This window comes from Adiantum capillus-veneris, chromosome 5 (genome assembly GCF_014529385.1).
Source record: "Adiantum capillus-veneris isolate H3 chromosome 5, ASM1452938v2, whole genome shotgun sequence".
Classification (NCBI taxonomy): Eukaryota; Viridiplantae; Streptophyta; class Polypodiopsida; order Polypodiales; family Pteridaceae; genus Adiantum; species Adiantum capillus-veneris.
Genome location: NC_140935.1, coordinates 44,491,583 through 44,563,671, shown reverse-complemented (window position 1 = coordinate 44,563,671; position 72,089 = coordinate 44,491,583). Strand labels below are relative to the sequence as shown.

The following is a 72,089-nucleotide window of genomic DNA, read 5'->3' as shown; positions in this document are numbered from 1 at the left end:
GGTCCTTGAGGGGTCTCTGGGACCTCTATTTGCTTGGTTCTGACCTCATGAGGCCCTAGGATTAAGATATAGCATTTTTTAAGGCCACGGATGCATCCGAAACGCCCAAAAACCTTAGGATAGCTCTTTAAAACGCTGAAATTTGACATCTCTAGCTCAAGATATAGCATTTTTAAGCCTAGGGCCTCATGAAGTCAGTACCAAGCGAATAGAGGCCCTTGAGACCCCCTCAAGGGCCTCTATTCGCTTGGTACTGACTTCATGAGGCCCTAGGCTTTAAAATGCTATATCTTGAGCTACAGACGTCAGATTTCAGTGTTTTTAAAAAGCTATCTTAAGGTTTTTGGACGTTCCGGATGCATCCATGGTATTATTTTTGTATTTTGAAAACAGCTCTTATGTGTTTTCTCTCATCGCCTATCACATCACTCATTAAGATTCATAGGCATGGATTTTTGTGTACACTTAAGTTGGGCTCTTGAAAAGCATCTTGTACGAGCATGCATTTAAGTGATTGAGCAGACTTTTACGTATGTAATATGAGAAATACAATTCCAAAAAAAAATTGTATTTTTCATAATTACTTCTCTCTATGCTGAGTTGGCGTTTCTTATAGGGCCCAAAATTGAGTCCAAGTTTCTCTTAATGCTAAGCTTGTTTTGGAGAAAAATAGCCCAAAAAACCAACAACAAAGGATTGATACATCTAGCTGAGTTCTCGGATAGAAGCAACCTCAGCTAGAAAGAAGCAGACAAGTTGGTTACCCAGTACAACCTCAACAAATATAAAGGACTACTAGTCAATAGAGTGGTTGAAGGTCTAAAAAAGGTTCTAGTATGTATTTGCAAGGTGGAATTTGATCAAAAAGTCTGGGATTGGCATAAAAACAAGAATTTTGCTCTATCATAAACAAGGGGTTTTGGGAACATACGCTAGAGAGGGGGAATCTAGAACATGACAAGAAAACACACGCATGTCCCTATGTAGCTCATGGTATTCACAACACTCCTATCCTCTCAAAAAAATCTTCAAAAATCGTTTTCATGTTGAGATAGATGGTGGATTTTTCCTTCTCTCTATGTTTCAATGAAGCTTTTCTTGGATAGGTGGTGGAACTTTCTCCTCTCTATGATTCAATGAAAACAAGATACAATAACTCGTAGACCATTCTCCTCTCTATGATCACTGGAGACAAGATTTAATAAGTGGGGGACCTTGTATATTAGTCGCTTAGCCATTCTATTAGATATTATAGTTTGGAAAAGTGGTTTCTTGTAGTCATTCATAGTAAAAACCTTAGAGAAGTGGTGGAATTTACTCTCTATGTGTTTTAAGGAAGCATACCTTGGACAAATGGTGGACCTTACTTCTCTTCAAGCTTGGAGAAGTTATGGAATTTACTCTCTATGTGTTTTAAGGAAGCATAGCTTGGACAAGTGGTGGACATTGATTCTCTTCAAGCATCAATGGACTAGGGATTGGGTAGGTGGTGAATCTACCCAAACATAATGTTAGAAGTTGGACACACCCCACGACATCTAACTACTCGGCGGACTATTATTTTTGTAATTATTCATTCATTGAGGAAAACCCGATTTTTCACCTTGTAAATATTGGGACTTACAGAAGTTTCCAGATTGTATCCCAGTTTTGATAGTTAGATTGAGTAGATGGTTGATTTTCGAACTTTAGGGTTTGAGAAGTTGTAAGGTATATATACCACTTTTTGACCTTAATGGAGAGACCTTTTGTCATTTTTAAAACAAGTTTGAAGTCTGTGAGTGAGCGTACTGTGTACGAGAGAGAGAGTGTGTGATCTTCGTCTTGACGCTACGTGTGCTACGGTGGTCGGAAGCGAGTGCGGACAAGTGCAGCGTGTTGACCCCGACTAGAGCTACGCGCTGATACGAACATTGCACGCGTACGATCGGCTTTGGAAGCTCCTTCTACGAGCTTCATCGGTTGTTTGGGTGAGCATAAGTTATCGGATTTCGCATTGCAGCATATCCATGCGTTCACATTGAGTAGACTATACATTAGGCACTTTAGATTTCGGAAACGAAGACCTGCAAATTTCGGCCAGACATCCTACGTGTTTCTGCACCGGGGTTTTGGGTCGTGATTTTGGTTCATAAACCTTAGGGAGAGCGGCCTATAGGTATTAGTAGGATCTCCTTCAAGTTCTATGGTGTTTTGAAATTGTTTGATGGGTGTTCGGCTCTAGCAAGCGTTGTAGGAAGTTTCCTCTTTTGCACTCTTGAAAGCTGTGACTTAGACAATTGGGAGAGACCTCTGTAGGAATTAGTTAGGAGTCGGTCGAGTGTAGGTTGACACCTTATGCTTGCTTCCACGCGTCTGCGGGTCGAGCTTCGTCCTTAGCTGACATTACATGTTAGGTGAGTTCTCACTGTGCTGACGTCCGTCGCAGCGTATTCGTCCAACATTGGCACCGCTGTCGAGGACGAAAACCTTAGGTAGGTGACCGAGACTAGTCCTTGAGGATTGGGATTTTTGGCTTGCCAAGAGTCTCGCTTTACATTTAGATAGGATCAGAGGGTGGAGGACTCTCTAGGTCTTAGAGGGAGTCTAGGAAGCGTGTGTCTGGCCTAGATCCTTCGACTTAGGTAGAGGAGGTAGACTTAGGTAGTTTTAGGTAGTAGTCGAGTTCTAGAGTAGGAGTCGGAGTGGTAGAAGCGGTGAGAGGAGATCTTGAGAGTCTGGAGAGACCAAAAAGCAACCAAAAACACCATTATCATAATTTCTCATGATAGGTAGGAGTAGAGTAAGTAGGACATCATGATTTAGGATCTAGAGCATTTCATGCATGTACACTTGCTTGGTAGAATCATTATAAGTTTGTAAAAGACGCAAAAAGACGCAAAAGTGTGGTTGAAAGCCTAATTGAAGTCCAAAAGTTACTGTGAGTGTTTCTGATAGACCTACAGAGCATCAGAAGCATTCCTGTCAGAAAAAACTTTAATTTAAGCCAGGAGACATCCTATGCGTAGGATGTCTACAGGCTAATCTGGGAGGAATTTTGGGATTTTGAGTTGACCAGTGTGTTCAGGAGGTAGGGTTTACCCTAATTTCAACTGGAAAGTGGAAATTTGGCCATATCTTGACAGGATAAGGCCAGGTAGACTGAAATTGCTCGACATTCTACCCAAATAGTGCCAAAACATTATTTTGAGGCCAAAACGATAAGATGGCTGCATGGGCATGTCTTGCATGATATATTGAGTGACTGAAAGGGGTTTCACTTCATTTGGGTAAGAAAATTGGGTTCAAAGAGGACTTTAGCACTTTTGACTGAAAAAGCAAAAACAGCTGAAATTTGGGACTTTTGACATCCAAATCAAGATCTAAGCATACCACTGGGTTACTGACATCAAGGGGAAGCTGTGGGACAAATCTGGGGTCAAACAGGCCAAATAGACATCGTACGCGTAGGATGTCTTCTGAGTGATTTGGGACTCCAAATTGAATTCTGAGTATACCCAAGTGATCAGAAACTCAAGGAGAGCCTGGGCTTTGAGTTTGAAGCCATTCTGATGAAAAAGACATCCTACACGTAGGATGTCTAATGCAAGAAAATGAAGCCAGACTTTGACTTTGAGCATAGTAAGGTGTTATATAGCCTAAGGCAAGCCTCCTAGTCAGTTTTGGTCCAATTTGGAGTTGATTAGACTGATCAATACCATCAATAGGCCGTCGGAATATATTCTGACTCATTGACCAGCTAATAGGAGTCCAAATCAAAAAGTAAAAGCAGTTGTAAGCTCAACACAACAAGAGGAAACAACAGTGCAAAAATCCAGGCAAAACACAGCAGGAGACATCCTACGCGTAGGATGTCTATTGGGGCATACTGCAAAGAAAATTTGACCTGGTATAGATAGTGAGGTTCCATTTGGCTTAAGGGTTCCAGAACTTCTTTCAGAAGTGAATTTGGACCTTGTTTACCCATTTGACTAAGCAAAGACTGAATTCTGACTTTTTCGCGTAAATTGACCAACATCTGAGGGAAGTACTGTTTCAAATTAGCAAACCTAATCCAAAACATCAGCAGTGTATAAAATACAGTTGTGGTTGAGATTAACTCTCCAGTTATACCAATCATTACTAAGATAACCTCTAGCAGATAAATGCTTTGATTCAATTGCCGAAATTAAAACGCTTGTGTACAGGTATATTCAGTAACAAAGCAAGACGTTGTGCAGAGCCTGACCCATTGCCAGGTGAGTGGTTGAAATTGTGATAAATTGCGTTGATAAGTTTGATGAATTTAAGATCAGGAAGATACATTGTTAGAGACCAGAAAGTGGCAGGTGACCAAGGCAGCTTAGTGTCCACCGAAGAGAGTGTAACTGAGGCAAGGCTAGATCCGCTAGCACCGATTATAGAGGAAGGTAGTGATACTGACACTTCGTCAGACAAATCTTTCTTCATGATGGGTAGTCAACAGCCAGGAGGTTTCACCTATGATGGACCTATGCGAGGAGGAAGCACCTCCCAAAATCCTTTGAATGATTCCAGGCTCACGGTGATCTTCTTAAAGGGAACAAACTCGAGAGGAGCCCTAGTCTATTCTGACTATTGAGGCCGCAAGTGCATTTGTATCGAAGAGAGGCCAGCTCAAAGATTGGAAATAATCCGAGTCTATGATGATGGAGATAGATTCTGAGACGAAAAGGGGAACCAAAATTTAATAGTTAGTAACCCTGAAGATTACAACACATATAGAGATAACGTGGCGAAAGGGAAAATTGTTTCAGAAACTCAAGAGCCGCCACCAAACATTGATCGGCCCGGAGCTATTTTTATGTATGATAAGAAAACAACCAGGGTTCCAACTTATAACGAGAATGTGGGAATCTACAAGCATGAGAGTGAGGGTATTGTCTCTTACTTTCGCAGCAAAGAACCATACATAAACGAACTAAGCAAAGACAAGGCTCTTTACTTATTCTCTTATGAAACTGCTACGGGGAAGGGCATAGTTTTTGTTGATAAATACGGGCGAGAATACCAACGTATTCCCCCAGAGGAAGTAGAAAGAGCAACAGGTCCAGGAGCATCAGCATATGTCCCTGAGGAAGTGCCAAGAGCAGCCCACACCCCAAGCAAGTCAACGAATCCTTTTTCAGACGAGTATGACACTACCTCACATTCCACCCGACCGCAAGCATTCAACAACCAAGACCAACCAGAAAACCAGCCATCATTGCAGGCATGGCTTCGACAAAGTGCAACAATGGAACCAGACCGAAACCGAGATGGTTATCAAGCCGCACAAGGGCTCAGGGATTTGCAAGAACCACCACACTATTCAAGGTATCAAGCAGAGAGTAAGCCAAAGACACAAGGGTCGACAGAGCCTGGAGGACCACCCATAGAACGAGTTCAAAGAGAAGCACCACCTCCAACGAGAACCGTTAGAAATTATGGCTTAGGAGCACCATTGGGAGAGGAACCGGCCTATTACAGAACGCCTGAGGAGGTGTATCGACTTGGACGGGGCGATCCAATGATGAGATTTGTAGACCATCGAAGAATTAGACCTTCTCAAGTGCAAAAATGGGTAAACAAGAAATGCACAGGAAACAGAGACCAAAGAGATCATGTAGCAGCCTTTGTGTGTGTAATTAGAGCCGAAGAGGTGCTAGATTTTCCTACCCAATTTGCAGGGTTCGGACTAACCCTAGAGGATGATGCAGCAACTTGGTTTGACTCTGTAGAGCGTAGAGACTTTGAGTCAATGGAGGAAGTGTTTGACGAGTTTATTGAGGAATTCTCTCAAAGGGGAATAGCTCATAATACCGCCTCACAAATCCATCAATTCAAACAAAAAGATGGAGAATCTGTACGGAAAGCAGCCCTAAGACTAAAAAGATATGTTAAGTTCTGTCTTGTTGAAGAACTGCCAACTCAGTCCAGACTTATGTTGATATTCATCCAAGGACTAAGGAATGCAGATCTCCAGAAAGACTTACATATGAAGAGGAGCACGACGTTGAATGAGTTGACCAAGGAGGCTCTATACCTTGTGGACAATTGTGCAATCTACAAAGACGGGGAGTTCAAGGACCTTGATGACGATTCATCTTCACACCAAAGTGGAAGCAAGTCTTATAAGACAGCACTGAAAGGAGAAATAGCGGTAAACCAGGAGCAGCTCGTAGATGAAGTGCTAAAAAAGATCAACTTGTACGCCAAACCCCAGGCTAAACAGCCCACGTGGTGTGCTATTGAACAAAAATGGACAAACCATGGGACCGAGGAATGCTATTATAACAAGGGATATGTGAGGGAGAGACCTTACGCTCCCCAAGCTCCAGTAGCTTCCCCTCAAGTTCCACCGATGCCCAGATATCAAGCAAGCAACTTACCAGGACCTGTAGGTGTAGAAAGACCACAACCGGTGTTGGGGCAACAACCACCCCTACCAGGATTACGACCAGTTGGTATCAGATACACACCAACGGTAACTGAATCAGAAGAAAAGGCTTTGGTGCCTATGCATGCATATTATGAAGATCCCAATGGATATATGGCAAACCCTGTCTATTATCCACCGGAAGAACCCTCGACACCAGAACCATGGAGCATGATAAGGAATCAAGGACCACCAACTGCTGCACAGGCCGCAGGAGAAGGAATATATAGCTTAGATGAACGAACACTAATGCTCATAGCCAATGGAGGCATGGGCGAACAGAGACATGCTTACCAACAAAGAGGGGCTCAAGGAGCACCTCAACAACCCAAGGGACCCTGTTACAAGTGCGGAGGAGACCATTGGCTGAGAGACTGTCCTCATGATGAAATCATTAGAGTCAATGCGTATTGCCTAGAATGTGGAATTACTCATTTGATTCTCGATTGCCCTAAAAACCCGAGCAAAGGAGCAAAAACCACCTTGAACATGTTAGAAACAGTACCTTCTAGTGGAGGATCGAAAAATGAAACAATCATACCTATTCAGGCGGTAACACAAGCCCAAGCCCAAAGAAGGACGAACGAACCCATAGTTGAAGAACCAAAAACCGATGCCCAAAGTTCAGAAACGAAAAATCAGAGAAGCACTTGGAAAGCTAGAAAGGCGCGTAGGAAGGCCAGGAAAGAACGAGAGCAAACTGTTAGGAAATAAGACGTAGCTAAATAGATAATTGAGTAGATTACTTAATGGAGAGAGACAGATTTATACACACGAGATTATAGAGTAGAGAGAGAGAGAGAGAGTACACACGATATACGTGGTTCACCCAATGTGGGCTACGTCCACGAGAAAGCAGCCACTCAATGGCTTTAGTACTTCAAAACAAGAAGTAGTTTACAAAGGGATTATACCCTTAATGGAGCTCCCGCCTTGCTTCACTCTCACCACCTCACACTCACCTTGTTGCATCAACTTCACACTATGAATTGTGTGTAGAAATGGCCTCCTTTTATAGGCCAAAAGGGCTGCCCTCTCTTATGAGAGACAGCCATGTGTAGCCGCCCTTGTGCGAATAAGTCCAAATCGGACCCTCCAATCCGCCCATGTGTGGCCGCCCTTAAGAAGACAAGTCCGCTTTTGAATTCAGCCACCGGCCATTGACTTCCGACCACCGGCCATCGGCCATTGACTACCGGCCACCGGCCAACCGACCGGTTGTTTTCCGACCACTTTCCGGCCGCCGTCCGGCCATAATATTCCGGCGAAAAAAAAAGTCTCGGGGGCCTCCGCCCCCGAGGCCTTTAAAGTTGCCCCTGATTCTTGTCCGTGAAAATTTTGGTTTCCGGTGAGTGATTTTCCTTCACGCACGATGGCTACTCCTCATAATGGGGGCCTTACAAATGTGCGCTTTTCCCACAAAAAATTACAAGGGTAAATCAGGCTCCATACTTAACAATCTCCCACTTGGAGACTGATCTCCAAACCAAACCTGTGACTGCTTTCCATTCTGACTTCTTATCCTTGAATGCCGATTCAAGATGAAACTTCTCCTTGTTGACCACCTTTGTAAACATGTCTGCAGGATTTTCACTTGTATGCACCTTTCCTAGCTTTAGCTGTCCCTCTTCCAAAAGAGTGCGTATGAAGTGATATCTCACCTCAATGTGCTTTGTCCTTGAATGAAAGGTTGAGTTCTTCGCAAGATGGATAGCGCTTTGGCTATCATTGTACAAGACACAATTGTCTTGTTTGAATCCAAGCTCTTCTAAGAATCTGTGAAGCCACATAATTTCTTTGCTTGCCTCCGTCATTGCTACATACTCTGCTTCCGTGGTAGAAAGTGAAACCACTTTCTGCAGCTTTGAAGCCTAGCTTATTGCTGTGCCTCCAACCGTGAACACATAGCCAATAGTGCTCCTTCGAGTATCTTTGTCACCTGCCATATCTGCATCAGCATACCGTTCTAGAAAAATATCAGTTCCTCCAAAATACAAAGCATTTGTTGTTGTCCCTTTTAGATACCTAAGTATCCACTTCACAGCTTGCCAATGCTCTTTACCTGGGTTGTCCATGAACCTACTCACAACTCCCACTGCATGTGCAATGTCTGGCCTTGTCCAGACCATAGCATACATTAGAGAACCTACCGCTGCAGCATATGGAACTTTAGACATATAGGCTATCTCCTCTTGTGTCTTTGGACACATATCCTTCGTTAGTTTAAAATGACCAGCCAAAGGTGTAGAAATTGGTTTTGCATTTTGCATTGCAAACCTTTCTAGTACCTTCTTGATGTAATCTTCTTGAGATAGCTTTATTGTCTTCTTCATCCTGTCCCTTGATATTTTCATACCAAGTATCCTCTTTGCAGCACCTAAATCTTTCATTGAAAAAGATTTGGACAGCTCCTCTTTTAGGTCTTTGATGTCCTGCATGTTAGCACTTGCAATCAACATGTCATCAACATACAACATTAGGATGATGAATTTCCCATCTCCCAAATTCTCCGTGTAGACGCAGTGATCCGAGTTGCATCTTGTGAATCCATGATCCAACATCCATCGATCAAACTTCAAGTACCATTGTCTTGATGCTTGCTTTAAACCATACAAGCTCTTCTTTAATCTGCAAACCATTTTCTCCTTACCTTTTACTTCATACCCCTTTGGTTGAAGCATGTAGATTTCCTCCTCTAAGTCACCGTGAGGGAATGCCGTATTTACATCCATTTGCTCGAGATTTAGATCATGAGCAGCCACAAGGCTTAAGACAAGCCTAATTGAGTTCATTTTTACAACAGGAGAAAATATTTCATTGAAGTCAATACCTTTCTTTTGAGAAAAACCTTTTACCACAAGCCTAGACTTGTACCTTTTCTTCCCACCTTCTTCCTTCAGCTTGTACACCCATTTGTTTTGAAGTGCCCGCTTACCTTTAGGCAACTCAACCAACTCCCATGTTTGGTTGCGATGTAGTGAGTCCATCTCCACTTGCATGCTCTTCGTCCATTCTTCTTTGGATTCATGTTGCATAGCTTCTTCATATGATTCCGGCTCTCCAGAATCTGAGATCAAGAGATGGTTGAAGGAAGGAACAAACCTTTGTGGAGGTCTACTTGCTCTTGTAGATCTTCGGGGAATAGGTTGAGTCTCCTCATTTGGTTGATGTTGTTGCACATTGTCACCGTTTGCAGTCCTTGAGTCTTCATCGTCCTCAAGCTCCATGTACTCATCACCTGTTTCTTTTGTTTGTTTTCTTTCCAAGTAATCTTTGTACATATTTTGTTCGTTAAAAATTACATCCCTACTCCTTAAGATTTTACCATCTTCAGGATTCCATAGGCGATACCCAAAGTCTCCTTCTCCATAGCCAATGAAGAAACACTTTTTGGACTTTGCATCTAACTTTGATCTTAGGCTTCTATCTATGTGCATGAAAGCCTCACACCCAAACACTTTGAGAAATGCATAATTCACCGGTTTACCTGTCCATGCCTCTTCTGGAACTCCCCCATCCAATGCCGTTGAGGGTGACCGATTGATTAAGTACACAGACGTACTTACAGCTTCCGCCTAAAGCTTAAGCGGTAGGCCTTCATGTAGCCGCATGCTTCGTGCTCGTTCCATGATTGTCCTGTTCATCCTTTCCGAAATCCCATTTTGTTGAGGTGTCCTTGGGGTTGTCCTTGGCCTCCGAATGCCATTGCTAGCACAAAAGCTTTCAAAAGCTTGGCTGCAATATTCGCCTCCATTGTCGGATCTGAGGCATTTAACCTTGGTAACTGTTTCATTCTCCACAAAGGCTTTCCACCTTTGAAATATGGAAAATACATCGGATTTATTCTTCATGACATAAACCCATGTTTTTCTAGTCGCATCGTCTATGAATGTTACATAGTACAATGAGCCACCAAGTGATGGTGTACTTGCAGGACCCCAAACATCAGAATGAACCAACTCAAGTTTTTTATTTTTTCTTTCATTTCCTGATTTTTGAAATTTTACCCTCTTTTGTTTACCATAAACACAATCTTCACAGAACTCTAAGTCTACTTCTTTTAAACCTGGTAGAAGCTTCTTTGTTTGAAGGATTTGCATTCTTTTGGCACTCATATGCTCAAGTCGGTAGTGCCACACCGCACTGTCAACTTCTGTAGTTGCTGCACAAGCTGAAGGTTGCATGCTAACAGTACACAAGTAAAGTGTACCGATTTTTTCACCCTTGGCAACCACCAAAGATCCCTTTGAGATCTCCACCGTTTGTTTCCGAATGCAATGTTGTGACGTTCATCGTCCAATTGTCCTGTAGAGATCAAATTTTTGCGAAGAGAAGGAACATGCCTAACATCTTTAAGCTTCCATTTATTTCCGTTAGCTATTTTGACAGAAACTGTACCTTTGCCGACAATCTCACAAGATTCATCATCTCCCAAGTATACATACCCAAAATTACCTTTGGTGTAGTCTTGGAAATGTTGCTTGTGTGGTGTCGCATGGAATGAAGCCCCGGAATCTAGTATCCAAGAATTAGACACATTGTCTAATGAGAGAATTAGAGCATCTTGCTCTACTTTACCTGCCACATTGGCCTCCGATGTTGGCTTGTTGTCTTGAGACTCTGTCTCCTTCTTCTTCTTGGACCAGCAATCCTTCTTGACGTGGCCCTTCTTGCCGCAGTTCCAACATTCAAGAACTGACTTTGTGCGTGACTTGCTCCGCCTTGAGCGATCACGACCCTTTTGGTTTTTGAACCTCTCCTTAAGCCTTCCTCTTGTTTCCACTGATAGTGCAGCACTTGATGATTCTCCTGTGCTTCTCCTTCGCATTTCCTCGCTTAGGAGAACACCCACAACATCATCAAACTTAAGAGTAGTTGTGCCAGAGATAGAATTACTTACAGCCATCACAAGGCTGTCCCAACTATCCGGTAGAGATGATAGTATAAGGAGAGCTCGCACTTCGTCATCGAAATTTATTTTCACTAATCGAAGTTGACTTATGTTTGTGTTAAAGTCATTTAGGTGTTCTGCAACTGAACCATTCTCTGCCATCTTTAGATTGAACAAGCGCTTCATAAGAAATACCTTATTGGATGCCGATGGTTTCTCGTAGAAGTCGTCAAGTGACTTCATCAAGTCCTCCGTGGTCTTCATCTCCGAAACATTGAAGGCCACCGTTGACGCCAAGCTTAACCGGATTGTTCCCAGTGCCTTTCGATCAAGGACAATCCATGCTTCATCTGCCATTGTTGCAGGCTTCTTCGCAAGACCGCCTAGTGGCAAATAGAGGTCCTTCTGGTAGAGATAGTCTTCAATCTGCATCTTCCAATGTTGGTAGTTTTTGCCATTGAACTTCTCAATCTTGAGCTTCCCTTCCTCCGCCATAACTCCCACTCAATTCAAGGAATCCTTTCCTTGAGATAATTTAGCTACGAGCAAACCTTGCTCTGATACCAATTGTTAGGAAATAAGACGTAGCTAAATAGATAATTGAGTAGATTACTTAATGGAGACAGACAGATTTATATACACGAGATTATAGAGTAGAGAGAGAGAGAGAGAGAGTACACACGATATACGTGGTTCACCCAATGTGGGCTACGTCCACGAGAAAGCAGCCACTCAATGGCTTTAGTACTCCAAAACAAGAAGTAGTTTACAAAGGGATTATACCCTTAATGGAGCTCCCGCCTTGCTTCACTCTCACCACCTCACACTCACCTTGTTGCATCAACTTCACACTATGAAATGTGTGTAGAAATGGCCTCCTTTTATAGGCCAAAAGGGCTACCCTCTCTTATGAGAGACAGCCATGTGTAGCCGCCCTTGTGCGAATAAGTCCAAATCGGACCCTCCAATCCGCCCATGTGTGGCCGCCCTTGAGAAGACAAGTCCACTTTTGAATTCGGCCACCGGCCATTGACTTCCGACCACCGGCCACCGGCCATTCACTTCCGACCACCGGCCATCGGCCATTGACTACCGGTCACCGGCCAACCGACCGGTTGTTTTCCGACCACTTTCCGGCCACCGTCCGGCCATAATATTCCGGCGAAAAAAGTTTTAAAGTTGCCCCTGATTCTTGTCCGTGAAAATTTTGGTTTCCGGTGAGTGATTTTCCTTCACGCACGATGGCTTCTCCTCATAATGGGGGCCTTACAAATGTGCGCTTTTACCACAGAAAATTACAAGGGTAAATCAGGCTCCATACTTAACCGATACAAGAGGATCTGTTAGAGTCCAATGACCTAAAGATCTACCAGGGAGTGTTCAAAGACAATGAAGGCAATGTAATAGAGCTACCAATGCTGCCAAGAGAGCTCAATGAATTTTTACGAAGCAAAATGGCCGGCTACTCGGAGAAAATTGACCTCCATAACTACTTCGAGGCAATACCAGCAGGGGTGGACATCAAAAGAGTATGGGAGTTTATAACAAGCATCAAAGAGGATGGAGTGGCCAAGGTGACAGATTTACAAGGCAAACCATATACAGAGATCATAATCACGGAGTGGGTTGTAGCCCATGCACTAAACCTCTCCAATCAGGGAGACAGTGTGACAAAAAGAAGGGATGAAGTCAAGGTGTACAAAGAGAAAAAGGCAAATTACACCTTTGAAGACATTGCCAACCCAAAGGTGGCAATCATGAGCCAATTGTACAACTAGTACTTCCACATGTACACTAAGAGGCCACAGAAGTACAGGATGCCACCAGGTGCAATTGCCACAACGTTTACTTGGGCAATGACAAAAGGCACCCCAAAGATAATCAACTATGCGGCATACATACATGACAGCTTGGTAAAGATGGGCAACAAAAAGCCAACCTACATAGTGCCAGGAGAACTGATAACCAAGGTGGTTTATGCAGCACTACACGCTAAAGGAAGGTGGCCTGACTCCCCATCTCAGAATGATTGGCTAAGGGTAAAAGAAGACAAGGAAGATGAGCCACAAAGAGCACCAAGGGTGGCTACGAGGTTGAAGAGACGGCTAGAGCCAGTTGAAGAAGAGCAACGTGAGCAGAAGAAAGGAAAGAAAGAGTTTGCTCAAGTGCCGGCCAAAGAGACAAGGTCACAAAAAGCGGCAAGACTCGAGAGGCTGATGGAGAGTTTCCGAGCAGAAAGAGCCCTCAAGGGTGATTTAAATGAACTCTGGAAGCCATCTCCGAGTCTATGTCCGGATTTTCCAGGAGAGTGCAAAGGGACCGCATTGAAGATTATATCAAGAATTTCGAAATTCTTGATGCTGCAGCGGAAAACATTCCCCATGTCCCTTTCACCGAGGAGGAAGTGGAGCAGATAAGGCAGTCATTGCTAGATGAACAAGAAAGCCAAGAAAGGGAAAGGAAAACAAAAGCAGACAGGGGCTTAAAGGGCAAACCGGCAGTTTTACTAGATAGCCCTAAACCCCTAAACCCAGCCCACAGCCATCACCACCACCCTCACCACCTCCTAGCAGCCCTCCACCAGAAGATAAAGAGGCTGAGGACAAACCAGATGAAAGGCAAGGTGAGAAGCAAGAGCAAAGGCAGGAACCTGAGCCAAAAGAAGAGGCAAAGCCTGAGTCTGAAAGCGTGAGTCTGAGCAAAAAGGATTAGACAAGGCCTATTATGCATTTTTGGACCTGCTAGCTGCAGGCTATACAAAGGAAGAAGCCTCCACAGTCGCATTCGACTTGGCGAGGATAGGGCATAAAGAGCAGATGCAAGGCATTCAGCTAGTGGAACTTAAAGAAATTTCTACAGACACTGTAGACCTGCACCCGTCCTCTAATGGCTGGGACTTGGTAATGACAAAGCTAGCCGGATTGCGAGCACAATCCATGGCTTCAGAAGAATAAATGACGACTCTCAAAGCCACCAAAGAAAAGACCAAGATGGAAAGGGATTCTCTGCAGGCACAAAGCCAAGGGCAAAAAGAGAGAGAAGCTGACCTCCACACCAGCTTGGCAACGGCTCTACAAAAATTCCAAGCAATGGAAGAAGCAAATGAGGCAGCAGCAAAAAGAATACAAGCAGCTGAAGAAGAGTGTCTGCAACTCAGCAAGTCATTGCCAGATGTCGAAAGAGAAAGGGGTAATCTGACACTACAGCTGGCCGAAGAATAGAAAGAAGTAGAGGCCATGAGAAATGCCAAGGAAAAAGCAGAGATAGAACAAGAAGCAAGCCTGGATGAAGTCCTTGAGCTCAAGGACCAATTAAAAGTCAAAGATCAAACCATCCAGAGGCTGCGAGCATCACCTGCTAGAGTCAGAGCTACGAGCTCAACTCAAATCATTTTCGAGAGTCAAATATATGAAGAGCAAATGCAAGAACTTCAGAAGGAGCTGACTCTCGAGAAAAAGCAGAGGTTAATGATGGCTGAAGGTTCTATCGCAATGCAAACAAGAATGGAGGACAGCCAAAAAGCCCTACAAGAAGAAGTAGAGAGCATAAAGATAAAGCTCGAGGAGGCGGAAAGAGTAAACGCTGAACTTAATGACCTCCTCGTGAATATGGGCGGACAAGCTGAAGCGGAGAAGCAAACACTCCTCAGGAAAATTGAGGAGTTAAAAGGCCAGCAACAAGCAGAGGCAGAAAGCTCGGGGCCATCCGCCAATGAGGGCATCGACCTCGAAAATGTGGCAGATCCTGTGGACACACCCATGCAAGAGGAAAGCATAGCAGGATCCTCTCAAGAGCCGCAGGATCTAACACAAGAAGAGGAGGAAAAATTGTGTAAGGCAATAGAGGCAGAGCTAAGAGAAAGCACAAAGGAAGCCTTGGAATGGGAGCAGAGGGTCTTCAAATCTATGACAATTCAGAAGATCGACACCAGCAATCTCAGGCGCGAGTGGCTTCAACCCTCTCTCCCATATCCATTGCTGAAGTATGAAGCAGCAACAATAAATAGGCGAATCAGAAAAGAGCCAACGGTACCTCTCTACAATGCAGACACCTCGAGGCCAGAAGGAGTTAAGCTCATAGTGGATTCTCAGCCAAAGTGGACGAAGGCTTGGCTTACCAAGTACCCACAATACCTAATCCACTTGGTAGAGGCACCTAAACATATCAGAGACAACCTCAGCTTCTGTCCTCTACCAAGGGTTAGGACGTGGAAGGCACAAGAAATCTTGCAAAGAAGCCAACCCACTTGGCTGAATTACCCAAAGCTGTCGGGCATGAAGGCAGGTGAGAGCATAAGTGTCCAATACATGGTGAAAACCCTAACGGGCGCCATAAAGTTGTTCACTGGCTCACCTGACCTTACATGCATTATGATGAGAAAATCTGCAGAACCATCCTAGCAGTGTTCGAGACCTTCAAGCCGGGCCAGGTGACCGACAGCATATTCTTCTTCCAAGATACATACAGATGTGCTTACGATCTGTCAGGTCAGCCTTCCAAGGAGGTGATACATGCGCTGTACCAAAGAATCATGTTTCTACCATCCTATCACCTCCAGGCTTTTGAAGAAGCATTTTATACAGGGTTCTTCACCATGCATACGGATATCTTTGGCCCAACAATGCTGAACCTACATGCAAGGTACGAATCACTGCTAAAGATGCGGAAAACGATAAGATGAGCAGCTGATCAAGGCCATGTCGGGGACGACATGAACAAGGAGGGGGGGGATGTTAGAAGCTGGACACACCCCACGGCATCTAACTACTCGGCGGACTATTATTTTTGTAATTATTCATTCATTGAGGAAAACCCGATTTTTCACCTTGTAAATATTGGGACTTATAGAAGTTTCCAGATTGTATCCCAATTTTGATAGTTAGATTGAGTAGATGGTTGATTTTTGAACTTTAGGGTTTGAGAAGTTGTAAGGTATATATACCACTTTTTGACCTTAATGGAGAGACCTTTTGTCATTTTTAAAACAAGTTTGAAGTTTGTGAGTGAGCGTACTGTGTACGAGAGAGAGTGTGTGTGATCTTCGTCTTGACGCTACGTGTGCTACGGTGGTCGGAATCGAGTGCGGAGAAGTGCAGCGTGTTGACCCCGACTAGAGCTACGCGTTGATATCAACATTGCACGCGTACGGTCGGATTTGGAAGCTCCTTCTACGAGCTTCATCGGTTGTTTGGGTGAGCATAAGTTATCGGATTTCGCATTGCAGCATATCCATGCGTTCACATTGAGTAGACTACACATTAGGCACTTTAAATTTCGGAAACGAAGACCTGCAGATTTCGGCCAGACATCCTACGTGTTTCTGCACCGGGGTTTTGGGTCGTGATTTTGGTTCATAGACCTTAGGGAGAGCGGCCTATAGGTATTAGTAGGATCTCCTTCAAGTTCTATGGTGTTTTGAAATTGTTTGATGGGTGTTCGGCTCTAGCAAGCGTTGTAGGAAGTTTCCTCTTTCGCACTCTTGCAGGCTGTGACTTAAACAATTGGGAGAGACCTCTGTAGGAATTAGTTAGGAGTCGGTCGAGTGTAGGTTGACACCTTATGCTTGCTTCCACACGCCTGCGGGTCGAGCTTCGTCCTTAGATGACATTACATGTTAGGTGAGTTCTTGCTGTGCTGACGTCCGTCGCGGCGTATCCGTCCAACACATAATGAGAAGAAGCATTCACTACTCATCCAAGTTAGGCTATAGGTATCTAATGTGTTAGCCTACAAGACCTTTGGATATTAGCTTCCATTTGTACAAATAAATGATCTAAGTAGGAAACTCAAGTGCTGATTTGAAGGCTTTTCACTTGTCTAATCTAATCTCTAACTCAATCATAAATTTTTTAAGGTCCACCACTTGTCTAATCTAGGCTCCAAAAGATTCTTAGTTGGTTTATGATAGATTCTAACTTTCTCGATGGAGAGTTCTGCTCCAAGCTCCACTACTTGTCCAAGCTAACTCTATTGAAACATGCTATAAAAGAAAGCTCCACCATGTGTCCAAGCTAGGCAACATTGAAACATGGGAAACCACTTGTCTAAGTTAGGATCCCTTGAAACATTATCATAAGAAAAACTCCACCAATTGTTGAATCTAGGGATAACCATAAATGATATTGTTTTTCACAAATTGGGAAACCCTTGATGTGTTTGTACATGGAGAATTTAATTACAAGGCCCACCACTTGTCCAAGCTACAATATTATTTCTCACCATTTGGAAAATCCATGGTATGTTGTACATGGGGTGTTTTGTTCCAAGCTCCACCACTTGTCCAATCTAGTTCTATTGAAATATAAGGTAGAAGCAAGCTCCATCATGTGTCCAAGCTAGGCTCCATTGGAACTTGGAAAACCACTTGTCCAGTCGAAGCTACCTTGAAACATGGAGGGAGACAAAGATTCACTGCTTGTCCAAGTTAAGGCTACATAAATAATGTGTGGTTAAATCCAAAGGGCCACCACTTTCTCAACCTTTAGATATGCAAGGTGTACCAAATGTATAAACTAAGCATGAGAAAATACCAAAAGATCCCACATTTGTGTAGCCTATTTTCTTTAGTAGCAAGCTCCACCATGTGTCCAAGCTAGACTCCATTCGTACATGGAAAGTCACTTGTCCAAGCTAGGCTCCCTTTAAACATGGAGAGAAACAAAATCCACCACTTGTCTAAGCTAGGGACGACATGTTCAACCTGTAAGTTTATATCTTGAACAATATTGTTTCTTACAAATGGTGGACCTTACTTCTCTTCAAGCTTGGAGAAGTTATGGAATTTACTCTCTATGTGTTTTAAGGAAGCATATCTTGGACAAGTGATGGACCTTGCTTCTGTGCAAGCATCAATGGACTAGGGTCTTTGTAGGTGGTGAACCTACCCTAACATAATGAGAAGAAGCACTCACTAATCATCCAAGTTAGGCTATAAGTAGGTATCTAACGTGTTAGCATACAGGGCCTTTGGATATTAGCTTCCATTTGTACAAATAAATGATCTAAGTAGGAAACTAAATTGCTAATTTGAAGGCTTTTCACTTGTCTAAGATAATCTCTAGCTCAATCATAAATTTTTGAAGGTCCACAATCTAGGCTCCAAAAGAGTCTGAATTGGTTTATGATAATTTTTAACTTTCTCAATGGAGTAGAACTATAGAAAAATGAGGCAATCAATGAATTAATCAAAGAAAAACTACACAAGTTTTTCACTTTTTTTTCCCAAATTAAAAAAGTACAATCTAATGTTAACAAAACTTTAAATTATAATTGAAACGTTTACAAGACAAAAAATAGGCAATCTTAAGAAGAAGCATAATTTTCATTTGCATATGTAGTGTTACAAACTGAGAAAACATCTCTCAAGGAATTGATAAACAAAATCTAGGTGTTTGCTTTGTTAATTTGAGAAAACATATCAAAACTTGTATCGATTGAGCTCCATTAAGATATACCCTCTGTGAGAACCTGCAAGTAGGAATAAAAAGAAAGATTGATCAGATACCATGGATATGAATGTTTAATCTAGCATGTGTATCAAGGTCTAAGACATTTCAATAGTACCTTAGGACTTTTTCCTATCCAGCTTTATAAGATTGTTATCAGCTTTCACCTTATTTATATACGCCTTTGCAGTGGTTGCCTTCAATGTTCCTTTTGTGCTACAACCCAATTGCCTAGCTAAACAGATCAATTATGGTGCATTCATGATTTCAATGGGTGTACCTTCCTTTTCCAATATTTCTTGTATTTGGGCTCTTCTTATTTCACTCCGGTGGCTTGTGTCACTTGCTCGGTACAGTTTTTCATGAAGGGTAGTTTCACCTTGTAATATTTTGCACGTGGTATTCTTCTTGTAAAGAACACTCTAGCTGACCAGACATCATTTTTATGCTTCCAATACTCTATGATTTCTTTGTATTCACTATTATTTGTTACTTCAAATTGTCCATAACGATTAGAAGCAATCAAATAGGTCACATCCCTTCTCTCTTCAAGCTGAAGCAAGTAGGGAAGCAGCTCCCCCAAGAGCACATTGTCAACCATTTTTTCACCATCAAATTGTGGTAGAAAAATGCAATTGTTTGCAATTGAAATACATCCCTTGTAAGGGGAGTCATCAATAAGCACTCTTATTTGTGGACACATTCAAACCCCATAGCAATTTTAGCCAAAGGCTTGAACATTGCCTCAACATTTGGATTGTCAGGTCTAAATAACTTTTGGCTTTGAGCAGTGTAGCAACCTTCTTGATACCAAACTACAAAGAAAGGTAATGTATCCCCAGCTGAGTTTTTTAGTGCTCTAAGGATTTGAAGCACATTGTCCCTAGTAACTGTTGACCAGATTGTAACATTAAAATTCCATAATATAGTCGTCAAGAATTGTATGCAACTTGGCCTAAGTATAATATATCTTTTTGAATCTATCTGCACTGACTTGTGGTGTGAGGATGGTTGAGGAGAATGCTTCAATAATAAACCATTTAAATCCAATATAATTGTAAGCATGGATTTCTCATCAGTTATACTATATGAAGTAGCAGCAATAGGAAATGGCTCACGAGTAGATCTTTTTGCCTCTTTTGAAGTAGGTCTGATTGTTGGAGCACTGATCCACATTACTGCAAGCTTGCTCATGCTACACATCACGAGACTTTGGTATAGAAATATCATCTGTCTTGGGCACTTTAGAAATGAGAGAATCAATAGATTCTACAATTGTTCATTGATTCATAGGGGCTTTGTCAATCCCAATCTTTGAATCTAAGAAATCACACATAACATTGGTTTCTCAAAAATCACTAGAATTTAATTCACCATTTTAACATGTAGAGCTCCAAGTAACAAATTTATTCAAGGTAAAATCAACATTAGAATCCTTGCAACCATTGTTAGCATTGGTACACAAGGCACCACTTGTCTAAACTACAATCGATATTATGGCAAACTTGTTTAGCCTACGCTCTATTAAATGTTAGTACTTAAGTGAATACTAAAAGCCAAAACATGTTCAAGAACACACGGGCACAAGGTCCACCACATGTCCAATCTAAGCTATAAGAAAAACCTGTTCAAGAACACACAGACACAAGGTCCACCACATGTCCAATCTAGGCTACAAGAAAAAAATAGATCTTTGGCTTAGATTTGGATTCAAGGGTCACAGTTTGTTTAAGCTAGCTAGCTTCAAGCTACACCAAAATGTTACAAAGATGTCCTCCATATTGAAGGTAAATTTTATCAAAAGAAGAAAGTAATATTGGAGCCCCTACCACTTTTCCAACCTAAGTATTTATTAAATTTTGATAGATTTTCTAAAAATCTTGAGTACAGTCAAGATTCAATGTTCAAGGCAATCAAATAACTTAAAAAACACTTAAAGCATAAGAGCACTCTAGATTCTAGCTAAACATAAAGTAAAAAACAATCATATACACTTAAGTGTTGAGATTCTATCAAATAAAAAACAAAATTTTAGATGTATTTAAGATTTTCATCCGCATACAATACTTGAGAATATCAAGTAAAGTCATAGTCAGCAAAAAACTCTTCTCCTGCTGTAACACAACAAATAGTCTCAAGGCATACATAGCCATACTCTTTTGTTTTGATGTGTGAAGTTGTGTATTTATGCCAAGGTGGAAAATTTTGATCAAATGTATAGCGTACATTTGGCTGGACACTTGTACCATGAGAACTATTTATAGAGCCCAACACGTTTTCTTCTTCTACGTAACCAAGAATGTATGCTTGATCTTCCTCTTCTTCTACATTTGGATCTTCTAGAAGAAAATATTTAGAGGCTCTCGGAAATATTTTGCATATCTTTTCCACTCTTGAAATATATACGTATGCCCTCCATAGTTTAGAATAGCCACACCACTTTCAAGGGTAGTATGCACAAATAGCCCATAATCATCTCCCTGAATACGAGAAAGTCGCACTTCAAAAAATTATAGCAACAAGTTCTCTGAAAAGCTTGTAAAATGTTGATCCCAATTCCTCCTTTGTAATTTCACATGATTGCACAATGGGATCTTTTCCATCATTCAATTTGTGGTAGTCCAAAGGTTCCCTTGAGTTCAAAGCATTTAGTAGTGAAACAGTGCCCCTCAGAAGTCCATTTGTTTCTAGAGTACCAAGAGGGTTCTCATCTTTCCTCTCTAGGTTATGTAAGCAATTAGCAATTGAGCCAAATGTAAGATTTGGATCAGCTGGCCACAAACCATATTCAAGACAAAGTGGTTGTAATGACCTTCTCAATGTCCATGAGTGATCATGTGTATCAATGCCACCTGTAAATTGTATCTTGAATCCACACCCTTACAAACAATGTGTAATCTCAGAATGGCAGTTTGCTTTTGATCCATCTTATCATGGATTATGCACACGTATTTTTGTGGTTGAGTTTTAGGATATGTACTCCATGCATAATATAGACTCCTACAACTCTTTTGTTGTGCCATGTGAACTTATCTCTCCCTCAAGAGAAGAGCTCTTTCCTCAAGAGAGGGTTTAGATTCTAACCTTGCTTTGATTGAGCTACAGATATCGCACTTAGAGAACTCACTTGTCTTTGTTAAACGACATGTGGGTACTCTTTGTTTGAAATTCTACCAAAAGAAGAATGTGATAGCTTCTTCTCATAGCCCATTTGGCCGAGTGTCATGGTTATTTCACTTGAAATATCCACTTGTTTGTACGTTGATGGATTCACTAATTAAGTCTCCCTTGAGCCATCTAGTAGTGTTCTACTTTTATGTGGCATCTTCTCTGAGTTGTTATCCACAAACTCATTTAGCAATGCTCGTGCTAAACTAGTATGTTGAAGTCCTTTTCTCAATGTACATGTGGTTCCATGCACATAGTGGTGTACACCATTTTCGAACTTGTAGCGGTAAAATGATGTCTTTGGTATTCCAATGTAGCTCATACCATGCTCTACAGCAAACAATGGAGCCATATACCCTGAAGTGGTATTGCATCTTCTCATCTTTCTGATAGCATATAGAAATAACATCATAAACATAATTAGTGCGTGCTTTTTGAGACTCTCCCCACAATTCTTGTAGTAACCTTGTCACGATATCACGATCTGCAAGCTGGCAATATTTTTTTGCAATACAATCAATGCCTGAAACCCTTTGAATCGATTCATTTGATAGATAAAAAGTAGAAGCTGGTGCTGCTCTTGTTTTTTGAATCCTATTGATGAAAGTATATCGTCTCTTTCTTGACAAGACAACATTACTCACATCAAGGTTTCTCCCAGCATTGTCATCATTGGACACATCCTCACATCTTGCATGCATACCATCAATTGGAACAAAGCGTGGTAAGGGGCTCCCATTCAAGAGTGTTGTCTGCTTAATGGGCCACTTTATCAAAGTGATGCTACCCACTTCTGTCGCATCCTCAATGCTTACCTTTGCCCTTTCAATACCCACACCCACACAATCATGACCAAGTTCTTGAAAGTTGACATAATCATGTGGAAATACATATAAGATGGTCCCTTCATTCACAGTTTGCATCATTGTATCGTCAGCTAAAAGGACCCTCTGATGTCTCCAAGATTCTCGGATTGATGTTTCCAATTTTGGGCTTGCTATAGGTATTGCATCTGTAACTAGACGATTAGAATAATCCCCTTCTTCATCATTATTGTAGATTTCATTTGTGTCAATCAAGTTGCCATTTTATATTAGAAGATGTCAAAAGAATCTTTGGCCACCTAACGGCACTCCATAATGAGCCTTGGAGAGATGACGTATCCATTGTTGGAAATGGTAGGACCACATCCTTCAAGCATTCCTCCACTAGTATGGATACATTTCTTTGCCCTATCTTTGTACCACCACAAGTGGAATTTGAATTTGTTCTACACACGCAACCAATTCCAAGAGTTTCATTGTCAAGAATCATATAAACTTTCTCCCCAAATTCAAAGTCCATCCTTTAAGTGAGAAAGATGACCTTGTTAAATCCACAGTCACAGATAAATTACCTTTGATCACAATTTTCATTCTCCATTACACAAAATACACGAGGATATGAATAATATAACTCCACCATAGCCAATGGGATGAGTGCCAATCAAGTCTACACTAAACAATAGGCTAATCTTGTTCCTCAATTGTCACAATTTAGTGGGGCTTGACTTGGATGGGTGGAGGACCTCAAGTACTAATCCCCCATGCTACAACATGCACAATATTTTCATAGGTTGAACAAGTGGTGGACTTTAAGATAAACAACCCATGGTGCAACAATGGATTGAAAGCTAGCAATCTTGTATCAATGCTCAATACCTTATTTTAAGAAGTGATAGCCCTTGCTCTTTTAATGGAGTCAATTTTGGACAAGTGATGGACGAGCTTGTGCTTACAGAAATGAGAATCCCTCTGCTATATTAGAGCATAAATAGCACAAGTACTGAACCTATTTTTAATCCCCACTACCACCAATAAACTACTATAGGATATGTTTCGCAATGTCTAAGTAGCCCTTGAGGCTTTCAATGGAAGCAAGGTTGGAGAAGTCATAGGTCTTGGAACAAAAACCCCCTTGATGTATTAAACCATAGCTTGGACAAATGGTGGACCTATGTGTAATGACCAATGTCCAAGGTGGACTATTGTACGACCTTGCTTCTCAAAGCAAGGTTGGACAAGTGGTAGACCAAGTTTTGAATCTTGAGACCAAAAACCGCTTGATGTATCAGAGCAAGAGAAGGATCTTGAGACCAAAAGATCCTTGATGTTTTAGACCATAGGTTGGACAAGTGGTGGACCTAGTTCAAATGGCCAATCTCCAAGGTCAAGTGGACTACTACAAATTTGGATTACTATATTAGAGCATAGCTTGGACAAGTGGTGGACCTAGTTGTAATGACTAATGTCCAAGGTGAACTATTGTAGGACCGTCCTTCTCAAAGCAAGGTTTGGACAAGTGATAAACCAAGTGTTGGATATCTAGAGCATAGGTTGGACAAGTGGTGGACCTAGATCTAATGGCCAATGGTAAAGTGGGTGAACTACTGCAGGAGTTTTCCAAAGCAAGGCTTGACAAGCGACGGACCGAGTGATGGATCTTGATACAAGAACCCCCTTGCTATGTTAGAGCATAGCTTGGACAAGTGGACCAAGTTTTAATGGCCAATGTTAATTGTTAAATATTGAAGAATCTATCAAACCCAAGAGCATAGCTTGGACAAGTGGTGGACCTAGTTGTAATGGCCGATATCCAAGGTGAAGTATCTGTCTTTTTATGTGTATTTTCTTTCTTTTTGTTTGTCCTCTTCGCATAGGTCTTGTTGCAACCCACACCGTGCACAAGGAGTTGAGATCAATGTCAAAATTTTCTTTTTGTTGGAGCTACCAAAAATGCTCCTTACTGCTCTTCCTGGCAAACCTTTTTGTGTGTGTGTGTGTCTGAGAGAGAGAGAGAGAGGGGGGGGGGGGGGGGGGGGGGGGATTCAAAATGCACCTCTGGATCGCGCACGCGTAACACACACACACACACACACACACACAGAGAGAGAGAGAGAGAGAGAGAGAGAGCTATATTACGAGTCCAACTTTGGACAATACAAGAGCCGTTGCATCATTACATGCCCAATTCAAATGAACTTAAGAGCTAGTAGGAGGCTACAAAACACCAAGGAAGACTCTCTTGAGAGTTTGCCCTTGGACTAGAGAGAGAGTAGAGAGAGAAAAAATGAAATGAAATATTATATCAAAAGGACAAAATGACCTATGAGACCAAACTGAATTTGATGAATTAGATGGAGTGTTTTCCATGTGAGTCGGAGCCCTGGGGGAGGTGAAGAAGCTTGTTACAAAACCCGTAGGTAAGGAAGTCACCAAGTGAAGAAGCACTCTTAAGAGCTCGGTAGAACCTGCTTCTACTCATCCGCTGTGACGCGGATCGCTAGACATAGATTATTTTTGGGTGAGCACACAATCGAAGAAACTCGCTATAGAACGATGGAGTGTTTTCCAGGTGAGCTGGAGCCTAGGGGGCGATGAAAAGCCCGGTACAAAACACATAGGTGAAGAAGCCACCAAATGAAGAGACACTCTTAACAGCTCTGCAAAACCTGCTTCTACTCATCCGTGCCGATGCAAATCGCTAGAAGTAGATAATTTTTGGGTGAGCAGGAGCTTCGTAGGCACTTGGTGAAGAAAGGTCTAGATAACGTGCTATAAAATGGCGGTTACCTTCACAATCATGCACGTGAGAAAGCTACAACTATAGAAGTGCAATCAGGCCTGAAAATTGGAGGGCGCCCTTACCCATCCTAGGGAAGGGGAAATTTTCAGAGTGTCCTTTCCATGGGAAGGGTTGTGTGGCATTTCAACCTTCAAAGGGAAGGGGAAAAAAATTTCTGCGCTACTGATCAAATCCTTACCAAAATCAAGTTTTTTTAACGATTGCATTCTAACTAGCCAATAACATCTTATAAAAAAACAAATCATGCAAGCTTTCAATCACCTCATCAAAGCCTCTCTTTCAATACGCATTTGCTTGATTCAAAGTTTGGAGACAGAGGGGGATGATGGATTGCGCGTAGGTTGCAGCTGACTGATGGTCAACTGCAATACATTCAGCCCCAAGCCTAGGAAATAGCAAAGATGGACGAATAATGCGGGACAGAAATTGTAGGAGGTCGGGGAAAGGAGTTGCAAGAGAGTGAGGAGGGAGCGGCGCACACAAAGCGAATGTATATGGCGAGTCTGTGAGCCTTACTATAGTGGTCGAGGCTACAGGAGATGAATCCATATGGTCTGATTTGGGATGGCCACACACACTGCAGGGACCAGGGTTTCTTTCGACTCAATTCAAAATGCTCGCATCGTCTGCTCTTCACAGCCAGTGACCCGTGGACGCAACCGGGGAATGCATCGATTTGACTGGCGGCCTTGCCATTCTGAGCGGACCTTCCCATGGTTGGCCTATGGGAAGGCGCTCTAAGCGATCGGCAGCTGCTTCTCATCCGCGCCGCCGTGGATGGCTAGAAATAGATTATTTATGGGTGAGCAAGAGCACCATAGGCACGTGGAGAACGCAATTGAAGAAGCTCGCTACAGAATCTACATGTGAAGAAGCAACGATGGAGTGTTTTTCAGGTGAGCTGGAGTCAAGAGGGAGGTGAAGAAGCCCACTGCAATTAAACATGTAGGTGGAAGCCGGAACCCACTAGCTAGGTGCAAGGCCGTCGACAGATATTCGCACTATTCCTAAGGTCTCCTTTTTACCTTGATTATCTAAGATCGATTTAGTGAAAGGAGCAAGGATAGCTATGCCATGTGGCCACATGTCATTGGTGTGCTGGATGGAGAGAGAGAGAGAGAGAGAGAGAGAGCGCACTAGCACCACTTCACTTTTTCTTTCATCAATTTCTTTTGAAGGCTATAACAAAATCACCTCATTAATCAATGAAAATATTTTCATTTTTATGAGATCTTGGAGAGGTACCCCCATCTTTATAGAGCCCTCGTTTACCTTTTTTGCTTCACTTCTTCAAAGCGCCTCTGTCCACTCCATTTCATATTGCCTCAGTCATCTTTAACAAAAACCCCTTACCGTTGTCCACTTTCTCATTTCCTACCTTGTGCCATTTCACATTGCTACCCTCTCCTTTGCACATCATCGAGCAACTAGAACATTTAAGACACTGACATTTTAAAAGTGTTTTGTGACTAGCTCAAATCAATAGGTCACTAAAATGATTGATTAGATATAATCCAAGGGACTAATTATGTAAGTAGTCGTACAAACGTCTCCCATACCGTGCTACAATAGTCTTGATTCTCTGGTGGAGTCTCCATGGATGTCATGGTATCCCTCCTAGATGTGGGCGTCTAGCTCTCCCAAGCTCAATGACTCTATTAGTCTATATACCTCTGGTATAGGTGGACTTTGAAGCTTTTTCATATAGCTGATGCGATGATGTGCGCATTTGACCAATAGCACATCATATCCCATGGGATAAATGAGTGTCTATATAGGCGCATCTAATCACATATCCATCCTCTATTAGCTGGAGAAGATGATCTCTATAGAAAGCCGTCTTCGTGCCAAGCTCTCTTGTCGGCTCTATCCAAGTCCTCCTCGTGTCTAGCTGAATCAAATCTTGCCTGATGAGGTGAATAATCTTAGCTAATGTGAGCAATCTATGCATATTGGTGCCAACAAGATGTGTCTCCCTATGAGGGAAGCTGTCGAGAAGACTCCAAATCCAAGCAAGCATATCTAATTTTGGGGAAATCTCAAATACTATGCATAAAAGAGATGAATCTGATAAGTAAGTACCTCTATGACCAGCGGGGGAGCAACAAGATTTGCACGAATAATCTCGTGCAATACAAAGTCCTTGGTCCTAATTGTTTGGAAACCCATAGAGACCATAGGCCTCTCCATACACCTCCATCCATCAGTACTGCCAACTCGGCTATGATGGTCTACTGAGAAGGGAGAGTGGGAGGACATGACACCTATCCCCAACTCCACCTACTTTAAAGAATGTATTTGCTACTATGTGACCATCACATGTTTTGGAAAAAGTATGCATTTATGATTGTCTCTTTGAATGGGTCCAAGAAATTAATCTCATATTGTTTTTGAAAAATCCATGTAAATGCTCTTTGGTTATACTCTTTCTTTGGAAAAACTCGCTCGACTTTGTGTTCGCTCGGAAGTTTTTGCTCGAAAAGTGTGATTCCTCCTTGCATGGCACTACACAATTACTTTTGATTTATAACAACAAAAAAATCATTTTCCATATCACTTTAATTTACATTTGTAAAAAAAATCTTCTTGTAGGAGAAAAAGCTTGCATGAGTACACATTGAAGAGACAATGAGTTCCTCTAGCTCAAAGCTTGTACATTGAAACTCACAAATTGGTGTTTAGGACAAGAGTGACAATACGAATGGAGTACTCCAACAATAAGGAGATCAAAGAAAATCACCATCTACATCTTCCATGGTGAGAGAAGATGCCCCTTCTTCAACATGTTTGACAACAACTTTACCTGTGTCCTTATCTTGTGGCCCTTCTTTGGCTTTGTCTTTGTTGAAATAGTTGTATGGTGGATGATTGGTCTTGCCACAATGAAGGCTAGGCTTGACTTTGAAATAATATTTTCTAACATAATTTGTCTTGCCTTAGTATATGCTATTTTTATTAGGCTTAGTTTTGTAACAACATAAGCATTACTACCTTTGAGCTGAGCATTTTTCTTGTTGATCTTCCTTTCTTCCTCACGTAGTGAGTTGATGGCATCCTTCAAGCTTGGTCATGGCTCTTTCTCTTTGAGGACTATGACAATTTGATAATACTCTTTTTGCGATGTGCTCAATAGGAATGCAACATTGTCTTCATCATCAACCTATCCTTGGATGTACACAAGGTGGCTGCACAAGTTTCTCAACCTATTGATAAAGAGATATTAACCTTCCTCCATATCCATTTTATATGAATCCATCTTCAATGAGACCTTTGAATGATTCCCTTTGCATCAAAGCTGCTCTCTAGGTTCTACCATGCATTGTATGTTGAGTAGCTGGATCAAGAAAGTAGACATACTTTCATGGAGACGGAGGACAAGCATACCCAAGTTTCTCTCTAGGTTCTACCATGCATTGTATGTTGAGTAGCTGGAGCAAGAAATTAAACATACTTTTCCTGGAGACAGAGGACAACCATACCCAATGCTATTATGCTTGTTCATCATTGGCTTGAAATTGAGCAAGGATTGCTCTAGTTGCAAGAAGATTGGGGTTAATCAAGAGTGTAAATACTTTGCAAGGGTTTGCCTTAAGCTAGTGGACATTTGTTATATTGAGGTCACAACCCAATTTGGTATGCGGGCTGGTGCGCTCACCCTCCAAAAGCAATGAACAATCAAAGTTCACAAGGTGGAGATAATTGAGCCTTAAGTGTAGGAGCTTTAATGTTCCTTTAATGGAAGGCTCAATTTCTCACCGAAAATTGGAACTTGGAGAATTATAATCGCAATCAATAACGAAAAACTCAGTGTCAAGATGCTAGATTCTCCAAGGATGAATTGGTCATGGGCTCTAGTACTAGCTTTTGGTATTGAAGCTTGCCACCCACCCACACACACACACACATACACCGTACAATCACATTGAAAGAGAACACATTGACACTTTGCATTAGAAAAATGAAAATAGATACGTCCATTTATAGGCTTCAAGCCTTGACTGAAGGAGTTGATTTTATGGGTGGTTCAGCCATGATTTGAGGAGAATAGTGAGCTTCGATTATGGGCTAGAATCTAGGACAGAATATGGGGTGGGCCCATCTTTGTAAGAGATGCTTGTAGATGCCATTCACATATGACAATGTGGTTTTGACATCATGTAATACAAGCATCCCAATTGATGTACAATAATATGGACTATATCGAGGCTTATTCCATGTACTATGCATTTGGGTGACCTTTGTGTGCATGTGTATGTAGAAGGGCACAGGTTGCCCTCACACAAAAAACTAAATGAATGGATGTAGAACTCAAGGAAGCCAAGGAGATCATGGAAGCAATGCTTAAGAAAAATAAAACATGGGATGCTTTAGCTAAAGAAGCTAAAAGATGCAAGAGACATAGCCAAAGTGGACAAGGTGATCTTGGAAGACCAACCACACTCTACTGTGGTAGCCTTGCATGGAACTCTATCCCCTAGTCTTCTTGCAATCTTTGGCTTCTCAAATGAGCCAAATGTATGAAGTGATAAGATCAAAATACAACTCACCAAAAAGGAAACAAGAACTGTTGAAGCAAGGGTACTCCAGTCTTATACAATCCAAGAGAATGATGCTCTCAAAGCACCAGATAGCACAATTAGATGAGAGTTGGCTAGGTATAGCAGAGATAAGGAGAAGACGTAGAGAATTGGTTCGGTACAAAGTAGATATGAAGAAGACTAGGGTCAAAGAACACAAGTATTAGAGAAATTCTCTACATAATTCCCACATTACATGTTGCGACGACATCATGATATGTGGCAAGGGAGGGATCGCATGCCTAGCTAGGTGCAATCTAAGGTGTGGGCCAGCCCTCCCCTACCCCAACCGCACCTAGCTAGGCATGTGGTTCCTCCCAAGCAGAAGATCATGATGTTGAGCACTATAGGGAAAGATATGGCCTTTCCCACGAGGGAAAATTTTAGACACTTCTTGTGGAACAAGAAGTAGACATCAACAAAAGCACAACAATTCTTGTGGAACAAGAAGGAGACACTTCTTGTGGAACAAGAAGTAGACATCAACAAAAGCACAAGGAGAATCTCCAATAGGAGCGGTAAGTATGCAAATTGGCAAAGAGCTAAAGAAGAAGTGGGAGAACCTACTCGACAAACACACTATCGCAACTTCCATAAGGATCGACCCACTACATCTTCCAAACCGAGTGGATAGTGCAAATGTAGAAAGAGAACCACCTACAGGATGTATCATCTAGAAATACATTTAACCTACATGCACACTAAAAAGCAAGTGGTGGAAAATAAAAAGGTTCGAGATAGTATCCAAAATCTCTATCTCTACTGGCTAGCCATTCAGCTTTCGATGGGAATATCTAAGATGAAGCTTTCTTAAGGGTGTGAGAATTTGGAAACGAGGAGCCTATGACCTTCAAAAAGATGAGTTGCACGTAGTGGCTTTTCAACAAATCTATGACGAATCTGGTAGGGATATTAGGTTTGACCCGACCCCAACTAGCCCAACAAACAAGATGCCTTACTGAACGACACCTTAGACAATGGATGGAATCAATGGTGGAGGAAGAAAAGGGCTCCAGAATAGGAAATTAGTGCAACGAGACTCTCCATTGTTCACTCCAGCTACGTGCTCGACCATCCCCTTGCTATGAAAAGAGTGTCTAAACTTCTAGGTAAAGCTCAACCTCCACATGCAAATCCATTTCCACCGGATCAATGTTTGCCGCAATAACAAACTAAGTCTAGTCAAAAGAAATCAACAAGATTCCACCAAGAGTAGTGTGAGATCGCAGAGAGGAGGATTGACAAATTCCCCTAAAATGACCACACATATTTCAATAGCTTACAGAAGTCATCTTGAAGGAAATTGTTGTTGGATTTAGGTGGATAAAACAAAGAACCATTCATAAATGAGAGAGGTGTTCATCCTTGGCAATGAATTTTTCCCTAAGCATAGAGGATTGTGCTCTAGTTTGAGTGCCTTCAAGCACTCACCATTGAACTTCTCTAGCCCTTTCTCCCCATTGTGCACTCGAAGGTCTTAGTGTGAGACTCTCAACCCTAGTGTCAACTTATTCACAAGAGCAGTTTGGCATTGTCATCCCAAAATGAACATGAAGTTATACATTGCAAATAGAATTATGGTGTGCAGTTCACTATTTCTTTTAGAATTTTCCATTTGTTATATATTTGCCTAGCTTTATTCAGAGAATTTAAGATTTGATGAGACCCACAATACTGCTCAAGACTTGTCAATTGCATTAAATCAACATTTTCAGATATTGATTCCAACACTTACAATAAGGCTAATTCGAGCCGAAGAGATGATAACAAGTTAACAACAAATAAGCACACCTAATTGTCTCACAACGGAATTACCTAGTACTCTTGAGGGCAATTAGGCGGTGTATACACACACACTGACAAAAGCTAAAGATAATTTCTTTTGTAGTCTACTTTGGTCAAAATTTAAATTTCATCTTTTGAGTGGTGCTACAGATCCAGGAATGCATAGAACCATCAATATTAGCTCCAATTGCCACCTGATGTTGCTGACGCCCCTCAGCCTCCTAATGCTTAAGCTTCTGTTACCTTCATTTCCCATGCTTTAACCTCTCTTCACATTCATTCCTTCTTGAACCTCAAGTACCTCCAATGCAGCTGAATCAACCAGGCTGTATGAGTAGACTTGCTCCCAACCACTCGGATGTATGATTTTCACAAGTGATTCTACCTTTTGTGTTGACTAATAAATCAGCACTCACTAGAGAAGAGCAGCACTATCACAACACTGCTGTGACTCTTAGGGTACATGTTGATAGGTACCACACCCTGCACCTACAGTGCGTACTTGCTAAGAGATCTGGGATTCTGCATTTAAATATATGATAATGCATATTTTTGACTTTTACCTTCCAACTTTCTCTCTTCCTACTAATCTCAGTGGTTTGCATTTGAAAGTACACAGAGAAGTCGCTCAGGGCAATTGTAACCTGTCACAGGTTGCCATCATCACCCTTTTTTCCATCATCAGTACTTTTTACTGTATCTTCAAGCACCTCTTGCTCTAGCTATGACAATCCTTATCAAGATATAAATGCTTTCAAATTACGGCCCACAATTATACTAACCATCCAAAACATGTGTCAATTTGCTGCTTTATGTGTATTAAGATGTTATCGGCTATTGATCTCTATCTCCTAAAGGCTTCAAAAGATACACAGTGCAATGTAACTCAAAGGAGAAGAGAAAAGGTAAAGAAAAGAAATATGCTTGCTCAACCACCTCTTTATATCAAGATACAAAGTCCTTTCTTTCCAATTTCATGGGACTTCACATTTCCTATACTATCACATCACTTCCCAATCCACCCTCAACCTTCCAACTTCAATTTCCAATTTCCCATTTCACCTCTCAATGTTCATCCTAAACTAAGAGAGATTTTTTGTTTTTCCAAAATCGTGGCAACCTAATTGCCTCATTACGAAAAGTCTGATGGACAATTTAAAAAAAACCCTTCACAGTAGAGTCTTGCTTCTCCAATTTCGAACATAGCATGAAGGTGTTACCTTCTCAGCTCATTACTACAGAGGCACTCAACACTAGTTTTTCATATGGATGTCAGCACAGAATATGAACAAGAAAAATTGAAGGCAAGAGTAAGGCCACTGCACAAAGGCCGATCTCCTGATGGAATTACCAGAGAAGCCAAACTAAGAAAGAAAGAGGTAACCTTGAAGGGGAATCACATCTGTCCTTTAACAAATCAGAAAGAAATACCCCTTTCCTCTTTCTTTAAAAGTGGATGTAGTTTCTTCTTGTCTTGCATACTAGTCTTGCTTAACTTGTATCCTCTATTCTGCTCCTTGTCTAGCCTTAACCCTCAGCTCGGCTGTATTACAGGCGGACCCTGCACCTCCAGATGCAGCTTTTCGCGCACATACTGTGTTATCTTTCGGATGTACACGTTGTCAAGAAAAGCAATACTGTCCACTTGAAAATTGGTACTGAAGAAGCAAAGTAATTCTTACAAAAAAGGATATCTTTTCATCATCAACAGGATTATTCAGCATCATCAAAGAGTTATTGACAACCATAGCTCTGACACGTAGATCCATAGCCTCTTCATACTTGATTTTGAGTTCTTTTAAGAGCTGAGGCAACATCCAAATCAAACATCAAGTAAAATAGACCATGTTATCATCTTAGGGGCAAACGATATAGTCAGGCTTTGAAAGGCAGCTCCTTCATGAAAGTAAGGACTGAATCAAAGGTTAAATGCAGTATACCTGGTCAAGATGGTCAGTATAATATTGTGCTTTCTCGATTATAACAGCATCACTGTCAACAGTAGCCAGATTAGGCCCATCACCCTTTGCACGCACTATCTCCATATTTGAGATCTCCTCCAAATTTTCTATATTTTGGACATCAGCCATAGGAGACTCTGCAGCATTTGCTTGCATTGTCTCGTTACCTAAACAACTCTTTTCTAAAGGTTCTATATTCTGCAAGTCTGCCATGTCTGTATCAGGATTTTCCAAAGCAGGCTTCTGCAGAATAAAGGAGGTTAGCCTCTCCAAAATGCCAAAGCTTCTCTTTCATCTTTACTACTGAAGCTTACACTTCAGAACCTTATCAGGGTCTCCTCCATCTTTGAGACTAGCCAGGTCTTTCCTAGAATGAGGTGACTGAAGTCCAGAAAGACCCTTGCTTGTTGCAAAATGTAGTTTGAACGTCTTTTCACAGCTTTCTCTGGTCATGACAACTCAAGGACCCAGAGAAAATGAAACCTTTGCCTGAAGAATCACGCCTAGCAAGCGTAATAGATAATGACTTTACCTCAAGGTTCCCATGACTCTGGTTTTGCTCAAAACTGCTAGACCCGACATTCTGCGAAGTGCCGCACCCTGAAGCTGCTTCTCTGTCGAAGGTCTACTTCTTGTCTGTAAGATTCTGCTAGAAGCGTCCTTTGCAGCATTCTGATGCAGTTTCAGCTGAATCAAATAAACAATGATACTTTGTGGACTTGAGAAATTGCCTGTTGTAGTACTAAGACAACAGAGACCTGAAAGGAGTTCCTGTTTGATTGTAGTACTGATGACAAAGAAGGGGTTTGCAACCTGCCTAGCACAGTCGGCTTCTTCTGAGATGGAAGAGTGCTTTGCAGACGAGTGGTAGATGAAAGCATCCTAAAATGCTCCAAAAACATGACTTCTCAATTAACCAACCTCATGCCTGTGCAAAAACTTCACATAATTCGCATACCTGGGAGCTCGTAATGATGGCAGAGCTGTCGTCTTTTGTAATGATGACCTGTCAGCAAGTTTCAAAGCAGTTCTACAAAGAAGGGGATTTGAAAGTACGTCCTGATGCTTTTCCACTAAGTTACGCCGAAGATTCTTGAATTTCTTTTCTGAGGTTGCTGAATCAGAGATTTCCTGCACTTCACCACCCTTAGACATATCGCCAACCTCCAGTTTTTTGCTGCTACTTTGTTTAGAAGAACGAGATTCTGACAGCATTTCTTCCCCAAAAAACTTCCTGTATGGATTTTAAAATGAATCTCTCTCTCTCTCTCTCTCTCTCTCTCTCTCTCTCTCTCTCTCTCTCTCTCTCTCTCTCTCTCTCTCTCTCTGCGCGCTGCCTCCCCTGCGCGCTGCTCCCTCCTGCGTGCTGCCCCACCCCTGTGCGCTGCTCCCTCCTGCGCGCTGCCCCTCCCCTGTGCGCTGCTCCCTGCACGCCAAGACGGCCAGCGCGCTACCTCCAGCCCATCCACTGAGCACACACACCCCATCCCCATCCCCTGCCCGCTGCCCCCTGCTCTCTGACCGTCTTGCTTATTGCCGTACCCGCAGCCATCTCTCTCTCTCTCTCACACACACACACACGGATACATACCCACACACACACCACACATACACACACGTTGAGTGCTCTCTTCCCCTTCTCCCCTCTTCTTCACAATATGAAGAGAGGGTAGCTACGAAGACAACCATGTCTTCCCCCATCATCAAGACGCCGACACCGACAACGAAGACAACGTCCTTCATGCTCACGAACAAGAGGCTTGCACAACTGGAGAAGGACATGAAAGAATGGCGGATGGAGAGAGAGATATGGAAGGAGGAGAAAGCCACCTTCATCAAGCTATGGAACAATAGAAGGAGGACATGAGAGCGGAAATCCAAAATCTCAAAGAGGAGAAGGAGAGAAGGGAACGGGAGAACGAGAAGGAGAGGGAGAGATGGAGGAAAGAGCAAGAAGAGATGAAGGCACAAATCGATCTCCTTCATGCTTCCATCACATCCCTCACCCCCGAGGAAGGAGAGATTAAAGAGGAGGCTAAGGAAGCCCTCAAGGAGGAGATCACCAAAGCCCTCACCGCAAGCATTGAGGACAAATTAGAGGCCACCAAAGAAGGATGGGTCGAAGTGGTCAAAAAGAACATCAAGAAGGTAGCAAGAGAGGAAGCCCAAAAAGATGAGGTACTCATCGTACACACAACCATCGAAGAGGAGAAGATGCGACAAGCTCGCCGTCTCAATGTGCGAGTGACCGGCATCAAAGAAGAAGAAGGGTCTACACCCGAGAGCGATGGGAAAGCTTTATGCAAGAAAGTGGGATACAAGGAAGAAGAGATCCCTTTCTCCAAAGTTTGGAGAGCCGGCAAAGATCCAAAGAAGAGAGCTCTCATCCTCCAATTCGCCTCCGAGGAGTCTCGAACTTCCTTCCTCCGAAAGAGGGTCATCTTGAGAGGGATAGAAGGCCCCCCGATTTATCTTGATGATGACCTCACAAAGATGCAACAAGATCACCGTCGCGCGTGCATGCCTCGAGTCCACCAAGCCTGCAAAGAAGGGAAGAAGGCAGTATATCGAGATGGTAGGGTTATCATTGATGGCAAGACCATCGCATAGGGACTCGCGGCCTGTGGAACACACGAGGAGATTCATGTCACGGTTTGGAATTGCAATAGAGACCTATGGACACACCCAGAGAGACTTGAGGAGGTGATGAGAGGTCGAGACATCATTCTACTTACAGAGACACACGAGAGCCCGGAGAGAGGGTTACCACGGATACATGGATTCCAGTGGGAGTCTCTACATTGAGGATGTATGCGCCAGCACACCACTCGCGGCTCAAGAGGAGTGGCCATACTCTTTAGACAGGGGCTTCACAACAGACTACAGATTGTTGCCCGGGACCCACAGGCCCGCTACATGTGGATTCGCCTCGAGCTCTCACGAGACAGGATCGTCTACATTGCCCTTTGCTACTTTGCTCCCAAAGGCTCCAGATTCGCCCCTATTGAGCAGGAGTCACCGTACGCATGCCTCACGGAGGAGATTAGGGAGTACTCCACACTGGGTGAAGTCTTCCTTATGGGAGACTTCAATGCTCGTACGCGCAGTGAGCAGTGTGAGGCATATGACCATGAGGACCCAGAGGCACTACACACTCTAGATGAGGAGGCTACTATGAGAGATACAGCAGACAGAGCTCCAGTCACAGCCTACGGACGACATCTACTTCGACTTGGCTCCCAGCACCGTCTCGTTATTTATAACGGGATGGTCCAGTGGCCCACCTCAGGGGGCCTGACTTGTATGCCACATGGAGTTACAGAAGGAGGGGGGAGTACAGTCGACTATAATCTGGGACCCAGGGAGGCTACACACCTTATCACATCCTTCACCATTCCACCCATACCCATCGGAGCCGACCACACATACCTCTCTTTCTCCATCACCGGAGATACCATCCCACACAGCTCCACAGCACACACTCCACACACCACCATCCATTTCACACATGAGCTAGCCTCTCTTTACTCGGCCAAGGTCGAACATGGCCTATGCCTCCTCCACCCATCCACACCACTCTCAGTTCTCACATCACATATCTCTTCCGTTCTCCACACTTCAGCTATTAGCTCTTTTCCACACACCACTCACACAGGACGCACTCCCCCCCCCCCCCCCCCCCCCCCCGGGACTATGCCTCAGAACCGCTGGTATGATGATGACTGCAGAGAGCTATACCGACGCCTCCGTGCACGGCGAGCCTTAGGAGAGATCACAGAGAGAGAGGCCAGACGGCATATGAAGACGCTGACACGCCAAAAGCGGCGAGCATTCGAAGAGGCACAGGAGCTTGAGCTATACCGCCTATTCATGAGCATGGATAGCGCGACGGCATGGCGCACCCTGCACGAGCCACGTCCGACTACAGCTATTGAGGATCCACAGATATGGCATGATTATGCAGAGCGACTTTATGAGGTGCCAGGGCAGCCTCCTATCCCACAGCCACACGAGCCACACCCCACGTGCTCCTCCTTCTTTACAGCAGCGATGGTAGAGAGGGCCATACGCCGCATGCAGCACAGACGATCAGCTGACCATACTGGATTACAGAGTGAGCACATCATTTATGCGGCCTCCACTATAGCCCCGTTGATTGCACATGTCTTCAACCGGGCTATAGGGGAGGGCTTCCCAGAGGAGTGGACACAGCACACCATAGTGCCTATCCACAAATCTGGCGACACCCTGGACCCAGGTAACTACAGGACTATCATGATTGGCCACACGATGGCCAAGCTATATGGAGCAGTACTTGAGGCACAGCTCAGCTGCTACGCAGAGATCGAGGGTTTACGAGCTCCAGGCCAGGCAAGTTTCAGACGAGCTTTCTCCACCACTGACCACATCTTCGTTCTGCGCTGCCTCATTGATGGGGCAAAGGCGCGGCAGAAGAGGCTTTACTGCTGCTTTGTGGACTTCCGCAAGGCCTTTCACACAATCCCACGCGAGAGACTCTTCCAGCGCCTTCACAGCATTGGGGTACCAACACAGATGATTTGGGCTATATATGCTCTCTATGAGAGGGTGACGGGTCGGGTTCGTTGCCCAGGCGGTTTTTCAGAGACCATTGCTAGCACCATTGGTGTTAAGCAAGGATGCCCACTCTCCCCGACACTCTTTGGGCTCTACATCGACGAGATCTCCGACTACATACTGCGAGCAGGGGGAGAGGGGAGCGACTTGGTAGGTACTCCGGTCCACATCATGTTATATGCTGATGATATTGTGTTGATTTCAGAGTCACCCGAGGGCTTGCAACGCCATCTTGAGGCCTTGGACGAATTCAGCACACACAGGGGGTTGACTGTGAACCTTGGCAAAACCAAGGTTATGATCTTTCACACATCCAGAGCAGTGAGGAGCGCCGCCACCTTCAAAGCAGCAGGAGGACAGGTTGATGTAGTCACCTCCTATGTCTACCTTGGCATCACATTCACCAGCCTACCAGGACCCTTCACTATGAGGCAGGCTGCTGCTGACAGGCTCACCCGAGGATATGCGGAGATGCCACCAGGCACACTTTCAGGAGCCCCGCACGAAGGGGTGGCTTTTCGACACCTTAGTCACCCCGGCCTTGATGTACTCGGCGGCAGTATGGGCACCAGGATTGATAGCTGACCAGTGGACACAGCTTGAGAGACCACAGGTATGTATGATCTCACGCTTGCTCCGCAGCAAGAAGACAGTGCCACATGACATTATTAGAGCCGAGCTCGCCACACCACCTATGGTTGTAGAGGCACTATTCCAGACAGTTTGCTTCATCCAGAGGATGAGAGAGCTACCTCCTGACAGACTTACCCGTAGAGCATTTGAGGCAGCTATACAGCTGTCCGAGAATGGGCATGAGACAGCATGGTACTCACAGGTCAGAGCATGGTTTGAGGGACACGGTCTTGACATGGAGAGCCTACCACCATTCCAGTACGACCCCCACTCACCATATGTTCACCTCTCTCGCAGTGAGAGGAACTTGGTATTGAGACAGGATCTGCGGCAGCTATACACTAGGAGAGTCTGGGAGGCACCTGGCTTGGGGACGAGGATGTCAGATTACAGAGACCAGTTTCTCACCATATTGTCTGGGGGGTTCATACAGAGACCACGCTACATGGACACATATATGCCACATAGCTCACGGGTGGCGATTGGTCAGCTGAGAGTGGCTTCACACAGGTTAGAGATTGAGATCGGGAGACATACTTGTGTTCCCAGGGAGGAGCGAATCTGCAGAGCCTGCACAGAGGAGGTGGAGAGTGAGGAGCACTTTGTATGTAGATGCAGAGCATACACTGAGATCAGAGGCAGGTATGAGGCCTTATTCAGAGGACAGTCCACTCTCCGAGAGATCATGGAATCTCGAGATCAGAGACAGCTCGGACGTTTCTTACTAGAGATACAGAGCCATCGGGACACACTACTACAGCCACACACAGCTACACAGACAGAGGGGAGACAGTCGCAGCTCACAGACTTCTTTCAGAGGATTTCCGCCCCTCCCTCACCAGACACTCAGAGGGGAGTGACACTCCCACAGGCGGAGGTGAACCGAGCTAGATGACGACCACGAGTCACAGGCTACAAGGGCGCGAGCTCCCACCACCGACAGATCGAGGAGATCCGAGCCCGGGAGCGCCGTGCCACTGAGGAGCGAGTGGCTCAGATGAGGGCCGACCCGACAGCTTTCATCCGGGTAGCCTTGGCACCAGACCCGCCCATGTACCACATATTACATCCCCCCATTAGTACAGGATGGAGCTAGATAGCTTGATGCATTCTCATGATTGTACTACCTTGAGCATATAGACATGCATATACCCCTAGAGATAGAGCTCCATCCCTCCTCAGATACTCCACTACCTACATTCAGTTCAGTTTTGTATCAGTTTTGTTTCATTTGTCTTTCCGATAGACGGATGACATACACACCATGTACATTTGATTTGTCTCATAGGCCGATTTCGGCCTGACATAGACGTTAAAAATCTTTCTTTCTTTCTTTCTTTTCTCTCTCTCTCTCTCTCTCTCTCTCTCTCTCTCTCTCTCTCTCTCTCTGTGCCTGCCCCTGCCCCTGCCCGCGCGTCGCTGTGCCCGCCTGCAGCCCCGCGCGCTGCTGAACCTCTCTCTGTGCTGCTCGCTGCTCGCGCGCGCTGCTTGCTGCCGCGCTGTGTTGCTGCCCCCCCCCCCCCCCCCCCTCGCCTCTGCCCTCGCGCCCGCCGCCCTGCACCCCCGCCTCTGCCCCGCGCGCCCGTCGTCCTGCACCCTCGCCGCCCTGCCCTGTTCGCGCACTGCACGCTGCCCTAGGCCCCCAACCTCTACGCGTAGCATGTCTCCCCCCCCCCTTTCCTACGCGTAGCATGTCTTTCCCCCCCCCCCACACCTCCCCCCTTTTTTCTTTCACGCGTAGGACGTCAATTTTTTTATTGTTTATTTTTTTATTTTTTTATTTTTTTAACCCTGCTCCCGCCCCCACCACTTTTTAACTTTCGGGCCCCATAGGTCATTATGGCCTTTTGAGGACTTTAGTATAACATTTCATTTCATTTCTACCCCCCCCCCCCTCTCCCTCCCCCCCCCCCCCCCCTCCCCCTCTCCTTCACTTTTGTTTTCGAGGCGCGCGCGCGCACACACACACACAGCTGAACATATTGAGGGCACCGGGCCACACCGCCTCGCGCTCCGCCGCTCGTCACGATCGCCGCCAATGTCGGTGCACACGTACATCCAGTGCCGCGCCCGTTGCTAGAGTAGGTGCACACGCGCATCTAATCCCCTTGTGGACGGCGGTCAAACATGAGGAAGACGAACAAAAAAGCCGACCCCCTAGAGGATGCCATTCAAAAATGCAAAGAGGAAATGACACAGACCATCACCAAGATGAACCGCAATCTCTGGGGCACAATAAACATTCTCGAAGGACGTGTGCTGATCCAAGAGAGCAAGATAAGGACGCTGGAAGACCGAGTGATGACCCAAGAGGAAGAGATCACGTCACTCAAGAAAGAACTCGCCGAAGCCCGATCAAGAAACACACTGGAAGAGGGCGAACTGCAACCCTCAGTAATTGAAGAAATCAACACGATCAAGGAACAAGTACGGGCCATCAAAGAGGGAGAAGAACAGCACAAAGAAATGACGACCTCTTGGGTGGATGTTCTTACCAAAACCCAACAGAAGGCAGACGAAGCCGAGAAATGGATCAAGGTGGCCAAGAAAGGAAAAGACAAGGAAATAACGCCCACGTCCACACCCAACAACATCATTAACCAGACACTAGAGGAGGAGCAGAGGAGAAGGGTGCGCGCGTTACATGTGAGAATTTGCGGTCTTAAAGACAAAGGCAATGTGGACGAAGAAGTAAAAGAACTCACAGCCTTGATGGGGATTCATGAGCCGACACACACAAGGGCATGGAGAGTGGGCAACATAAAGAAAAATGGAGGCAATGGAGAAACCTCAAAAGAAAGAGCACTCATCCTCCGTTTTCCCTCCATGGAAGCAAAGAAGTCATTCTTGAACTCTTAAAGAGACTGGCATCTTTCTTGGGGACGATCTCACCCTCTCGCAGATCGCTCATATGCAGGAAGTAATGCCGGAGATTAGAGCGGCAAGGGGAAAAGGCAAGATCGCTTTTTACCGAGACGGAAAAGTGTTAATACTTGAGCGACGCTCCACATGACGGTGCGAGACTTATGGGACCACACTCAAAGTAGCTGCCTGGAACTGCAATGGATCTATGCGTCTTGATGTGGGTGCTTTTGAGGATAGCTTTATTGGAAGAGACATCATCTTCTACTCTGAGACACACCAGGCCCCTGGGCAATCCATGCCTCACATCAGTGGATATAGGTGGGAGACAGCCTACAAACACGAGACACGCTCAGAGCACAAAGGGCGGGGCTCGGGAGGAGTGGCAGTGTTATTTAGAGAGGATCTGCAGCCACTGATACATATAGCCCGCGGGGACGAGCACGCTAGGTGCATGTGGGTGAGACTAAAAGCAGAGACAGGCAGATACCTCTATCTAGCTATTTGTTACTTTCCCCCGAGTACATCAGTGTATGCACCACCCAAAGGACAGTCCCCTTTCTCTATTTTGGATGATGACATATGGGAGTTCTCTAGGGACGGTGACATTATCATCTTCGAGGACTTCAATGCTAGGACTACCTATCACCAGGCAATGTTTTATGATACTTCAAAGGAGATGCTAAGAGAGATAGATGTGGCAGAGACGGGCCTTTCCAGACTATCGCAGATATGGAATATACTGAGTATGGGCGACACCTGTTAGACATGGGCACTGCACACGGATTGGCCATCTTGAACGGCCTACACAGATTTCCTGCTGCTTGAGGCTTTACATGCTTCCCACACAGACATGGAGCCAGCACGGTGGACGATGTCATGGCACAACCGAATCTCATCTCTAGTATCGAGGATCTCACAGTTGGGCCCAGACCGGTCGGGGTGGCGGTGGATCATGCTCTGGTGTCCATGACCATCTCCTTCCAATTTCAGTGCAGCACACAGGCCACCAGTAGCAGTCCCTACTCACTACACATTCACAAGGGAGACGGACTCTGTATACATGGACGGAATCTACAGACGCCTATGCACTGAGGACCCGGGGCGACCTCTGGAGGAGCTAACTACTATACTGACACAAACATTACATGAGGCAGCAGCTGAAGCATACCCACACCCAGCCTGAGCAGAGCCGCCGATTTGGGAGCATGCCTCAGAACAGCTGGTACGATGAGGAGTGCCGCCCCAAACTTCAAAGGGAGGTGCTGTTGGGGGACGTCACTCACAAACAGTCACAGATGGACTTCTGACGCCTGGTGCGGCGGAAGAAGAGGGCTTTTTTGGCTAGACTCGAGCAGGATCTATATCAGCTATTCTTGAGTCAAGACTCGCGTGAGGCATGGCGGCTCTTTCATGAGCAGCCCCCCCCCCCCCCCCCCCCCCCTGCTATTTCCTCCACAGAGACCTGGAGTCAGTACGCATCATCTCTGTACACAGTACCTGGACAGCAGCCCCTCCCCAACCCCCCCGACCCATGCCCACATACATGTGTCTTTTTCACTGCTGAGATGGTGAAGAAAGCCATTGACAGGATGAAGACTAGGAGAGCATATGATCATGAGGGCCTAGTAGCTGAGCATTTCATACATGCCAAAGACCTACTAGCAGAGCTTCTAGCAGTTATGTTTAACCGTGCCATGTGTGAGGGCCTACCGGACACTTGGAGCCTATCTACAATCGTACCTATCTTCAAATCAGGAGACCCCATGGAGCCTGGGAATTATCGCACTATTATGATTGGGCACACACTGGCACGGTTGTATGCATCCATTCTTGAGCAACAACTGAGTAGATGGGCAGAGAGGGAAGGAATACGTGCAACTAGGCAGGCATGATTCAGGAGAGGCTTCTCTACTCTTGACCATATCCTAACACTCAGGGCCATCATCGAGGAAGGCAGATCTCATGGGAGACGGATCTATTGTAGCCTTGTGGACTTCCGCAAAGCTTTCGACACGGTACCCAGAGCTAGATTGATGCGCAAATTACAGGAAATGGGAGTACCCAGAACTCATTTGGGGGATCATGGCATTGTACAAATCAGTAGTAGGGCATGTAAGCACCCCGGAGGGACTTTCTACACCGGTTCACTCCACTATTGGGGTGAAGCAGCCTGCAGGGCTGCCCGCTCTCTCCCACACTTTTCGGTATGTATGTGGATGAGATTTCTGACTACATTAACAGCGATGGGCATAAAGGTGCTCAGTTGGCAGGGACATGGATTCCACTTTTGTTATATGCTGATGACATAGTGTTGATCTCCGAATCCCCAGAGGGAATGCAACGTCAATTGGATGCTCTGCATACGTTTGCCCACGAAAGTGGTTTGTCTGTCAACCTGGGTAAAACCAAGGTTATGGTGTTTAATACCACCGCACAGTGGATCAGAAGGTCAGCACCTACACTGACATACGGCCAGGAGACTGTGGAGTACACAGACGCTTACACTTACCTTAGAGTGGTTTTTAGCGGACCTACACTCTCACTCAGAAGAGCAGCAGAAACCAGACTTACTAGACCCCACGCAGCATTGGGTAGATTGGAGAGGATGTGTTCGCAGGTTCAGTTTCAGGAGCCCCGGACGAAGCTCTGGCTCTTTGATACCTTGGTGGCTTCAGCATTGCTCTATGGAACCGAGATATGGTGACCTGCACTAGATCACCACGGGAGGACGGGTCGCTCAGACGGATGGGGGAACATGGAGAAACCTCTCGTCTCTATGATCTCGCGGCTCATTAGAGCCAAGGCATCAGTACCACGGGCCATTATCCGAGCAGAGCTAGCGGCCCCCCCCACTTGTGGTGGAGGCGCTCACCAGATCAGTCTCCTTCATAAACCGCACATGGGCACTTCCTAGAGACAAATATGCTCGCATAGCACTTGAAGCCTCTCGACAGTTAGCCGTACAAGGAGATACAACATGCTGGTATGGGGAGATGACATCATGGTTTCAGGCACATGGGTTCAGCATAGACCGGCTGCCACCATTCCATTACTCATTGGATGCACCATCTCTCACCCTTACACAGTCAGAGATCACCAAGCTCATACGCCAAGACCTGACCCAGCTAAACACCAGAAGGACATGGATACAACCAGCACAGGAATTGGGCACGAAGATGGCTTTTTACAAAGACCACCTTCTCCAGCTTACGGAAGATTGTTTTGTGGCGAGACTCAGATACATGGATACCCACTTGTCTCATGGGATACGATGTGCTATTGGCCAGTTACGCACATCTTCTCACCAGTTGCGGATTGAGACAGGGAGATACAACAGAGGACAGGACATGCCCCTTGTGTAACATGGAACCTGAGACAGAGCTACACTATACATGTCGCTGCCCCGTCTACTACGAGATACGAGGCCGCTTCCATTGCTTGTTCAGAGAAGGTTTAGGACCACTCTCAAGAGTCATGGGATACGAAGATCAGAGATGTCTGGGTTTGTTCTTGCTCGAGCTGCGCAGACACAGAGATAGCCTGATGAATGGCGAGGCTAGCCAGTCTCAAAGACGGATCACAGACTTCTTCAGAGCAGACACGGGACAACCGCAAGAGCCACTCCCACAGCAGAGCTCCCCCTCATCTCATACCAGAGGCACACTGATTGACCAAGCGATTGAACTCGGGAAATCCAGGCGCCCGCGATTGCGAAGAACTACACAGCATCGACGGAGGCTACGACAGAAAATTCGGAGCACGCTGGATAGGCATGCACGACGCCCGGTCAGACTACTAACCATGGAGGAAATTGATGAGATTCGCCAACGACCGATGCTAGATCTCTTGTGATTCAGCTATCCCAACAAGCCGCACATTTTTTGCTTGGTTCACATCGAACAACTTAGGACCCCATAGTATATATCTTTGTTTTGTACTGTTGTTAGGTTATTTTGTTACTCTGACTATGTATCAGATCCACCACTTTGTAACTTTCGGGTCTCATAGGTCATTATGGCCTTTTGAAGTCGTTAATATAACATTTCATTTTATTTTTCTCTCTCTATCGAGAAGGTAAAGCCATTATTCAGGAGTTTTGCACCCCCAAAATGGTTCCCCTCTCACCCACCTCCCCTTAGGTTTTTAAGTTTTGTCTTTTGTTCACCCCTCACTAGACCCTCAGTCCCTAAATAAGACGTATCTCACAATCCCCTCGCTTAGAAGGAAAATTTTGTAATGCGTTGTTTTCCGGTCCCATAGGTCATCTCTGACCTCCGTGGACGATAATTCAATCTATCTATCTATATCTCTCTCACTCATGTATGGTTCACTATTGAGGATGTGTGCGGTGGGTTTGAAAAAGTGGGAAAACTTCAAGGCATCAAGCCACAAATGATTAAATGAACCGGATATTTTACACATGGATGTATGATACGTTCAACCTTGCACTTCAATATGGTATGGCCTGTGATTGGAGCACTAATTGGGTTAAGCCTTTGCATAAAGGAGAGGATGTAAAGAATGTAAATAACTACCGGACTATAATGATTGGACCTCTTATAGCAAAGTCGTTTGAATGTAAACAAATTGGATCTCTTACAGCAAAGTTGTCTCGTTGCATAATGGAGATAACATTGAGTGATTGGGCTTAATAGAATGGCAAGAGTGCAAAAGGACAAGCGGGTTTCTGTCGACGTCATAGCACCATTCACCATCTTGTCACTCTTCGTGTTCTCATGGAGGAAAGTCGGTTGAAATGCAAGCGATTGTATTGTTGCTTTGTGGACTTCAAGAAAGCCTTTGATATTATTCCATGTAACAATTTGTGGAAAAGGATGGAAGAACTGTGCCAAGTGAGTTTTATGCTTGCTGTTTCTCGAATCTATGAGAAGGTGATATGTCACTTGCACATGAGAAGAGGGATTTCAAAATTTTTGCAAGCACTATCGGGGTTAAACAAGGATATCCGTTGTCATCAACTCTCTTTGGTCTATGCATTGATCAATTGGAACAAATGGTACTTGACTTTATGCAACAAGAAGGCATTGAAGAGTTTACTATTTGCAACGCGGTAATCATGTTTTTGTTGTATGCACATGATGTAGTGCTTCTATCACACACTTTAAAGGATGCACAGAAGCTCTTGAGAACTTTTGCTTACATAGTGGGCCGATTGTGAATGAATCCAAAACAAAGGTTATGCTTCTTAAACCAACCATAAGGAGAATCCATGCATTTTGTACAACAATGAGCCACTTGAAGTTGTTGAGAGCTTTAAGTACCTTGGCCAAGGTTCTAGCGCCAATCACAAGTGGCATGAATGTGCTATGCGTCGGTTGGAATCTGGGAAGAGAGTGTACTATGCATTTGAGAACATGTGTAATGCGAGGGATGTCAAATGTTGGGTTCTCAAGAAGTATCTTGTTGACACATTGGTGAGACCGGTTCTTCTTTATGAAGTTGAAGTGCGGGGGCAAAAGCATCTCAAAATCTACTTGCAAAGAGTTTGAGAATGTCCAAAAGTGTTTCTTGCAAACTTTCTCCAAGTTAAGGCACAAACACCATGTATGCTCCACTTCTTGAGTTGGAATCTCTTCCAATTGAAGTTATGGGCATGGAAAGCGTTATGGATTACATGATAAAGATGTGTCAAAACCCCTCACATCGACTTCCTACAATTGCATAGGAAACAAGCAAAAAAGTTCGAAAGACGCATAAAAGCAAGATCTTGAGCACGGGATGGATGCAAGACATAAAGAAGTGGTTTGGGAGACGAGATGCATTATGTCACAAAATGATGACGTGGCTATATTGCACGGACACACACATTGTACGGATGCTGATGTGGCAAGGATTGTACAAACTGTCCGCAAATTGCGTTGACAGGCTGATGACGTGGCAGCTCCGCAAAAAGCACTGACAGCATGTACGGAATTCCGCAATTCACACTCATGCTTTTTGGGCCAGCTTTTGGGGATTATTGCTCTTGGAACACTTTGCTTTTGAGTTAGATTGCTTTTGGGGCTTTGCTTTTCGTATCCCTTGTAAGAATAAAAAGACCCCAGGAGCCTCACTCTTCAAAGAATCTGGACATAGAGTCTGAGAGTAGAGGACCCCTCGGGAGTTGTAACTTTACTCAAGTGTTAATATAAAAATAAATACCGAAAGAGGCGCCAGCTTTTGGGGCCAATATCTTTGGGCACGGAACTACGCCGGGCCGTGTCGACTCAAGTTTTTAAAGTTGTGAAGTAGTTTAAGTAGTTCACTTGTGTGTCGTGTCAGATTCCCGACTTGGGGTGCCCACGTCTCTGACAGTGGAATCAGAGCACGGCCGATTTCTCTTCTTCCGGGAAATCTGATTCTTTTCTCGCGACACACATGGATTCCAACAAGAATCGAACGACTCCTTCTACCACATCGGGAACGGGAAGCAGTACGAAGAATTTGAGTGGATTAGCAAATCACGAGTACATGCCACCTCGGCCTACGAAGTTCCAGATTATGGAGATGCAACGTCAATAGTAGGTTGATGAGTGCGCAAAGCAAATGCTCAAGTTTGCAAAGGATCCACAATATGCAAAATTTTTGACCCGACACCCGATTAACGAGGTGCATACCCATTGACAGCAAGCAATTGATACCCAAATCAAGTCAGCCCTCAAGTAACATCCTACTCCACGGATATTTATTGGAGATAAACTCGAGGACGTTGTCGAAAAACGAGTCAACCAGCTATTGGGGTCAAAGGAGAAACAATTGAAGAAACGTAACAAGGGAATTGACTTTCCTGGTTACTTGGGCCGAAAATCCTCTTTTGAGAATGCAAGAAAACAAAAAAAGCTTGTACGCTTTGAAGGATTGTCCAATTCGTCCCCATCTTCTTCTTATAGCTCGGACATCTCATCTTCTTCTGACTTGAGTGAGAGGACAGAAAAGTCAAGAAAGAACTGAAAAATCATATGTTTTATGCAAAAGGTAAGCACTTTTACAGAGCCAATCAGTATGATCTCCTCGACGACAAGGGAAAAAAGGCCAAAGAATTCAAAGAGGGAGGACAAGCAGTAAAGTTTTAAGTACTTTTCAGGGTTTTGAGATGCTCCAGGCTTTAGCCTCCTTTATTCAACAGTTTAATATAGCATTTTCTGGAGGTCGCTATACAAAGCACTCCAAGATTAGACGAGCAACGTTCTTTCTGAAAGGCAATGCATGGACATGGTAGTCCACTCTTTTGTTAAGGAAACAAGCACCGACAAAGTGGTTGAAATTTAAGAAACTCTTTATTTCTTCATGGCTCACTCAAGAATACGAACGAGATGTGAATACTGATTGGAATAATATTCGAATGTTCAAGGCCGAATCTTTGGATACTTACGTAAAAGATTTTGGGATGTCTTCTTACGTGCTTCATCCTTTAAGAAGATCACTTTTAAGGAGCACATTGAGCAGTTTTGTTGTGAACTTTCCAAAGAGATTTGAGACTAATGTCTTGAAAAGAAGTCCGAGTCCGTACAACAATTGATGGGACATGCGAAGCGGGGATTTGCTATACATTCGGGTAACTTGACTTACCCACCAGATGAACCTTCAACAAGTCAGAACCAAACAGGCGACAAAGAAATACACGATCTTGACTGACAGAAGAACAAAGAGATACATGACCTCGACTGACAAAAGAATAGAGAGAAGAATATTTTAAAGCGGAAAAATGTTTTGAATGTTAGGTGCAACAGAAGTGAATGTTGAACTTTGCTTAGGATGAGTGCTCCGAACTGTGCTCAAGGGTTCCTTTTACCTACGGAAGGGAGAGCCTTCCGTTCCTTTAGTGAGAGAGTGCAAATGATCACAACAAAGTGGTAACCACTGTGAATGAAGGTGCTGAGATTGAGAGATAGAGAGAGAAGAATAGGACACCAGAAAAGTTGTCAAACCCTCCTCCAAGGGCCCCTCTCTCGATGGCGAGAGAAGTCTTTGCTATTGATTGCACAAATCTCTACAATGGTCTAAATGATGGTCTTGCCGACGATGATGGCAACGACAAGACGATGATGGTACTTAGAGTCACTGTCTACAGAACTGGTTTATGGATTATTTTTTGTTTTGCATGTCGATTGTTTTTGCATTGGAAGTGGTTTTAGGAATTTTCAGCCTCGGAGATTCTTGAAGAAGGTAGACGCATGACTATAGACGAAGTTGAAGCATTGAAGGAGCCACAGATGACTTTGTGTCGCTTTCGGCACGGCCCAAAGAAGCAAGCATTGCAGACCTTAATGAAGTTCAAGTATCGCATGACCCTCGCATCAGAGTGGGCCGGCGAAGAGTCCTTTCTAGGATTCATTCAGACGTTGTTTGCGATCTCCCTCGACGCCATACAGTTCGGTACCAGTACCAGTACCTCACTTTGAAAAGGAGGGGATGCCACGTGCACATCTAACCCTATGTATACGTGGACAAGCTACTTCATGGCAAGGGTTCAATTCAGTTCAGTTAGCCTAGATTAAGAAGTGTTCTGGCACTTTTGTGACTCTGTTCGCAGACCGTGCATGTCCAGGCACTTAAGAGTAGATGCATATCCTCTGGTTGCACACAGCATGATCATCAGATTACACTCAGAACCCATTACGAGCATTTTTACAGTGCATAGACCTATTTTTCCTATTTTAGCCAATTTTTACTTATTATTTTTAAGTGACTTTTGTTGGAAACTAGGTAGGGCAATTTTAAGAGCCAAGTATATAAGAAAACCCAATGGTAGCACTTTCTGGCAGAAGAGACAGTAGGGACCAGACATCCAACAGGCACCTTCTCAACAAGACGACACCCCCCCCCCCAAAGCAAACCAAGCGTTTTTGCAACTGCAAAGCCTAGCGTTTTCTTCCACAATCAAGCCTTGGTGTTTTGCATTGCAGATCATCCCCGGCGACAGTAGGACCAGCAGAAACCCTAGCGTGTTTGCAACAGAACTCAGAACCAGCCGTAGCGTTTTTGGATCAGCAAGCAAGCTTAGCGTTTTGCAGTTTCACCGCGGCAGAACCCAAATCTATATACCCGGATGAATCCAGGATAAGCCCAGATTCGCCCTTAAAGGAAAGTGCAAGGTATAGACCCATGGTAGTCACCCACAAGACATTATAACCATCAGCTCCATTATGCATAGTATCGACTAAATACCACGACATCCCCACTAACATCGTCAGTGCCCAATAGTGGGTGTAGAACTAGGTACTAACATATGCTCCCAAACACAACACACACCACACACACACGCACATGAGCATACATCAACACAAAATTCAACGTACTGAGTTTCTGTCATGACTCCGGAGATCAAGGGCAGACTCGGCCATAATGAAGCTTAGCACTAAAGAAGCATTAAATCGAAAAAATTAGCACAAAAATGAGGTAGTTGATAGGGCATACGCACCACAAAAGATAGAAAGAATTAGCACAATATCAACTGGTCGTAACTCGAACGAAAACTTCACAATGTGAAGTCTGCATGTCCGCTATACGACTAAAAAATATACTTGGATGAATCTAGGATAAGCCCAGATTCGCCCTTAAAGGAAAGTGCAAGGTATAGACCCATGGTAGTCACCCACAAGACATTATAACCATCAGCTCCATTATGCATAGTATTGGCGAAATACCACGACATCCCCACTAACGTCGTCAGTGCCCAATCGTGGGTGTAGAACTAGGTACTAACATATGCTCCCAAACACAACACACACCACACACACACGCACATGAGCATACATCAACACAAAATTCAGCGTACTGAGTTTCTGTCATGACTCCGGAGATCAAGGGCAGACTCAGCCATAACGAAGCTTAGCACTAAAGAAGCATTAAATCGAAAAAATTAGCACAAAAATTAGCCCAAATCTAGACCAGCGTTTTCAGTTTTCAGCACATAGACACCGCATAGCAAGTCCTGAACCTCGCAGATCTCACCTTCCCGTAGCAGATCCTCGCTGCACGATCAGATCCACCAAAGTTTGCAGATTCAACCCGGAAAACGCAGATTTCAGCATCTGCATTTTCAACACATCGTCATCGCATCGTCGCCATCGACATCGTCACCGACATAGAGTCAAAACTCAGCAGATAAAGATTTTCAGATTTCAGTCCGTCTCGTCGTCGACATCGACGGCAAGTCCAAAGCATTGTAGAGATTTGTGCAATCAATAGTAGACCGCTCTCGCCATAGAGCGTGGGGCCTTCAGAGGAGGGTTTGACAACATTCTGGTGTCGTATTCTTCTCTCTTTATCTCTCAGTCTCAGCACCTTCATTCACAGTGTTTATCCACTTTGTTTGTGATCACTTGCACTCTCTCACTAAAGGAACAGAAGGCTCTCCCTTTCGTAAGTAATAGGAACCTTTAGCACAGTTCGGAGCACTCATCTTGAGCAAAGTTCAACATTCACTTCCGCTGCACCTTAAAGAGAAAGGGCCTACGAGCATCAGGGCGGGTAGGCAAGATTTAGGAGAGGCTTCTCCACTCTCAACCAGATTCTGACACTCAGAGCTATGATTGAGGGTAGACACCATGGTAGAAGGATCTACTATAGCTTTGTGGATTTCTGCAAAGCTTTTGACACAGTGTCAAGAGCCACACTTATACGTCGACTATAGGACATTGGTGTGCCCACTAAGATGATTTGGGGAATCTTGGCTTTATACAGGACAATAGTAGAACAAGTACGCACTACTGAGGGTATGTCTGACATGGTCCACTCTACTATTGGGGTGAAGCAGGGATGTCCCCCTATCTCCGACCCTTTTTCGGATGTATGGATGAGTTTTTAGACTATGTAGAACGAGAGGGAGACAAGGGTGCTCTGCTAGCAGGGACATGGATTCCGATGCTATTATACATTGATGATATAGTGTTGATTTCTGACTCTCCGGAGGAGATGCAACACCATTTCAATGCTTTGCACACATTTACTCATGATAGCGAATTGTTTGTCAACCTTAGGAAAACCAAGGTTATGATTCAGGAGACGGTGGAGATGCAATGGGTCACAATGGGTCAGGAGCTCAGCACCCACATTCACGTATGGCCAGGAGACAGTGGAGATGCATACACTTATCTTGGGGTAGCCTTCAGTGGACCCGTGTTTTCTTTGAGGAGAGCAGCAGAGACTAGACTGACAAGAGCTTATGCCGCCTTGGGAGGATTGGAGAGGATGTGTTCGCAGATTCAGTTTCAGGAACCGCGAACAAAGCTCTGGCTTCTTGGCACTCTAGTGGCTTCAGCTATGCTTTACGGAGTTCAGATATGGGAACCCTCAATAGACCATCATGGCAGATCTAGCAGCACGGATGGATGGAGATGTATGGAGAGGCCTTTGGTCTCTATGATATCTCAAATGATTCGGGCTATCAGTGCCGCACGAGATTATCCGAGACGAGCTAGCCGCTCCACCCCTCGTGGTGAGGTATTGACTAGATCAGTATCCTTTATACACAGTGTATGGGACCTCCCCAGAGACATACGCTCAGCTAGCCTTGGAGTCATCCCGACAGCTAGCAAGGTAGGGTGACACAACATGTTGATATAAGCAGATGACATCATGGTTTCAATCACACGGTTTCAGCATGGATAGATTGCCTCCGTTCTAGTACTCCTTGGATGCACCCTCCCTATCTCTCACACGGATAGAGATAACCAGACTCATACGTCAGGATCTGATTCAGCTAGATACCAGGAGCACATGGATACAGCGGCACAGGAGTTGGATACGAAAATGGCTTTCTATAGAGAGCATCTTCTCCAACTCACGGAGGACAGTTTTGTTGCGATTGTGACTTGTTACACTCTTCTTGATTCATTACAAATGCAGATGGAAGTGTGACTGAAACCGGCCCGTAGGGCGGTAGGCGTTGGCTTTCACCCGAAATTCTTTACTTTAGACACACACACAGAGAACTTTGCAAAGAGAACCTGCAACGGGAATTAACACTTAATCACGCACACGGCTCGGAAGCTAGAATGCTCCGAGCAGACACCGACAACCTGTAGGCCTCAAAATTGGCGCCCCTTTCGGTATTTCTTTATTCTTTATCAAAGGGAATAAAACCTATGATCTCCCACAAGCTGCCCCGCACAATCTAGGCTAAGAAACACTTGTTCTGGCCCGATTTCGGTAGCATAATTGTACTAGGACGTCTCACAGTCAGTATCCCCACACAATAAGTGACTTTCCCGACGCATACGGACACTTTGCAAAACCTGGAGAGAATCTGCAGCACGCTGAATTCTCTGTTTTCTGCCCCGAAAATGCGCCAGTTCACCTGTACAGCGGTCCCCTTGCGTCCCCGAACCTCCTGGGGGTATTAGGGTCCGTTTAGGGCCGAAACCCTAAACCTGCAAAAATACACAGCAGGCTGTAATTCCCTGTTTTGGGCTCCGTTTCGCGTGCCGGTCGCATCCGTAGCAAGACCTCGAGCTCCCGCACCTGTAGGGCTACTTGCCCTTTGAATCGGACGAGATTTGTGGCGCGAAACCTCTCCGAATTCACCCGTACTTGCGGGGGATTAGCCGCTAGCTAATCCAGTACCTGTGCAAGAGGCTCTTGCCTCGGCAATCGTGCATGAACCCACATAACTGTACATTGGTCAAATGAAAAGCCCACTAGTGGGGCATAACATACTGCTCGTAGGGGAGAGAGGGCAGTGTGTAGCGTGCAGGGCATCACTCCTAGCACCACACTGTACATGAGAGGGAAAGGAAGCACTCCATAGCTTTTAACCTGTGACAGAAGCTGAAATGAGGCCTCTCCCAGCTTAAAAATCAGCGCCCATTTTTCTGTAGGAGGAAAGTCCATGAAAAACTGACACTTGGCGCATTTTCAAGCATTTTCCCGTTTCGGGTTTGCCGCTTAAAAATATCCTGACCGGTTGCCCAGTTGACTTCGCGGCAGAGTTATAAAATATTCCCCTAGTCATACCAGAGGTAATGACGCGAACACATTTCACAGCCCAAAATAGCAGTTCCCTAAATTTTAGGAGATGCTTCCGTTGGGCTCCCACTGGTCTTCTGACCATCTATCCTCATTGGAGCCGCATTGCACACGTTGGGTTGGGGCATAAGTAGGCTGTAACCCAAAGGCTTCAAGGTAAAGCTGCAATACATTTGGTGACTCTAACAGTTCATGCTCTTCCATCCACTTTGCATCCATAGGCAGATAGTTCTTGAACTTCACCAAATAGCGTCTTGCAACTTGTCCTTTAACTTTTCTGTCCTTATGTGCCAAAACTTGCTCAGGTACCAGGATCTCATCAAGTTCCTCAACTTCTGGCTGATTCTCAATTGGCATATCTACTGGCACATCACCCACGAAGGGTCTTAGAAGACTCACGTGAAACGCATTATGAATCTTCCACGTATCAGGCAATTTCAACCTGTAAGCCACATCACTGATCTTGTCAAGTACTTGAAAAGGCCCATAGTAACGCATGCTGAGCTTAGGAAACAGCCGTTCCTTGCCCTTCATCTTCTTTAACCTTGCCTTTTCGAACCTTAACAAAACCCAATCACCAAGTGATAGCAGCAATTCACGACGGTGACGATCAACAGCCTTTTTCTACTTTGCCTGAGTCTTCTCCAAGGCAACTTTGATTTTCTTATACATCTCATCCATGTTCTCAACATATCGATCTGCCTCAAAGATCTTGTCCTTTGTATGCAAAATGGGAGGAACCTTTTTGCCGCCTTCAACAATCTCAAAAGGTGCTTTGCCAGTAGACGAATGCACCGTATTATTGTACGCATACTCAAGCATAGGCAAATACTGTTCCCACTTGCCCTTATTATCTGACACATAGCATTTCAGTAGATCTAAGACAGTAGAATTTGCCTCTTCTGACTGTCCATCAGTTTGTGGATGAAACGAAGACAAAAACTTGAGCGTAGTGCCCATGTTCTCAAACAATCCTCTCCAGAACAAACTGGTCATGCGAGGATCACGATCACTGATAATCGATTGTGGCATACCATGGTACTTAAACACATTGTACATGAACAAGCGTGCCATCTGATCAGATTTTATCTTCTTCCTGACAGGGATAAAATGGGCTTGCTTGTTGAACCTGCAGATAATGGTCCATATACCATCATTCCCTGTTGGCGTCCTTGGAAGATCAAAGATAAAGTCCATAGCAATGCTTTCCCATGGCTTATCTGGAATCGGCAGTGGTTGTAACAACCCTGGTGCCTTTTGCCTGTCAAACTTGACCTTTTGGCAAACTATGCATGCTCGCACAAAGGCATCCACATCTCTCCTCAAGGTAGGCCAATAGAAGAACGTCTCTACCGCTTTAACTGTTGCATCAATGCCACGATGCCCTGCATACGGTGGGACATGACTCTCTTCCATGACCTTATGTCGCAGTGGCCTAGTGACACAAAGTCTGCCATGCATCATCATAAAACCATCTCTGAGGAGGTAGTGCTCGTGATGTTGCCCCTCTTGTAACTCTTCAAAGATCCTTGCAAAATCTTCATCAGCAGTATACTGTTCCTTCATGTCATCTAACTCATGATGAAAAGGAATTGACACAGCTGAAATTTGTGGCTTTCTTGATAACGCATCAGCCACAACATTCTTCTTACCTTCCACATGCATAATCTAGAAGTGGAACATGGAAAGAATGTTTGCCCATCGCATATGCTTTTCGGATAACTTTGACTATGTCAAGAAGTATCGCAAGGTCTGATGATCTATTTGGACAACAAAATCAGCACCTAAGAGGTAGTGCTTCCAGCTAGAAAGCACATGAATCACGGCCAAGAGCTCTTTCTCATAGACTTGCATAGTCCTCTCTGGCCCTTGCAAAATTCGGCTTTCATAAGCTACTACCCGTCCCTCTTGCATTAGCACTGCTCCGATGCTACTGCCACACGCGTCACACTGGACCACAAATGACTTCCTAAGATCTGGCAAAACAATAACTGGATCTGAAGTCAATTTTCCTTTAAGAGACTAAAAGCTGAAATCTCTTTTTGGGTCCATCTGAAAGTGACCTCTTTCTTTTGCAATGCGTGAAGAGGCGATGCTATCTCTGCAAAATTTCTGATAAACCTTCTATAGTAGGAACACAATCCCAAGAAGCTTCTGACATCGTGCACAGTCTTCAAGTCTGGCCATGTCTTGATAGCTTCGACCTTTGCGGGATCCATTCTAACACCATCCTTTGAGACTATGTGGCCCAGAAAGGGGATCTCTTCGAGGAAGAATTCACTTTTCTTAGGATTGACAAGTAACCTGTGACTGCGCAGCTCTTCGAACACAATGGTCAAGTGACGCCTATGCTCCTCTTCATTCTTCGAATACACTATCATGTTATCGAAGAACGTTCCAACAAACTGTTGATGCGAGCGGAAAATCCGGTCCATCATTCTATTGAACGTGGCAGAAGCATTTGTTAGCCCAAACGGCATCACTAGAAACTCATAAAGACCAAATGTCGTTCTAAACGTAGTCTTGTACACATCCTCTGGCCTTATACGAATCTGATGGTACCCACTCTTAAGGTCTATCCTGCTGAAAATTGCAGCGTCCTCTAAACGATCGAGAATATCATCAATGCGAGGAATAGGAAACCTATTCTTGATGGTATTCTTATTCAACGCACGGTAATCAATACACATGCGCCATGAGCCATCCATCTTCTGCACTAGGAGCACTGGGGAGCAAAAGGGTGAAGAACTAGGCTGAATCAGCCCCTTCTCTAATAACTCCTCAACCTGGCCCATAATCTCTTTCTGCTGCGCCGCACTAACCCTGTAGGGAGGTCTATTTGGTGGGCTACACCCTCGCACCAAATCTATCCGATGGTCCTCAGGTCTCTCTGGCAGCAATTGCGACGGTAATGAATCAGAAAAACAGTCACTAAACTTTTGCAAAAATGCTGACCTTTCTTTATCTAACAGAGATAAATTTGACTGATCACTATCTGAGACATCACGTGCAAAAATCAAGTACACAAAAAGATGATTCTTTATTACAGAAGTGATAGCAGAAGCAGATACAACAGGGACTGACTCTCCTTTAAGCTTAACATCCAAGATGTGAGTTTTGCCCTTATGCTGTACAGTGATCTTTTGTTGTAGGCATCCAAGACTCCATGCACTCGGAACATCCACGGGATCCCCAACAAGGCATCACAACCTTCCAGCAGCATGATGTAAAACTCTTCAGTGTCCACATACGACAGAATATGCAGACGCAGTTTTCCAATGATGGGAGTAACACACTCTGAGTGGCCAGGACATGCCAACCCTGCCTCTGCTGTGTACCCCATCTCTTCAGCTCTGATGCCCAGCTTCATAGCTAACTCTGGTGAGATAAAGTTGGCTTTGGCACCTGGATCAAAAAAGATGAGTGCCCTCTGATCCCTAACTTTACCCCATGCCCTGCATAACTCACTGGCATCTGTGATGGGCCTGTCACCCACCATCTCTTGCACTAAACCTGCCGTGGGTTTTGGCTTCTTACCTTTCTTCTCTTCTTTATCCTCTGAGTCAGCTGGCCTTTTCCTGTGTGGACAATTAATAGAAAAGTGACCAGGCTGCTCCCATATAAAGCATTTGTTCTCAGCCATTAGGACCTTCTTTTCCTTGAGCGACTTGCGCACAAAAGGCTTCCTTTTCTCTTTCTTTGCCTGCGCTCCAAAAGTCCCGGCTGAATCCTTGTCTTGGTGGCCTTTTCTGATCCCTGCGACACATCAGGAGCCATTTTCACAAAGGGCTTCTTCGCTGAATTTTTCTTTTGCTGCCCTCCTTTGTCACTGCTCGGAAATCCACTGTCCTCTCCTTTCAACAAGGCAAGACCAGTGTTCGCAACTTCCATAAGTTGAGTAAGGGTAGCCACTCTGTTCTTTGTACAGTAATCGCGAAGCCCTTTAGGCAGCCCACAACAGTACTTCTCTATCTGCTCTGTCAATGGCACAAATCTGTAGGAGGTCACTGAGAGTAATGCTTTACAAAACCTCCTATTGTACTCCAGCAAGCTCTTGCGCGAAGCTGCCGTAAGCTGGTGCCAATCTATCAAGACATCGGCTTCAAATTCATTTGATAGCCAAGCAGATGCAAACATTTGCTTGAAGTAAACCCAAGTGGCGGGTGCCTGTCCTTGCATTAACAATGTCGTCCACCATGTAAGCACATTGTCCTTTAAGAAAGTGGCAGCTTTCCTGACCTTCGAGGCCTCTGTAAAATTCCCTCTCGCATAAGCTGTATCAAACTGCTGGAGGAAACTGAGTGCCTTTGTCTTGTCCTCGAAACCACTGAAGGTACTGAACTTTACCGCTGCACCACCTTCTTTGTAAGCCTTCGGCTTCTCTAGTGCACCCAAATTGTCATACGGAATGGTCTACAACATGGGCACTGTACTAGGCATGATCGGCACGCCTTGGCCATTCCCATTTTGCGTCAGAGGTGCGATGTCTGGTTGCTGTCCAGAAAAACCAGCCATGCCAAAATGACCCTGTGGCACCCCAAACTGGCCGTGGTTGCTCTGAAAACCCTGCTGCATGCCGATACTACCATACATGGGGTTTGGCATGATGCCTTGCATACCCCCGAACACTGTTCCTGGCATGTACGGCTGACTTCCAGACGCATAACCAGCCATACTTTGGAACACTAATCCACCCCCGAAATACCCAGGATGTACCGTGGGTGGTGGAAAAACTGAATGCATAGCTTGGTATCCAGCTCCTTGTCCATTCAAGACAGCATGTTGGCTCTGAAAGGTGGCGGGCTGAACTGGCATAACCTGTGGAATAGGTGTTCTAGCCACCTGTTCAAGCACATGAGGAACCTGCTTTGGAGCCCCTGACTCCGCAACATGCGAGTGTTCCCTTTCCTCCTGCGTCACATGAAGTACCTGGGCTTGAGCATCAACAAGCTCCGTACGCGGCGTAGGTTGCCTATTTTGCTGTTGCACTGGTGGCGCTTGCAAGAATTCCATAAACCTCGGATTCTGCACCAGCTACGAAAAGACATTCACCGCGGCAACTAACTGAGTCTTGAACGCATCATCCTCAAGTTGCCCTGTCATAAAGCCCTGTACTACTGGAGGGACATTCACGTTGACAGGAGGTACAGACTGACGTGGCCGTGAGCTCTCGCCAATCTCAAAAACCATAGGAATCTCCTGTCTGTCCTTTGAAGAGGAACCCTCTTCCATAATTCCCTTCCCCTTGTCGGCCATAGTGTAATCCCCGTGTTCCTGCACTGTGTGTCTTTACCCTGAACAATCCAGGCTCACTCTTTGAGGAAAAAGTGATTGATATCCCGGCAATGGAACCATGGGACCGGCCCGTAGGTAGGTAGGCGTTGGCTTTCACCCGAAATTCTTTACTTTAGACACACACACAGAGCACTTTGCAAAGAGAACCTGCAACGGGAATTAACACTTAATCACACACACGGCTCGGAAGCTAGAATGCTCCGAGCAGACACCGACAACCTGTATGCCCCAAAATTGGCGCCCCTTTCGGTATTTCTTTATTCTTTATCAAAGGGAATAAAACTTGTGATCTCCCACTAGCTGCCCCGCACAATCTAGGCTAAGAAACACTTGTTCTGGCCCGATTTCGGCAACATAATTGTACTAGGACGTCTCACAGTCAGTATCCCCACACAATAGGTGACTTTCCCGACGCATACGGACACTTTGCAAAACCTGGCGAGAATCTGCAGCACACTGAATTCTCTGTTTCCTGCCCCGAAAATGCGCCAGTTCACCTGTACAGCGATCCCCTTGCGTCCCCGAACCTCCTGGGGGTATTAGGGTCCGTTTAGGGCCGAAACCCTAAACCTGCAAAAATACACAGCAGGCTGTAATTCCCTGTTTTGGGCTCCGTTTCGCGTGCCGGTCGCATCCGTAGCAAGACCTCGAGCTCCCGCACCTGTAGGGCTACTTGCCCTTTGAATCGGACGAGATTTGTGGCGTGAAACCTCTCCGAATTCACCCGTACTTGCGGGGGATTAGCCGCTAGCTAATCCAGTACCTGTGCAAGAGGCTCTTGCCTCGGCAATCGCGCATGAACCCACATAACTGTACATTGGTGAAATGAAAAGCCCACTAGTGGGGCATAACATACTGCTCGTAGGGGAGAGAGAGGGCAGTGTGTAGCGTGCAGGGCATCACTCCTAGCACCACACTGTACATGAGAGGGAAAGGAAGCACTCCATAGCTCTTAACCTGTGACAGAAGCTGAAATGAGGCCTCTCCCAGCTTAAAAATCAGCGCCCATTTTTCTGTAGGAGGAAAGTCCATGAAAAACTGACACTTGGCGCATTTTCAAACATTTTCCCGTTTCGGGTTTGCCGCTTAAAAATATCCTGACCGGTTGCCCAGTTGACTTCGCGGCAGAGTTATAAAATGTTCCCCTAGTCATACCGGAGGTAATGACGCGAACACATTTCACAGCCCAAAATAGCAGTTCCCTAAATTTTAGGAGATGCTTCCGTTGGGCTCCCACTGGTCTTCTGACCATCTATCCTCATTGGAGCCGCATCCAAAAGTGCAATGTGGCCGAACTGTCGGATACTTTTTGTTGGTAGTCCCACCTTGACTTTACGCCTTAATTGAGTTCACTTCCTAGTATCCACCAACTTGCTAAGTGCGACGGGGGAACCTATGTGATCTTGCTCTGAGCCTAGACATCCTCTTACCATACGAATTCCATTGCCGACCACTTCCCGTCCGCGGGTGAATCTACCGTTCACATTGGCCATACAATGTCCGAACGTTGGCTACTTCAAAAAGAGGATCTCAAAACAAATAAAATAAACCCCATTGGAAAGAAACCAACCACCAAGGTTAGCAGTTGCCACATCTCTGTGACATGGTTAATAACTGCCACGTCCTCGTGACAGTGACTAACCCGAGAGGACTCCTGTTCTCGAATGGTCACAATCCTTCGCTCAAAAGTCATACTTCTTCACCGACAGCCACACTCGTTCGACGACTAGTCACGCCCCTTCAACCAATGATTGCGGCTCTTCATCGAATCCATGTGTCCATTCGTCTAAAGGCATGTCTATTCGCCTAAAGGATGTGTTTCTTCATGAAGGATCATACCTTTTCATACATACCTGTTCGTCTCCTATATAAGGAGCCCTTGTATCACACATTCAATCAATCAACACAGAGTCTTCTGAGTCTTGTTTCCGAGTACAGTTCAAGTTTCTTAAGTCCTAATCATGAATTTAAGTAATTAATGAAGGATTAGCAACTAGAATACTTACAGTGGTATCAGAGCAAAAATATTCAGGACCCAATGGGTTTTGAGCCTCTCACCCTCGCCGCTATCCTCTTTTCCCCCTCTCCCGAAGTTGTATGGCAACAGTCGAACGGTGGTACACACACACACACACAGAAGCATGAGCGAGCTGCAGATTCCGGATTATACACCTTTAACCCCAGACGACACACCTCTTATCGACGAGGTGAAAGATATAGAAGATTCCGACTTTGGGAGCAAAGTTCCTGGCGGAGTTCGATGTAGCATCAGCAGTAGATTCCCCTTACTACGGCCGCCACACTTCTCCAGCCTCTCCAAGATATTCCCTTCGAGCTGTCAGAATGTCAGAGGCAGGCAGTGCTCCTGTTCCACCCGACGATCAGATAGCCATCCTAAGAGAGCAGATGTCCGTCCTCCAACAGGCCCTTTCCACCGGTCTTGCATCAATGACATTCCGTTTGGATGTCTTACAGGCATTTTCTTCTTCGAGGACCCGACCAGCTACACATTCGGTTTTCTTCGTAGCAGAGTTAGTTCCTGAGCAAGTTGAGCCTCCAGAAGCAGAGGTGGACAATCCAGAATTAAAATATCTTTTTAAAATAATAAACACAGCACAAAAAAAGAAAATTGATGCAAAGTTGCCCGAGTTATACAACGGTCGCCGAGATAAGCGCGTGCTTGACCATTGGCTTTTCAAGATGGATGTTTATTTTGTAAACACAAATTTCATTGAAAGTAAAAAGGTTGCTTTTGCGAGTTCCCTACTAAAGGATACTGCATTCCTTTGGTGGGTACCTAACGCCTTCATTTAGAAGCACCGTCGTAATGTTTTGTTTTCGGTCCCATAGCTCATATTTGACCTCTGTGGACGATAATTTAATCTATTTAAAATACATACATACATACATACATACATACATACATATATATATATATATATATATATATATATTCACTTACACACACACATATCAGCTCACATGCTCTTGCTCATGTCTTTCATCAGAACTCTCCAAAATTGAGGATGAACATATTTGAGCAGGGCTTCAGGATTGTAGACACAAATCAGACAGCGATCTTTTCTTTGTTATCAGTTGTTGTCCTTAATAATCGAGCAGTGGTCTTCAAACCTTACATGAAGAATCGTTTTACCATCAGATTTAGAGGGCTCCTCCATAGCCTATGGGGGAGTCCTCTTACTCCTGCTTCAGAATACAAAACCAGAGTTCTCCCACATCAACTTACACTTGAACTACTTTTTATCCCATGTTTGTCCAGTAGAGATGCATGTTTTGCCGTCATGGATCAAAACTTGACAAAAAGTGAACCCGCCTCAAAAATTTCAGGAAGGATCGCACAGCATTCCCTAAAATTGTCCACATGTAAAGAATTTTACTGTACATGAGAAAGGTTTCCTTTTACCCCAAGGCCCTTCACTCCAGCCTGCATGAAGGCAAACCCTTCTGCACGAGAAAGTGGGAAGTCCAGCCAACAGAGCTGGCAGAAATATTAAATCACTTTGAAGATGTCAGATTACTTTTTCCAAATATATTCAAGAAAAAAAAAAAGAACCCCTGCACATAGATTACTTGCTAGACGATGATACTGTGCGGTTTTGCGATGAAGCATAAGCTGGGCAGTTATTACTGTATGTAATTTAATTATTATAACTATGGCCAGCCATCCAGAAATTAAGCAAAAAAAACTAAACAAGTGGCTCATGATCTAATGTAGATCCCAATATTAATAAAGCACAATATACATGAAGAGCTTTAAAATGGCTACCTCTTTGCTGGCATGCTGGCTGGAGAAACCTCTGTAGGTAATGTATTTGATTCACTTGCAATCAATTTGTCAACACCCTCCACTTCTGCTTCTTGACTAAATCAAAAATGTCAAATAAAAGCAGAATTTAGACGGCATATTTGTTTAAACTACACAAAGCACTTAAAACCTGCATACCTTTTATGCATTGCGCCTCTCAATCCATCATGCAAGTGCAATGCTGAAGCTTCCCCTTCACACAAATGATTTGTACGTTTCTCCTCTTTTGAATGGAAATTCTCATCGCTGGAAGCTTCTTGCCTGATTGGCATACCAGAAATACTGTCTTATTGTCTGCAACTGTTATATACTCATAACCATCTGATCATGGATGCGCAGAGGTCTCAAGGAAAACATGCTTTTCTTAGTAAAGGAGTCTTCAATGAACATCCTGGCAACACCTCCAAAATTTGCTGCTACCCTTGAAACAGTCTAAAGTCAGATTCCAGAGACACCATCCTAAAACTTTGCACATCTTCTTTACTGACTGGTACACCACAAGGGGGAAAGCCTGACGTTAACTTGGAGAACATTCATTCATTCCCTATCATAAGTGACTTCATGGAGTCATAGCTGCAAAGCAAGAATACTTCTAAAGACATGCTTTGCAAAAATAGGCACTGATCACAAAACAGCACCTTGACTTCATCGTTTGTTGCTCATCATTGAAAGGTTCATCCAAAATCCCCAACATCAAGTTTTCTCTGCAAGAATTCTTCATGGGCAATCTGCAACTACACTTCTTCATGAGTTCTCTCTAAAGAAACATATCGTAAAACTGCATGGCAGAGAGAACTTTGATACTTTGGTGATTGGGATGGATTAACGTCCATTCTAGTACGGAATTCTTCTATTCTCTCTTCATCCACAGCTAGCTTTTGCATCTCACATTCTGAGCTTGAGCCATCCAATTCCATGCAAGTGGGGGGTTTTTTGCTGCTTTCAACATCATGCTCAGAATGTGGTTCTCTATCTGTTTCAATATCTCCATCTGCTGAAGCTGCACCATAGAGGGATGATATGCACAAGATCAGTTTTAGCCATAAAATTTATGCACTAAAAGTTCAGTTCACCAACCACTGAGATAACCTAGAGATCAAATAACCAACAAGCCTTACCAGGTTCTTGGTGAAGCTCAGGGGTTGTTGATACTGCCTTTGTATGCTCTGCTGACATTGCAGTAGAGGTTTCTACATCGGAGTCCTTAGACCAGTAATTAGCTGCAATGCTCTTGTGACATGCACTGTTGTTAGCTTGAGCAGGAAATGTAGTAGAGTCTTTGACATCATCATCCCTTTCCTTCTGGGCAGTGTAATCATCAGAATGGTCGGATGCTTGCTCTTCCATCTCTGGAAGAGGATGGCCAAGTTCATGCGCTGAGTCTTCTGCTGAGTTATCCTCATCAAAGGAGGCCGCTCCCACAGGTTCTCCTTGATCATGTCCAGAATCACTCCAAGGTCTGTGGATTTCTTTTTTCATGCTTCCACCATCTGTTGGAATAGAGGAGGACTCAGAAGCATTATCAGAGGGTGAATCAAGTATGCCCTTCTTGAGACATTTACTCGTTGTTGAAAGATGGCTGCAGTCCCTTTTTCCTTTCTTTGAATAAGGTGAATTTTCTGGTTCCTTCTTTGCTTTGAGAGCATCATCCAGATCCAGCTCATCAAACCTGCAAAACGCAGAAAAAAATGGAAGATTGCTACTGTGATGCATGCTTGCATCTTTACATAACTTTCTACAGCCACATATAAGCAACATGTAGCATTTTGGCAAAAAGAGAACAAGCCAAGACTTACAACAATGCTCAGAGAAAATAATACCCTTGGAACTCAAAAGAAAACTTTGACTCGTTTTTCTTATTCTTATCATGCAGCTGCTTCTCTCGATAACTATCTTCTTTTCGATGTGATTTTTCGCACGAACTTGGCAAGTCAAGATCGGACATGTCAACATTGAATTTCGAGAGAGCATTCAGACCACCATCAAAGTCGAAGTCAAAACTTGTATCCCTGCTCGAGAGAATGGTATATTATTAAACGCAAACCCAGAAGGGAACAAATAAACTATACGTCAATAATCAGCAAATGCCTGTATAATGGTAAGCCTGGATTAGTTTCTTAGCGGGCAACAGACAAGAAAGGAAACTAAAATTACATTTTTGCCAGTGAAAAAGAGGCTTTGCGATTCTTCACGACAGGTTCATCGTCTTCAAAATCTAGAGCTGCCAATGATTTGCTAGGCTTCCACGAAGATAGGAAATCGTCACCGAGCTCATCGTCTGCCAGAGACATGGTTATCATGTTGCAGAATGGCATCGCTGTGAGCTAAGCGGACAGGTACCTAGAACCTTTGAAAAAAGAAATAGAAAACCTCACACAAAATAGAGTGTTAAAGAGCCACACTGACCAAAGCTATTCTTTGTCGCTGGCTTCTGCTTGGACATTTCTGGTGCTCACAAGTTTTTGTCCCAAGTTTTGACAAAACGAAGGAGTAGATCGACCAGCAGGTGCTGAGGCTTTAACGTGCTTGGAGCGTCTCAAGGTGTATTGCTCCGCCTGCAGAGTTAAGAGAGATCATATAACATGCAAAAGGAAAACGTGAGGGCCAGCAACTGCTATGATACAATGTCTGCTGCAGAGTTCTGAGAGCGCTTACAAATGCGAGACTTGAGGGAGCTATATGAGATGAATGAGCTCCTACATCTCGCTGGAGCTCAGCTTCGCCATACTTAGGAGATTGCGGAATCGCGCTCGCTCTTACCAATGGGCCAATAGAGTTTCTCCAGCTCATGAGAACTCACTCATGGGCATACTATATATATATATATATATATATATATATATATATATATATATATGTGTGTGTTGTTTAACACTAGGTTGGCAATGGGACATTTTTATGTATTTTTAAGTGATCATTTTTTTTGAATTATGTCCAGAGTTTCAAAATGGATTTTGAGGTGTTATCTATTTAGAAAGTTGTTTCATGAGCTGAAAAAAACTCGACATTTTTTTGGAATATCAATTTCATCTTTAACTTTGTCCTTGCACAACATTTCACAACCTAAATTGTGTGAAAAAACAAGTTCTCTTTTTGGCTTTTTTCAACTTTTTGCAACTATACCACTTTAGAATTCATGTTTGTGAGGTCTATAATTCTAGAGAGCTATCTTTAGTAGTCCTCAACATGTTCCGATGCTTTCAGAGAGAAATAAATATTAAAGTTGTAAGTTATGACCAAATTACAAAAATTATCGAATCTTGTTTTTTAGCCAATTTTAGCTCTTCTATGATTTTTTTGGTGGATTTCATAATATCCAAATGCATTTTTTATTTTTTATGTCGCATATTGTAACATAAAGCTAATATTCCTTGAGTTTTGGGGCACCTAATACCCTATTTTGCATAGTACACAACGATAATTGATTGTTTCAATTATAGACGAAAACGAAACATTCTAGTATATCAAGTATAGCTTTTTCAATATTGTTAGTTTCTTGTGACAACTACATGCATTTTGTAGGTAGTAACCATATCTAGTCATAAGGATTAAATTTGGCTAGATATTGAATAGTTTCTATGAGATTCTACAACTCATAATGTTGAACCCAGTTTTTTCATGTTTGCTGTATTTAGCACTTCATCTTTGTCCCCAAGATTCCCCTTGGTAAGAGATGTATTATTGTTTTGACATGATCCATGGCTCCTTTTGAACATAAAAGACAATAGTAAACTAAAAAAACATGCATATATTATTTGTATTGAGCATGGCTATACAAACTTTGATGATAGGTTTGCATAATGATAGAAATTCAACTTTTTGTACTTATTTATTTTGGCAAAACAAAAAATAGTGAGTGAGAAGCAATCATATGTTCTGATCACCAACCCATTGAAGTTAACTAGGGAATTTATCTCAAGTCCTACAAAAATCCCTAATCTTGTTTCTATGCAACAAAACATAAGAAATGACTGTTTTGATGAAAATGCACTGGTCCATCAACTTTGGAGGCTTGGTGTGACTAAAAGATGAGAAATTTTATAAGTTTCTTATTTTTTCCATGTGTAGTAGGCCTTGAACTATAACCTCATAAAAGGATTTTACAAAATGAGTGGATCTACTATGGTTTTGGAGGTTTTTTTCAAAACCCTGAAAGGACACTTTTATGTCCTGTTAGGTTACCAACCTAGTGTTAAAACAGTTTGTTCCAAGTTGGAAAAAGCTATGGGATGCAGGTATAGAGCGGATACAACTGTTGTCATCCATGTTCTTTTTTTCTCATGTATTCAAAAATGTTCAATGATTTTCATGTATCCAAGAGTAACAACTAAAGATTAGCTCATAAGTGAAAGAGGGAAATTTTTTTAATTACAAATAAAGCTTGGTAAAGTGCATGGATAGTTTTTTTTAAAAAAACCATGCTACTAACTTAAAAGCAGGATTAGACTTAAGCTCTTATGAAAGACCCAAGCAAAGATTTTAGTTAAGTAGGCATTCATAATTGAAAAAACTTACTCGCGTTAATATAAAATATATATAAACTTTAGTTGATATGTTCAAGGGAATAAGTAACCTTCTATGTGCATATGTGAAAACAAGATCCATTTGAACCACTATAAGTATAGTCGTGTATGGTTAATGAGTTATTTTTAACAGATTATGGCTATTCCCACGACAAAAAGCAGTAAAACTATTGTTTCTATTATCAAAGATGATATCATGCCAGTAAGAAAATGAAAAACTCTTTAGTCTGCCAAGCTAGTTATGTCTATATATGGATGAAAAAAGAAGTAATGCCTTTTTACTTTATGTCAAGATGTAAATATTTATGAATTTAACAAGCTTAAATGTAAAAATCCAAGTAGAGATTAAAACTAATATTAAAGTTGGTTCCCTAAGAAGGAAAAAACGAAAACAATGTGAAGAAATAATCCACCTCAAAGGAGGAGGATGAGTCCACGACTTCATTATTCATCCATTTTTTCACCATTAGAGTAGTAGTATTGCAAGTTTTGTATAAACAAGGCATCAAGAACGTGTGTGTTGTCGCTGATTTAGCCTTGGTCTTGACCTTTTGAGATTTCGAACACCAAGAGGGAGATGAACTCAACCACTACCTTATAACCGAGTGCAAAAGTATGGCAAATTGAAGACCATCTAATTACACTGCGTATGCAATTAACTTAAGCGATATATATTTTCGTTGCATTCTGTTGTCGCAGGGAGAGAGTAAGCAAAGGGTTGTGTATGAGAGCAAACAATGCGGATTTTTGTTCCAAGCACTTTACAGCTCCAGCTACCTCCTTGCGTATATGTGTGACACTACAAGAGGTTGTGTGCACTTGTGACGTTGTTAGCGATGGAAATACATTGGGTTTTTATACTCCCCGGCGTTGTTAAGACCGTCGCTAACAGCGTCGATACGGGAACGTCGATATGAGCGTCGCTATATGCATCATTATATAGCGACGATCATAGCGACGTTTACAGGCCACCTATAGCGACATTTTATAGCGACGTTGCAGAGCCTTATATAGCGACGCTAGAGAGAGAGAAAAAAAATTGGTGGTAGGTCATTGAATGCCCTGCCACCCATCAAGCATATTGAATGTTTCAATAATTGTAAACCTAAATGAATCCAAGATAAGCCCAGATTCACCTTTGAAAGAAAGTGCAAGCTTATATATAGACCCAAAGTAGTCACCCACAAGACAATATAACCATTAACTCCATCATCCATAGTATTATTTGCAGAATAAAGATACAAAACTGACAAAAGTAAATCAATGACAATTGTACACATCATAGGCAAAATCACTTGATTGTTAAACTTTGCAAATGTAATAGTTACAACACCATTGTCATTATTGAAAAAATATACATGGTTTTCCAATAGTTACAAACAGACGTATAAACATCATGTCATGATACATATGCTATGATAAAGGGAAACTAATGTTATCTAGCTACGGCTAAACTGACGTCGTCTAATCAGACGTCTCATCGCGTCCAAGCGGCGTATCTGTCGGATTCTGCAAAAAAAAACAATAAGACAGCTTTTTGTAAGTATAAACATATAATTTATAAAACAATACAACAAATAGAAAAGAGTAAACTCTAATACTAACCATGCCGTCGCGAGAACTCAGAATGTCCATCATGGTGTTTAAGCCCTTCCTGCCTGCGTACTCACGCTCGTACGGTGTGGGGTCACGTCCTGTCATCAACCACTGTCAAAACATACAAAGAATCCATTATGTTAGAATTTAAAAACCCCTAAACCCTAAACTATCAAACATAAAGAGCAATGCGAAAACACTTACAAAATCGACCTCAAATGATGCCTACCCGTCGCTCCCCAAGTGGTGCGAGCTCCCTGCCTCTACTCGCGCTTTGGTTGCCTCCTTTTGTTGCTTCCAGTTGTCGGAATTCTCACGCCCTGCTTTCTTCGCATTCTTCCAATCTTCTTTGGCCAGCCAATCTGGTCCGTTCCACCCATGCTTAATTGCTTTTTGCACTTCGGAACGCTTGTGCTTGCAGTATTCGCGCATTCGAACCTTCATCAGGTCTTCATTGAAGCGGTCATCCCGTGTTGAAACGGGAAATTCGTCATGCAGCATGTTGATGACTCTATCTTTCAAATCACTTGGTACTTCACTCCAGGTGTTTAGTATGTAGTGTCTAAACACCTGAGAGCAAAGACCACCCATGCGCGAGATCACCTTCTTGCCTTCATCATCCAAGATGATGCTGTCGTTGAAGTCGACGGAGTAAGTCAAGCCCTCTCGCCGGTGACGCGTGAACTTGGGTGTCCCGACAGGAGTCTCTAGCGATGTGTCGATGGGGGTACGGACATCAGGTGTCTCCATTGGAGTCTGGGCCCCAAAGCGAGGAGTGTTGACTGGAGTGACTCCTGGAGGAGTAGCTAGTGGTGTGTGGCTGTTAGGAACGGTCGTCAGCCACGCAAAACCTGGTGTAAAATGGTGATGTCGTGGTTGGTGTGGGTGCCGGCAAAGAAGGGGAGGGTAAAGCGCCTCGTCGAACACGAGGCGGTGTCGAGGCATTGGCGACGGCATCCCCAGAACAACCGCTGTCGCCACCACTAGAGCGCCGATGCCTAGACGAGTGTAAAGATCGTCTCGTCAACACCGAAGCTTCAGAGCGCGCGCGGAATGCACCGAAACAGAGGGAGACGCTAAAGGAGTAGGAACGCGTGATGGTGCTCTAGAGCGATGACGCTCCACGTACCGCTGTCTCTGTTGGGGTGACAAAGAAGAAAGAAACTCATCATCATCCATACCTGCATTAAACACATGAACATTTAATCTTAATATTGAATGAATGGAGAAGAAAACATGGACAAGTAGAGAGAGAGAGAGAGAGAGAGAGAGAGAGAGAGAGAGAGAGAGGACTCATAAAGGGAAAGGGATTCCTGTGTAGAGAGTTTTCGTTGAATTTCTGTGAATTTGTAAAAGCATTGCGTTCCGGGTGCGATGGAGACTGAAGCTGCATCGCGATCACCCCATAGAGAGTTGCTTGCCCCACCACTAAATCTAATTGATCGGTTGAAAGAGACGTTGAGAAGGAGTAGTAGTGCTTCTTAGTGTCTCTTTCACCAGATCAACTAGATCTAGCGGTGGGACGAGCAGCATCTATATTGAGCAGACCTTTGCGATTGCAGCTTCAGTCTCCACCGCACTCGGAGCACAGTGTTCGTCATACCTACTTGTGAGAACATACCTAGAGCATACGTACTTGGAGTGGATGCAAAGACCATTAAATACAATGACGCAATGATGCATATAGACAGAAATGGACAAAAAGCCACGTGAATACAATATATATTATAAAACAAAGCAAAATTGTTCAAATACAATCTTTATGGCTTTAAGAGGTCTCTCTCTCATCCTCACAAAGCTCTGCATAGCTTCCTATATCTATATAAAGCTCTCCGTTTAAACAGATGTCTTCCATTTCATTTTATAGATCCTCTGCATGCACCCCATAGAGAGTAGCAG

At 44.0% G+C, this 72,089-nt stretch overlaps 1 protein-coding gene across 3 annotated transcripts; it reads right to left on the bottom strand.

Annotated features, from left to right (window-relative positions):
• Positions 1-32,832: 32,832 nt before the first annotated feature.
• Positions 32,833-66,864, bottom strand: LOC147457223 (uncharacterized). Of its 3 annotated transcripts, none has more exons than XM_086512178.1 (16): positions 66,727-66,864; positions 66,478-66,626; positions 66,226-66,349; positions 65,892-66,080; positions 65,190-65,740; positions 64,876-65,071; positions 64,710-64,805; positions 64,210-64,332; positions 64,033-64,128; positions 34,846-35,121; positions 34,646-34,769; positions 34,420-34,559; positions 34,212-34,332; positions 33,867-34,130; positions 33,621-33,731; positions 32,833-33,538 (listed from the first exon to the last, which is right to left on the bottom strand). In XM_086512178.1, the coding sequence occupies exons 2-16, from the start codon at positions 66,512-66,514 to the stop codon at positions 33,461-33,463; spliced, it is 2,526 nt and encodes an 841-aa protein (XP_086368304.1). In that variant the 5' UTR covers positions 66,515-66,626; positions 66,727-66,864; the 3' UTR covers positions 32,833-33,460. The 3 variants fall into 3 exon arrangements, with proteins under 3 accessions (XP_086368304.1, XP_086368305.1, XP_086368306.1); XM_086512179.1 differs by having other exon boundaries at positions 64,710-64,799; XM_086512180.1 differs by lacking the exons at positions 66,226-66,349; positions 66,727-66,864 and having other exon boundaries at positions 66,478-66,614.
• Between the last annotated feature and the right edge of the window lie 5,225 nt (positions 66,865-72,089).

Bases quoted from the DNA above. Each gene is read 5' to 3' on its own strand.
- LOC147457223 (XM_086512178.1), bottom strand. From the start codon at position 66,514: ATGTCCAAGCAGAAGCCAGCGACAAAGAATAGCTTTG. The intron at 66,081-66,225 runs GTAATTTTAGTT...TCTCTCGAGCAG, and splicing joins TCTTTTTCACTGGCAAAAAT to GGATACAAGTTTTGACTTCG. The intron at 64,333-64,709 runs GTGCTGTTTTGT...TATGCCAATCAG, and splicing joins CAACAAACGATGAAGTCAAG to GCAAGAAGCTTCCAGCGATG.